The 72,089-nt window shown below is 37.1% G+C and overlaps 3 protein-coding genes across 3 annotated transcripts; 2 read left to right on the forward strand and 1 right to left on the reverse strand.

Moving 5' to 3' along the window:
- The first annotated feature begins 21,778 nt into the window (after positions 1-21,778).
- LOC113279497 lies at positions 21,779-22,237 on the forward strand. Its single transcript, XM_026528191.1, has one exon. The coding sequence runs from the start codon at positions 21,779-21,781 to the stop codon at positions 22,235-22,237; it is 459 nt and encodes a 152-aa protein (XP_026383976.1).
- A 20,145-nt stretch (positions 22,238-42,382) lies between these two features.
- Positions 42,383-46,515, forward strand: LOC113282488. Its single transcript, XM_026531504.1, has 7 exons — positions 42,383-43,087; positions 43,262-43,348; positions 43,453-43,677; positions 44,341-44,505; positions 44,764-44,817; positions 44,946-45,092; positions 45,907-46,515. The coding sequence occupies exons 1-7, from the start codon at positions 42,839-42,841 to the stop codon at positions 46,279-46,281; spliced, it is 1,302 nt and encodes a 433-aa protein (XP_026387289.1). The 5' UTR covers positions 42,383-42,838; the 3' UTR covers positions 46,282-46,515.
- Positions 46,516-47,263: 748 nt separating this feature from the next.
- Positions 47,264-49,808, reverse strand: LOC113282489 (pentatricopeptide repeat-containing protein At1g60770-like). Its single transcript, XM_026531505.1, has 2 exons — positions 49,470-49,808; positions 47,264-48,832 (listed from the first exon to the last, which is right to left on the reverse strand). Exons 1-2 carry the CDS (start codon positions 49,692-49,694, stop codon positions 47,588-47,590), a joined length of 1,470 nt encoding a protein of 489 aa, XP_026387290.1. The 5' UTR covers positions 49,695-49,808; the 3' UTR covers positions 47,264-47,587.
- Positions 49,809-72,089: the final 22,281 nt, after the last annotated feature.

Below are 72,089 nucleotides of genomic sequence, written 5' to 3' on the forward strand. Positions count from 1 at the left end.
ACCAACACACGATTTCGAGAAAAAGATAAGTAGTGAATACTCAACTTGAAATGTCAAATGTGTATGATCCAATCTATATAGCATACGACTTTTTGTCTCATAAGAAGTAGGAGATAGAATAAATAGATTTTTGAGTGATAGTTAAGTTCAAGTCTCCACATACCTTTTTGTTGATGAAGTACCACGGTTCCTTGAGTAGATCTTCGTCATTGTATGATGAATCGCCATGAAGTCCTTGAGCTCAACTACACTTTTCTATCCTAGTCCAAGACTTAGCTATAATAGACTAGAAATCAAGACTCATAGTTTTGATCACTAACATTGACAAACATGCTTGATATAGCAGCGCATGCGAGGTCGACCGAGCTATGCTCTAACAATCTCCCCCTTTTTCAATTTTAGTGACAAAACTATTAATACATATGGAATACAAAAACGATAAACTTTAGTGGCTCCTATTCCATTGTCTAATCTTGAACGTTCCCTGAAATCTTCGTCCTTCCAAGTACTCCAATGATCCCAAAGGTTGTAAGTTTAGCACCACCGTTGTTGAATATCCGTAGCTATAACAATGAGAGAAATCGAGATTCTCGATCATTATTATACAGTGTCATAGTCATTATGTAACATAAAATACTCCATCTCGATATGTATCACTTCCCCTTAGTGAATACTCCATCTCGATCATGGAAACCACCCCCTTATACAATGATCCGAAAACCATATGTATTTGTAGTGTGAACTACATTATTTTCCCCCCTTTTTGTCATAAAATTGGCAAAGGTAAAAGAATGGGATCATAATGAAATTTCCACAAGAGACATTTCATAGACTAAAAGAAAAATACATACCAACTTAATTTAGATGCAATCATAAAACCGAAGCTAAATGCATTCATCAAGGAGTTTTAAGATACAAGATAACCCCTATAAAATTCCACAACCGCACACCCCGCAAGATATTACCATTAAGCACAAGTTCAAAAGAACTCTCCCCCATTTGATGTCATTCCCGAAAGAACAACAAGAGCGAGCTTAATTTCGAAAGAAAAAGAAGGATTTTTAATTGGACACCAAAAACCATGGAAATGATTTTCTATATCCAAAACTCAACCAAATTAATCACAAGTAAACCCATGATTAATTTAATTGGAATACGCAACTAAATCAAACCACAAAAGTGATCAATTTAATTGATTGTGCTCAACATAAGAAAACTCAGGGAGCTACGACTAAGATATCCACACTAAGATGACTACCTTAATCGTTCAAATACTCAACATAAGGAAAACCTTACAGAATATACGACTACATAAACCAATAGAACATGATTAGTATAGGCGTTCATATACTCAACACAAGAACTTGTGGAATATATGAAAACTCAACTAGACTAATTACAAGAGAACCCATAATTAATTGGAATGGAATCAAAGAACCAAACTAATCACGAAGGTAATCAATTTAATTGTCAAAAGTTTTGCTCGACAAAAGAAGACTTTCGGAGCAAATAACTAAATAACCAACCAAGATGAATAATTTAGTTCATAATGCTCAACATATAGCATCTTATGGAACAACCAACAAAGCCAATAAGAATAATCGACTTAGTTGTATCGTGATCAACATAAGACACACAATAGAGCCTTCACGGTAATACAAAAAGAATGTATCAATGAAGATCAATACCGTGGAATACATACAAGGATCTATTCTATCTTTCCATCACTATATGCATAATGACATAATAGACTTTATCCTTGTCACATAAAAGATTTTATCCTATTTTCCATCAAATAAATGACTGCATAGGCATAACTTTTGTATTTGTCAAAAGTCCATTCGTCCTTTCATCAATACGAAAACCAATTCATGAACGACTTTACTTTTGACAACATATGGGACCTTCAAGTTCACGGACGCAAACAATACATATCCCATAAAAATATTGCAATATCACAAAATCATAAAGATTAATACTGCAATATCATCACCCTCCAAATATTTTTAGAATTTAAAACCAATAAACCTAAAAAATAAACATAAGAAGATGAAAACAAAATAGCTATGTGTAGTCACAATCTTCGCTATTCCAAACTCTAGTAATCCTTCTCAAAAACAAGAATACATTCTCATAAAAGGTTTCCTAGGCATCAAGACAAACTCGTAATGCACATATAAGATGATTTGTCCTTAGAGGGTAGAATCAATCATTTTCGCCCGGATTTACACCAAGAATAGCTACCAAAGGCGTATAAAAATATTTTCACAAAGAAGAACATACAAAGTCACGAACGACCATGCACCATAGTTCACAAAGGATGATTGTGAACATTCAAGAATCCCATAGCAATGGGTACTAATTTCCATTCTTGAACTTCCTTCTTTGTGATTCACCAACAACATTCTAGTAAAAGCTACAAATTAGCTTAGAAGATTATTACTCCAAGAATCCAAGTGCCCAAGTCCAAGAGAAGTGGAACAAGTGCGACGAAATGGAGCAAAACACTCAAAAACAAGAGATAGGACAAATACCAATCTTAACTCATCCAAAATTAATAATTCTCATCCATTTTGAAGATAATTCAAAGAGGAAGAGAATTCAAAAAGAATGGGTTCGTTCCGAGTTCGGACGAAGAAGTTACGGCCAAGACAAGTTTACCGAATATCGACGTCAAGTATGCATACGGGTTTGCAAGCGAATTTTCATGACAAAAAAAGTTTGCAGACTGGGTTTGCGAACTTAAACCCCTGGATTTTGATTTTAAATGATGGTATGCATCCTTGGAATGTGTACCGTGAAGTCCAAACATCCCGAACAACTATTTTCAAACCTAAACATATAAAAACCTTAAACACGGATCAAGCTAGGTAGAAATGAACGATAAGCAAGGTACATGGATCATAATAAGTACTTAAGCAAGTAAAAACACAAAAATTTCTCAAGTTTATAGACATACCTTTTTATAAGAATTCAATCGAATTCTACAACCTTACTGAATACAATCTGTGTGCCCCAGTTCTCGTGCTTCCTTTACCGTAACAGGGCATTCCTTGGTGAGGATGCACTTTCAACACAAACAAGTTGTGTTGAGATGAACATTGTCTTGCTCACCATGGCACCAAGAGAGAGTTCTTTCCAACAACTCTTAAATCTTGTAGTGTTGAGAAACAACCAAGGAACTGTTTTTATAAGTCTATCAAAGAACTTCAAGGGAACCCAAAAAGATTTGTGTTTCTGATTTCTTGTTTTCCAACTTATAAAAAACAGTTTCTGCAGATAGTTTTTAGTACTGCGAAGGGAAACTCTTTTGATGAAAAGAGACGTCCTAGATTCTTTATAAAAGAACACAATACTATTATCTTGATAGGAAGTATCAGGAATTGAGCAGCGAATCAATTCATGCTTTGAGGTGATACACTCAGATGACTGAGATTTAAACTCCTCTTGTAATTAGTTTAGTTTATCACAACTAATTGGATTACGCAGAGGAGGAGCATTGCTCTCACTGATTAGTAAATCAATATCAACCTCAACATGAATATTATTCATCATAACTTGATTTAGCCTGTCAAGAGATTCTTGCTCTCTCTGGAGGTATAACTCAACATCAAGAGATAAGCTCTTCTTTTCAAGCCCTGAAAACACTTCAAGGGATTTTAAACCTGGTGGAGGTTTAGATGGAATTTCTTCTAAAGATTTTATTAAATCAGTCATGGAAGGGAATTCTGAAATCCCTGGATATGGTGGTGCATTTATTGAGATAGCACTACTGTCCATAGATTCAGATCGCTACAAACACAGACTTGTAAGGTCTTAAACGTGTTTGCCTGCTCCGATACCAATTGAAAAAGCGGGGGTCTAATAACACCACCCAATTCGATTAGCAATCTGTATGGACAAACTTCGAAATACGTTGCTAGAGAATCAACTAGACAGTCAGATTCAATCTAGATTAAAGTATCTCAAGGAGTCAATATCTCTCACTTGTTTTGATTTACTCAAGATAAAACAATAGAGTCTTTAATCAAACACAAGGAATAACTTGGACGGTACCAAAGACCAATATCCAAGGATCAATCAATATCAATCAACAACCAAAGGTTGGGTTTCCAATTGATGATCTTTAACGCACAACCTGTATTATTTAAATTATATAAAATATAATGCGGAAAAGAAATAACATAGACACTAGAAGTTTTGTTAACGAGGAAACCGCAAATGCAGAAAAACCCCGGGACCTAGTCCAGATTGAATACACACTGTATTAAGCCGCTACAGACACTAGCCTACTCCAAGCTAACTTCGGACTGGACTATAGTTGAACCCAAATTAGTCTCCCACTAATTCAAGGTACAGTTGTACTCCTACGCCTATGATCCCAGCAGGATACTGCGCACTTGATTCCCTTAGCTGATCTCACCCTCAACTAAGAGTTGCTGCAACCCAAAATCGCAGACTTGATAATAAACAAATCTGTCTCACACAGAAAAGTCTATCAAAGGATAAATCTGTCTCCCACGGAAAAACCCTAGGTTTTGTTCCGTCTTAAGATATAAAATCAAGGTGAACAAGAACCAATTGATAATCCGGTCATATATTCCCGAAGAAAAACCTAGATTAAATAATCACCTCTCAACAATCCTTCTTGACTACACAAGCGGTTTGTCGAGGAATCACAAACAGTGATACGAAGATGTTTGTGACTTCTTTATCTTGCCTATCGGAGATTTCTCATGATCTCAAGCCAATCAATAGATTGTACTCGTACGATAGAAGATGCAAGATCAGATCACAACTACGATAAAAGTAGTATCGGTTGGCTTCACAATCCCAATGAAGTCTTTAAGTCGTTAACCTGGTTTTAGAGAAGAAAACCAAAGGTTAAAGGAGAATCGACTCTAGCGAGCGTACTAGTATCACACAGACGTGTGGGGATTAGTTTTGCACAATGCTAGATGTCTCCTTTATATAGCCTTCAAATCAGGGTTTTTCCTTAGTTACAAAGCAATCCATATTCACCGTTAGATGAAAACCTGATTTAGATTCAAGCTAATATTTCTCAACCGTTAGATCGAAAACTTAGCTTGTCACACACACTTGGGTAGACGTTTACTGGGTTTGTGAAAACCATTCCCAAACGTGTACGTGTATGTTGGTTCAACATAGTAACCAAAAGGTTAACCATATGAGCAATTCATATTAACCTAGTTCTTCTTCACCATAACTAGTTCAATGACTCAAAGAACTAGTTAGAGAGTTGTTCAATTGCTATGAGATCTTATGTAACTACAGAAGTCACAATTGAAACAAAGATGATTCGATTCGACTGAATCGCTCATGAACTTTATAGCCACGGTTTGCAAAACATTCCTTAGTAATTTAAGTTTCATGTTCAGAGCACATCTTTAGATCATAACCACTTAAGCTCACAAACAAGTTCGCGGACTTAAGGAAACCGACAGAGTTTTCCAAACTCAGCAGAAAATCTCGGCAAAGAGACTTCCGCCAGTTCGGACTAGGTTCGCGGACTGGTTCGCGGACTGAACAAGCAAACGAGTTTTGGAAAATCCCAGCAGAAATTCTCGGCAAGAGAACTTCCGTCAGCTCGCGGACTGAGTTCGCAAACTGGGTTCGCGGACTTGGCAAAGCCAATTCCTCCGGTTTCTCTAACAACAAAGTTCGAAAACTTCGATTAAGGAATACATGGTTATGTAATCTAAACTCTCATTCCAATCATTGATACATTCTCAGAGGACGTTATATAGCCGTTATTCACAGACCGTTTCACGTCAGAGCAATTCTCAAAGTAATTGAAACTTTTCATGACTTTCGTCACTAGGTGAAGATAAACTTGATCAAAGCGAAACGCTTTACCAACACACGATTTCGAGAAAGATAAGTAGTGAATACTCACTCGAAATGTCAAATGTGTATGATCCATCTATATAGCATACGACTTTTGTCTCATAAGAAGTAGGAGATAGAATAAATAGATTTTGAGTGATAGATAAGTTCAAGTCTCCACATACCTTTTTGTTGATGAAGTCCACGGTTCCTTGAGTAGATCTTCGTCATTGTATGATGAATCGCCATGAAGTCCTTGAGCTCAACTACACTTTTCTATCCTAGTCCAAGACTTAGCTATAATAGACTAGAAATCAAGACTCATAGTTTTGATCACTAACATTGACAAACATGCTTGATATAGCACGCATGCGAGGTCGACCGAGCTATGCTCTAACAATCTCCCCCTTTTCAATTTTAGTGACAAAACTATTAATACATATGGAATAAAAAACGATAAACTTTAGTGGCTCCTATTCCATGTCTAATCTTGAACGTTCCCTGAAATCTTCGTCCTTCCAAGTACTCCAATGATCCCAAAGGTTGTAAGTTTAGCACCACCGTTGTTGAATATCCGTAGCTATAACAATGAGAGAAATCGAGATTCTCGATCATTATACAGTGTCATAGTATCATTATGTAACATAAAATACTCCATCTCGATATGTATCACTCCCCTTAGTGAATACTCCATCTCGATCATGGAAACCACCCCCTTACAATGATCCGAAAACCATATGTATTTGTAGTGTGAACTACATTATTTTCCCCCTTTTTGTCATAAAATTGGCAAAGGTAAAAGAATGGGATCATAATGAAATTTCCACAAGAGACATTTCATAGACTAAAAGAAAAATACATACCAACTTAATTTAGATGCAATCATAAACCGAAGCTAAATGCATTCATCAAGGAGTTTTAAGATACAAGATAACCCCTATAAAATTCCACACCGCACACCCCGCAAGATATTACCATTAAGCACAAGTTCAAAAGAACTCTCCCCCATTTGATGTCATTCCCGAAAGAACAACAAGAGCGAGCTTAATTTCGAAAGAAAAAGAAGGATTTTTTAATTGGACACCAAAAACCATGGAAATGATTTTCTATATCCAAAACTCAACCAAATTAATCACAAGTAAACCCATGATTAATTTAATTGGAATACGCAACTAAATCAAACCACAAAAGTGATCAATTTAATTGATTGTGCTCAACATAAGAAAACTCAGGAGCTACGACTAAGATATCCACACTAAGATGACTACCTTAATCGTTCAAATACTCAACATAAGGAAAACCTTAGAATATACGACTAAAAACCAATAGAACATGATTAGTATAGGCGTTCATATACTCAACACAAGAACTTGTGGAATATATGAAAACTCAACTAGACTAATTACAAGAGAACCCATAATTAATCTAATTGGAATACAAGAACCAAACTAATCACGAAGGTAATCAATTTAATTGTCAAAAGTTTTGCTCGACAAAAGAAGACTTTCGGAGCAAATAACTAAATAACCAACCAAGATGATAATTTAGTTCATAATGCTCAACATATAGCATCTTATGGAACAACCAACAAAGCCAATAAGAATAATCGACTTAGTTGTATCGTGATCAACATAAGACACACAATAGAGCCTTCACGGTAATACAAAAAGAATGATCAATGAAGATCAATACCGTGGAATACATACAAGGATCTATTCTATCTTTCCATCACTATATGCATAATGACATAATAGACTTTATCCTTGTCACATAAAAGATTTATCCTATTTTCCATCAAATAAATGACTGCATAGGCATAACTTTTGTATTTGTCAAAAGTCCATTCGTCCTTTCATCAATACGAAAACCAATTCATGAACGACTTTACTTTTGACAACATATGGGACCTTCAAGTTCACGGACGCAAACAATACATATCCCATAAAATATTGCAATATCACAAAATCATAAAGATTAATACTGCAATATCATCACCCTCCAAATATTTTTAGAATTTAAAACCAATAAACCTAAAAAAAACATAAGAAGATGAAAACAAAATAGCTATGTGTATCACAATCTTCGCTATTCCAAACTCTAGTAATCCTTCTCAAAAACAAGAATAATTCTCATAAAAGGTTTCCTAGGCATCAAGACAAACTCGTAATGCACATATAAGATGATTTGTCCTTAGAGGGTAGAATCAATCATTTTCGCCCGGATTTACACCAAGAATAGCTACCAAAGGCGTATAAAAATATTTTCACAAAGAAGAACATACAAAGTCACGAACGACCATGCACCATAGTTCACAAAGGATGATTGTGAACATTCAAGAATCCCATAGCAATGGGTACTAATTTCCATTCTTGAACTTCCTTCTTTGTGATTCACCAACAACATTCTAGTAAAAGCTACAAATTAGCTTAGAAGATTATTACTCCAAGAATCCAAGTGCCCAAGTCCAAGAGAAGTGGAACAAGTGCGACGAAATGGAGCAAAACACTCAAAAACAAGAGATAGGACAAATACCAATCTTAACTCATCCAAAATATAATTCTCATATCCATTTTGAAGATAATTCAAAGAGGAAGAGAATTCAAAAAGAATGGGTTCGTTCCGAGTTCGGACGAAGAAGTTACGGCCAAGACAAGTTTACCGAATATCGACGTCAAGTATGCATACGGGTTTGCAAGCGAATTTTCATGACAAAAAAAGTTTGCAGACTGGGTTTGCGAACTTAAACCCCTGGATTTTGATTTTAAATGATGGTATGCATCCTTGGAATGTGTACCGTGAAGTCCAAACATCCCGAAAACTATTTTCAAACCTAAACATATAAAAACCTTAAACACGGATCAAGCTAGGTAGAAATGAACGATAAGCAAGGTACATGGATCATAATAAGTACTTAAGCAAGTAAAAACACAAAATTCTCAAGTTTATAGACATACCTTTTTATAAGAATTCAATCGAATTCTACAACCTTACTGAATACAATCTGTGTGCCCCAGTTCTCGTGCTTCCTTTACCGTAACAGGGCATTCCTTGGTGAGGATGCACTTTCAACACAAACAAGTTGTGTTGAGATGAACATTGTCTTGCTCACCATGGCACCAAGAGAGAGTTTCTTTCCAACAACTCTTAATCTTGTAGTGTTGAGAAAAACCAAGGAACTGTTTTTATAAGTCTATCAAAGAACTTCAAGGAACCCAAAAAGATTTGTGTTTCTGATTTCTTGTTTTCCAACTTATAAAAAACAGTTTCTGCAGATAGTTTTTAGTACTGCGAAGGGAAACTCTTTTGATGAAAAGAGACGTCCTAGATTCTTTATAAAAGAACACAATACTATCTTGATAGGAAGTATCAGGAATTGAGCAGCGAATCAATTCATGCTTTGAGGTGATACACTCAGATGACTGAGATTTAAACTCCTCTTGTAAAGTTTAGTTTATCAACTAATTGGATTACGCAGAGGAGGAGCATTGCTCTCACTGATTAGTAAATCAATATCAACCTCAACATGAATATTATTCATCATAACTTGATTTAGCCTGTCAAGAGATTCTTGCTCTCTGGAGGTATAACTCAACATCAAGAGATAAGCTCTTCTTTTCAAGCCCTGAAAACACTTCAAGGGATTTTAAACCTGGTGGAGGTTTAGATGGAATTTCTTCTAAAGATTTTATTAAATCAGTCATGGAAGGGAATTCTGAAATCCCTGGATATGGTGGTGCATTTATTGAGATAGCACTACTGTCCATAGATTCAGATCGCTACAAACACAGACTTGTAAGGTCTTAAACGTGTTTGCCTGCTCCGATACCAATTGAAAAAGCGGGGGTCTAATAACACCACCCAATTCGATTAGCAATCTGTATGGACAAACTTCGAAATACGTTGCTAGAGAATCAACTAGACAGTCAGATTCAATCTAGATTAAAGTATCTCAAGGAGTCAATATCTCTCACTTGTTTTGATTTACTCAAGATAAAACAATAGAGAGTCTTTAATCAAACACAAGGAATAACTTGGACGGTACCAAAGACCAATATCCAAGGATCAATCAATATCAATCAACAACCAAAGGTTGGGTTTCCAATTGATGATCTTTAACGCACAACCTGTATTATTTAAATTATATAAAATATAATGCGGAAAAGAAATAACATAGACACTAGAAGTTTTGTTAACGAGGAAACCGCAAATGCAGAAAAACCCCGGGACCTAGTCCAGATTGAATACACACTGTATTAAGCCGCTACAGACACTAGCCTACTCCAAGCTAACTTCGGACTGGACTATAGTTGAACCCAAATTAGTCTCCCACTAATTCAAGGTACAGTTGTACTCCTACGCCTATGATCCCAGCAGGATACTGCGCACTTGATTCCCTTAGCTGATCTCACCCTCAACTAAGAGTTGCTGCAACCCAAAATCGCAGACTTGATAATAAACAAATCTGTCTCACACAGAAAAGTCTATCAAAGGATAAATCTGTCTCCCACGGAAAAACCCTAGGTTTTGTTCCGTCTTAAGATAAAATCAAGGTGAACAAGAACCAATTGATAATCCGGTCATATATTCCCGAAGAAAAACCTAGATTAAATAATCACCTCTCAACAATCCTTCTTGACTACACAAGCGGTTTGTCGAGGAATCACAAACAGTGATACGAAGATGTTTCTGACTTTATCTTGCCTATCGGAGATTTCTCATGATCTCAAGCCAATCAATAGATTGTACTCGTACGATAGAAGATGCAAGATCAGATCACATAACTACGATAAAAGTAGTATCGGGTTGGCTTCACAATCCCAATGAAGTCTTTAAGTCGTTAACCTGGTTTTAGAGAAGAAAACCAAAGGTTAAAGGAGAATCGACTCTATCGAGCGTACTAGTATCACACAGACGTGTGGGGATTAGTTTTGCACAATGCTAGATGTCTCCTTTATATAGCCTTCAAATCAGGGTTTTTCCTTAGTTACAAAGCAATCCATATTCACCGTTAGATGAAAACCTGATTTAGATTCAAGCTAATATTTCTCAACCGTTAGATCGAAAACTTAGCTTGTCACACACACTTGGGTAGACGTTTACTGGGTTTGTGAAAACCATTCCCAAACGTGTACGTGTATGTTGGTTCAACATAGTAACCTAAAAGGTTAACCATATGAGCAATTCATATTAACCTAGTTCTTCTTCACCATAACTAGTTCAATCGACTCAAAAGAACTAGTTAGAGAGTTGTTCAATTGCTATGAGATCTTATGTAACTACAGAAGTCACAATTGAAACAAAGATGATTCGATTCGACTGAATCGGCTCATGAACTTTATAGCCACGGTTTGCATAAAACATTCCTTAGTAATTTAAGTTTCATGTTCAGATCACATCTTTAGATCATAACTACTTAAGCTCACAAATAAGTTCGCGGACTTAAGGCAACCAACAGAGTTTTCCAAACTCAGCAGAAAATCTCGGCAAAGAGACTTCCGCCAGTTCGCGGACTAGGTTCGCGGACTGAGTTCGCGGACTGAACACGCAAACGAGTTTTTGGGAAATCCCAGCAGAAATTCTCTGCAAGAGAACTTCCGTCAGTTCGCGGACTGAGTTCGCAAACTGGGTTCGCGGATTTGGAAAATCCAATTCCTCCGGTTTCTCTCAATCAACAAAGTTCGAAAACTTCGGATTAAGGAATACATGGTTGTGTAATCTAAACTCTCATTCCAATAACCGAGACATTCTCAGAGGACGTTATATAGTCGTTATTCACAAACCGTTTCACGTCAGAGCAATTCTCAAAGTAATTGAAACTTTTCATGACTCTCGTCACTAGGTGAAGATAAACTTGATCAAAGCGAAACGCTTTACCAACACACGATTTCGAGAAAAATATAAGTATTGAATACTTAGCTCGAAATGTCAAATGTGTATGATCCGGTCTATATAGCATACGACTTTTTGTCTCATAAGAAGTAGGAGATAGAATAGATAGACTTTTGAGTGATAGATAAGTTCAAGTCTCCACATACCTTTTTGTTGATGAATTTACACAGTTCCTTGAGTAGATCTTCGTCGTTGTATGATGAATCGCCATGAAGTCTTTGAGCTCAACTACACTTTTCTATCCTAGTCCGAGACTTACCTATAATAGACTAGAAATCAAGACTCATAGTTTTGATCACTAACATTGACAAACATGCTTGATATAGCAACACATGTGAGGTCGGCCGAGCTATGCTCTAACAATACGAACCAAAGGAATTGTTCCATGTACGTGACTTATTCATAAATTGGAGGCGTGGGAATACAGATGGAACTAGGTGAACTATAGGTTTAGTTGTTTGATCTCAACTATACGAAGTTGGTGTAATTTTGTGTAGCGGCTTAATCCTGAGAGTATTCAATTCTGGACAAGGTCCCGGGGTTTTTCTGCATTTGAAGTTTCCACGTTAACAAAATCTTGCTGTGTCATTTACTTTATATTTCCGCATTATAATTGTTTTATTATAATTAAAGTAAATTACACGAACATTAGTTCCTATTTACTTGATAAGCAATCCTATTGTGTTTGTTTAAGTCTGAACCTTTTTATCAAGTAAACATACTTTGTTGTTGTATTGTCTCGATCTCGTATCCATAGACGATCACACGAATTGTGAACCGATTAGTTGCAGTGTCTCGACTCTGTCCATAGACAATCACTTTCGATGAAAGGACTTATAGGTAGGAAAAGTTTTAGCTTGAGGTATATTTGGTTAACCTCGCCTTTTCAATGGGTATCAGAGCAGGCAAACACGAAAAGATCTAACAATCTATGTTTGGTGCGATCCAACCTATAAGAAATCGAATCTATGTCTGATTTAGTTAACGTGATAACAAGATTATATGACTCAAATTTGTTTGAAGGAATGTCATACAATGAAATTGTTGAGTTCCTACGTTCCAAAGAAATTTGGTCTGTAGAAGAATGCCAATTGTATCTCAGACTCACTGAAGATCCTAAAGACAAAATGAGTCGAGAACTCATCGAGTTTGCTGAAATAGAAAAGCAAATCAGTGATCTGTCTTTAGAACTTGAACTTTAGAAGTTAAAGGAAGATGAGTCTTTTAGAAAGATATGTAAAATTCTCAGTGATAGTCAGGAGCTACAGGATGAAGTGGATACGTTTCTTTTGGAATTGGAATCCATAAAACAAGCTTCTAGAGAACCAATGTCTGAAAGAAGTCAATATCTTCATGACTACTATATGAATTTTTCTCTAGCTAATATAAACAATTCATGTTCAAACTCTGGTGAAATCACGTCAGAAATCTGTGACAGCAAACCATTTACAGAATTCGTTTATGAAAAGGAACATATGATCAATAATGTTGAAATACAAAATTCAACATTTTCTAATCCCACTTGGTCTATCGGACTCAAACTAGCTAGCCCACTTGTGGAAACTGTTCCGGATCCATGGTCGAACCCAAGAACCGAACCCGAATCGGAACCGACACGTTGTTCGGTGATAATAACAAAGAGAGGAACAATTTCTCTTATAACTTCTTCTTCGAACAGTCCGGCAATGAGTGTTGGTTCGAAATCAAAAATCAAGTTTCTTGATTCTTTCTTGTTTCCGAAACAAATATTTGGTTCGAATACACTCATTCTTCAAGGAGTCCTTGCGGTTTTCATCAACTTCACTTCCAAGGGTATTTTTCGGTTATCAACAGGCAACATCGATTGTAAGTTTGTTATTCTCTATTTCGAATTTCTAATTGATAGCAACATGCAAAATAGGGATTTTTCTAGAGGAGAAGGGCCTAGCCAAACCCATAGAACAATTACACCAAACTTGAACTTCTCTGATGAAACAATTGATTCTCTTCTAACTCTCTACTTTGATGTCAGTACCGGAATTTATTTTGTTGATCGAAGATGCTTCAAGAAGTATAACTCAATGCATGATAAACAAATCATTTTCTTCCCCAATTCTTCTTGTAAAAAAGAAAGATAATATATGGAGATTTTGTGTTGATTACAGAAGACTCAATAGCATCACTATTAAGGACTAGTTTCCTATTCCAATTGTGGATGAGTTGTTGGATGAGCTGCAAGGATTCATGGTTCTCTCTAAGTTGGATTTAAGAGCAGGATATCATCAAATTTTATTAAACCCTCTGGATGTATACAAGACTGCATTTAGGACTCATCATGGGCATTATGAGTTCAAAGTCATGCCATTTGGCCTTACCAATGCACCTGCAACATTTCAAGCCCTTATGAATGAAGTCTTTGCACCTTACTTAAGGAAGTTTGTTCTAGTATTTTTTGACAATATTTTGGTTTACAGTTCATCCATGTCTGAGCATATTGAGCATTTGAGATTAGTGTTTTCTTTACTCAGATAACACCAACTCTATGCTAAGCTTTCCAAATGTTGTTTTGGCCAGTCACAGTTGGAATACTTAGGCCACATTATCACTCCTGAAAGAGTTTATGCTGATCCCAACAAGATTGCAACCATGCAAAGATGGACACTTCCCACTTCAATAAAGGAATTGAGAGGATTTCTGGGTTTAACAAGGTATTATAGGAAATTTGTGAAGAACTATGGTGCAATCTGCAAACTTCTAACTGAACTTTTAAGGAAAAATTATTTTAATTGGAATGCAACTGCTACTTCTGCATTTGAGAAACTCAAGCTGGCCATGTCCACAACTCCAGTTCTTGCATTGCCAGATTTTTCCAAGCAATTCACTGTAGAAAGTGATGCAAGTGATACCTGTCTTGGTGTTGTTTTAACTCAAGAAGGTAAACCAATTTCATTTTTCAACTCACCCTTAGGGCCTAGAGCAAGAGCTTTATCCACATATGAAAAAGAATTCTTAGTTATAGTTAAGGTTGTTCACAAATGGAGACATTATTTACAAGGGGGAAAATTCATTATCCAAACTGATCATCACAGCCTTAAATACTTCTGAGAACAAAGAATAACCACAGTTCTGCAATAAAAGTGGTTATTGAAATTGTTGGATTTTGACTATGAGATTATTAAATACAAAAAGGGTAAAGAAAATGTAGTTGCTGATGCATTATCTAGAAGACCCATTGCCTCTGCCAATTGCTCTGCATAGTCTCTGTCTTAACCAAACTGGATGCATGACATTCTTCAAAGTTATGTTGGTGATGACAAGGTGCAACACCTCATTACTCAATTGCCTGTATCTGATTTTCAACAAAGGTCAAATCGTAAAATCACGATACTGCATGTTTCTGACACAGCTTGAGGAACGCATGTGACGATTCATATTTTACGAGCCATGATGCATATGTCACTCGAAAGGCCTTCCCAGAGCGTTCGATGCTACTCATTTCATCATGACCTCTATGTAGAATAACATAATTGGGCGGTTCTCCGTATGATTGAGAACTTAACGCCTTCAGAACGTCGGTGGCACTCGTTGTTCCCTGACTACATAGAGAGACCCACCTCTACATAGAAGAACGATTGGGAAGTCCTCCTACATAATTGTTTGTTGAGAGGGCAAAATGCCTTCAGGACGTCGGTGACACTCACTATTCCCTGACTATGTAGAGAGACCGTGTATAGATTCAGGCGGTTCTCCATACAGAATTGTTGAGAGGGCAAAATGCCTTCAGGACGGCAACACTCGTTTTTCCCTGACTATGCACCTTTCAGCACGGGTATGACACTTTACTGGCTAATATCCCCTTCTGCAATAGATTAATTCTACCGTGATATTCACCACTGAATTCCTAGAAGATAATTGTTTGAGAGTGAAAACCGTTTCTGCTGATTTTGGTAAGTTTGGGTGAGTGGATGAGAAATGAATTTAAACCCTAAACAATGCACTGCACGGGAGTACTTTTGATTCGAGAGATCAATCTGTACAATCCTAGCCTAGACCAAGAAATGGTCGTTCCAGGATTGCTTCGTTCACAAAGTGAAGGAGAAGGGTTGGTCTTAGGGAGGGAAGCAAAGAGAGTGTTGAGACCAGAACAGTTGATTCTGAAGGTGTGGTTGTTTATGACTTGTATCTGATAGTAGAACTGGCTAGCAGAATGGAAAGCTACCAGGTAATTTCTAGATACTGTGTTGTTGCCGACCAAAAATTGTTGTTTGGTGAAAATAAGTGAAGCCTATTTATACAAGTCATATTGAAACGTACCCTGGTCTCGTAGGAAGTGGAAACGATTGAGTGGTGGAAGAATAGAGTAACGCGTAACCGTCAGTCATTATGCTTCCATGATGAAGGGAGTGAATTCGTTTACACCATTACTTTTTACCACCACTAAGTGTCCTGCTTCATGACACTTTCTTGTAACGGGCGCATTGCACGCCGCACGCTGTAAACCGCCAGACCAATACCCTGATGAGCATCCCCCAGTTTGTGACATGTTTGATGTCTCGAGTTTTTTCGTGGAAAACATGTAGCACTTTGCTATGTGTGGCAAGTCAAAGTCAAGGGACTTACCGAAGGAAAATAGCATGTAATGCTATTAGGCTCGTTTTGGATGGTCGCCTAAAACTTGCCACATGTTTGTCAGTTCGGTGGTGAACTTCGTTGGCTGAGATCGCATCTCATGAAGGAGGGTAGCCATTGATTATGTCTACCTTGCGTTGGCGCCTGATAATGGTGCGGTGGTTTTTTGGTGTACGCCAGTGGCAATGTGGCATGGCCAGCATGGCTCGTGTATGCCAGTGGAACGATGATGCAAGTGGTGCCTGGCGTAGCCATGGCCACTAGATTTAGGCAGCTGGTCATCTGGTCGTCTGAAACTTGCCACAAGTCTGTCAGTTCAGTGGCGAACTTGGATGGATGAGATTGCATCTCATGAGGAAGTATGGCCATTGATTATGGCCGCATCTTGTTGTATAGCGAAGTGGCGCCATTGGCATAGTGGCGCCTGGCGGAGCCATGGCATAGCGTCATGCCAGTGGCGTAGCCGTGGCAGCTGCTTTCGCACATCGGTGTTAGACCCAAATGTGGCGTGGCAACATTGGCCCTGTTCCCACATCAATCCCAACGCTCTGGGAAACGTTACTTGGCTTGGTTGGCGTAGAAACTTTGCCTAAATTAGGGTTTGGCATGTCGAGACCCTAATTGTTGCGTGTGGCATGCGGCCGTGGCATGGTGACACTTTTTGTGTAAACGGTGCCATAGCTATGCCAAAGGAACTATGGCAAGGCCGTAGTGTGGAAACGACCACATGAGTAAGGATTGTCGTGGGTGGTTATGATATGGCACCATTCTTAGGGCTTCCTGGGGCCCACACGGCTCGTGGCATGTTGTGGGGCCGAAGTGGCATAATTGGTGTTGCGAAAATTAGGGTTTTGGTTAATGTAAGGTCGTGCTTCTGACTAGAAAAACCTTAATTTGAGCTTATTATGGCGTCGGCCCCGAACAGGAGGTAGGTTAGCACGTAGGGCGCTATTTATGGCGCGTTGGCGTGTTTGGCAGGTTTGGCATGCCGTTAGCATGTTGACGCGTTAAGTGGCATGTTTGGCACGTGCACTTGGCATGCCTGTTTGGCGTGTGCACTTGGCATGCTTGTTTGGCGTGTGCGATTGGCATGCTTTTGGAATGTTTGGCATGTCGTTAGCATATTGGTGCGGCTTTGGGAAGCCAACATGGTATGGCGACATCTTGACACCTCTTTTAAAGCTGTGGCAGGTTTAGAGCAACCTGATTGGTCGAAAAAAGGGAAGGCCTGCCAAACATGGTGTGGCCACACTTCCATCGTGAGTGTGGCGGCTTTAGAGCGACTTGATTGGTCGATGGAAACTGGGGCTGACAGGTATGGGCCCAGCCACAACTGGTGTGAGCGTGGCGGTTTTAAGGCGACCTGATTGGTCGAGGGAAGTAGGGACGGTTTAGGATGGGGGCGTAGCCAATGGAAAGTGGCGCCGGCTGGCCTAAAGAATGGCCACGCTTCCCTTTGCTGTCCTGTGGATCCTTGTTTTCTGATTCTAGGCAAGGTTTTGCACCTACTAATCTATGGCGGATTAATTACCTAGTTTTCCTAGGCTTAAATTTTGACAAGCAAGGTCTGATATACTGCGCAAGGCGCAAAATCCTAACTTTTGCAAATTAGTCAGGGTAATCGATTGAATTCTATGTGTTGACACAGAGTTCTTTTAAGTTCATTGCCATAGAGCAGCATGCTTTCTGATTGAATACCTTATGCAAAGACCTTATCCTTGATATTTGGAAATTCGCGCTACTCTGCTGCGAGTGAACACAAATTATCATGCCATACCAACATTAAGGGTTCAGCCGGGGAACATAGCATAGAAAGCATTCAAAGAAACTTATATTAAGTTAATATAGGCAAGGCGCCGAAATTTGCAGAACATTTGAGATGGTTGCTACATGCGCCAGTCTGGATAAATTTCATGTAAATATATTGAATGGCTCAATAAATATGTCAGTGGAGAGGTTAACACTCATGGCTCTGTTTCCTTGCAGAGTGACATCACATCAGATGCAAGGTTTTACAATTGCAACCCTAAGCTAAAAACCACCATCAAGAATAATCTATTTTATCTCATTACTCCGATTTCATGATCGAATCCACGGATGATCCCATGGGATGGTAATATAACCACTCATTTTATTACTCTGATTCTATGGTCGAATCCACGATCCCATGGAATGGTAATACTCGTTTTATTATTCCGAATTCATGGTCGAATTCACGGCTGATCCTATGGATTGATAATAAATAACTACTCACTTTTATTACTCAGTTTCATGAATCATTCTCCACTGAATTTCATAAATTAGTAATAAATACTCAACAACCGGGCATCTGGATCATCACTGAGTAAGCCCCAAGAAAATGGTGCAAGTGTACTCGACAATGATGCACGACCGAGCACCCGAATGCACGAACGAGCATTCGAAAATATGGACAAATGAGGAATCCTACACAAAATAGGAGAGAGAAAATAATATTAAAATAATAAAAGTGGCGCCTAGGGGACCGGGCCCACGACCGGCTGGTCCCCACGCCTTTTTCCTTTATTTTAAATTATTTTATTATTTTCAAGAAGTCATGAAAACTCCTTCATTCTAGCAATTTTCCTTGTTTGAGCAAAACTCATGGTTTCTCTATATTTTCGCGGTTTCATGAAAAATAATAAAAAATAGGGAAAGGTGTTGCGGGACCGGGCTACCTGGCCGGCCGACCATGCCCTAGCCGTGGCCGGTATCACACCTTACAATCCCTAGTCTTTCATAATTATTATTTCCCTCATCTCATGAAACTCCTCAGTTTGAGCAAAAATCATGGTTTCTTCATATTTTCTCAAATATTGCTCAAACCATGAAAAAGCCAAAAAGTCAAATGGTCACATGACCGACTAGGCTATTCACGAAAAATATTAAAATATTATTATTTTAATATTCTCAAAAATTGATGATGAGCAAAGTTCTACTTTGCTCATTCGAGCAAAATCAAGAATTTCAGTCAAAGATCAAACTCTTCTGAAAATCCAACATATTGCTCAAACGCACACCAGAAAATATCGAAACTCTCAGCACTGAGACACGGACATTGTGGTGACACGGTCATGCTCCCTTGACCGACCAAGGGCATCCCTAAGGCTTGCAAGGATCCGGTCCCACACGTTTTCACGATTTTGACCTAATTTGTGCAATTGCTCATATTGGGTCCACACTCTTTCCAACCAACTTGGAGTTTGCTCAAACGGCCATCAGCTGGTCCCACGACCACCAAGGTCCGGTCTCGTTCCCTATTGGTCGGTCCCTCACTTTTCCATAATTAGGTTTTATCACCTAATGCTCAATCGGGCACTATTTCAATAAATGACGAAACCGGCATTTAATCATCATTCTTTCACCAACTGGACAACTAAGGACCCTGGTGCATGCTCACTCGAGTACTTGGGAGCCACATGGACGTCCATCATCCCATGTGGTCGGTCCCTCCATCACTCATGACCTATTTTCAACAATTCATCAATTGACAAACAATTGATCAAAAATTAGGGTTTCGAATAAACGCTCCACAAATCATCATTCTGAGCAAGATTCAAACACTAATAAATTTATGTTGATTCAGCAATCAACATCTGGATTAATCATATAATATTTGTTAGTCTACCAATATTTTAATTAATATTTTATTGGGTCACGTTACGAATAAATAATCTGTCGAATTGAGCAATACTTGCTCAGTTACTCGAATATTGATCCAACTATCAATATTCAGTAATTCATCAATATTTAGTGATTCGTCGAATTGAGCAATACTTGCTCAGTTGATCGAATATTGATCCAACTATCAATATTCAGTAATTCGTCGAATCGAGCAATACTTGCTCAGTTGCTCGAATTTAACAGTATTTGCTCAGACGAGCAATATCAACATAAGAACACGTATGTTCAATCCGTGAATCACTGAGCATTCGTCACTCATGCTCAATTCAACAAAACTTAGACTCATTGTCTAATCAGTCAACAACTGACTAATTAATACATGTCTGCCTTGCATACTTCACAAATCATGAGACATCAATCATGTCACATAGGGGGATATCAATTAGGGTTTTGGTCTGGCGGCCTACGGCACGTGGATTCATCCACGATGAGAAATGTGAGTAAGTCGTGCAAACGGTTGAAGGAGTTAGCAAAGTAGTGGGTGGACGGTTAACCAAGTCTCCGCACGACCTGGAACAGGTTTCACCATGATTTCCCACTTTCCCACTCTTTCACTCAAGAAACCGCCACACTTGCAGGGATCAATGTGTCTATTCTGACAATATAAATAAGTCTCTGGATCCATGATTAAAGGAGGACAATTTTTCGAGTCATCACTCTCAGAAATTCCATCAATCGACCAGAACTTACTTTGAACTCAACAGTTCACAGAAAATTTGCAGAAACCTTCAACACATCCACAATCCTTGGTCATCATTGATCCCACACAATTCTTAGCTTCCCTCCTACAGATCAACCCGTCTCCCTCTTTGTGACCGAATTGATTATGGAATGACCATTGACTTGGTTTAGGCTGGAGTTCTACAGATTGATCTCTCGAATCTACACACTCCCTTTGCAGTGCATCTGTGTGAGATTGAACAGTTTGATCGGTTGAGGAGTCTCGGCAACAAGTCTGTCTCTTCAATTCCCTAAAAACCAGCAAATCGTTTTTTCCCATATACACTGCTGACTCTGTTCCACATTATTCTTACAAAGCTGAAATACTGAGATACAAATCTAGGATATATGTGGGAGATAGCAATGGGGTCAGAGCCACCATCTTAAATACTGTACACACATCTGTTGTTGGAGGCCATTCTGGCATGCAGACCACTTATGTGAGGGCAAAGTCCCATTTCTTTTGGCCTAACATGAAGAAGGAGATACTTATGTTTGTAGCTGAATGTGACATCTGCCAGAAAAATAAAGGTGAATGCTCCTTTCCATCTGGCTTATTGCAACCAATTCCAGTACCTGAGCATGCATGGCAGCACATCACCATGGACTTCATTGAAGGCTTACCTCTGAGTGACAGAAAGAGTGTTATACTGGTGATTGTTGACAGACTCATAAAGTACAACCACTTCATTGCTCTACAACACCCATATACAGCTGCTTCTGTGGCAAAGGCCTTCTTGGATCAGGTATTCAAACTATATGACCTACCTTCTTCAATTGTGTCTGATAGAGTATTTACTAGTCATTTCTGGCAAGACCTGTTTAAGGCTTTGGGTACTAGCTTGAATCACAACACTGCTTACCATCCTCAGACTGATGGCAATCAGAGAGAGTTAATTCTTGTTTGGAAACTTACTTAAGGTGCATCACTGGCCATAAACCTAGTAAGTGGTGTCAATGGTTCTCTCTTGATGAGTGGTGGTACAACACTAGTTATCATACTAGTTTAAAAATGTCTCCATTTCAAGCTTTATATGGCCATCTTCCTCCACATATGGTGTTTCCATCTGTTGTCACAACTTTCGTAGCTGCTGTGGAGACATACCTCAAAGAAAGAGAAGCAATGATTGATATTCTTAAGGAATCTCTACACAAAGCTCAAGAAAGGATGAAATTATTTGCAGATAAGACAAGGAAAGACAAAACCTTTGCAGTGGGTGACTTGGTGTATCTGAAACTCCAACCTTACAGGCAGGCTTCAGTTTCATTGAGAAAGAATTTCAAGTTGTCTGCAAAGTTCTATGGACGTTTTCCTATTTTACAAAAAATTAGACCAGTGGCCTACAAGTTACAGCTCCCAGATCAGGCTAGGATTCACCATGTCTTTCATGTGTCCCAACTGAAGCAACACATTAGTAAGAAGCACACCCCTCTCCTACCTTGCCTATTGTTGATCATGCAGGTGAATTAATCATGGTACCTGCTAAAATTCTACAAGACCTGACCATTCTTGTTGGCAAGAGGCTAGTGAAACAGGTGCTCATCTAATGGACTAATTTACCTCCAGAAGATGCTACTTGGGAAGACATTGCTACCATCAAGTCTCACTATCGCAACTTTATCCTTTAGGATAAGGATAATTGCCAGCACTAGGCAATGTCATAGTCTTATTGGTTGTATTGAGTTATGTGTCTGCCTGTAATAAGAGAATGGGATGCTCTTATAGCTGTTTAGTTATTGGTCAGTTGTTAGACGATCAGATAGTGACAGGTGTACACTATCTGATCGTTGTTGTTAGGTCTTTCACTTCTCTTAAATGTATAAGAACCTCGATATTATCTTCTTTAATGAGAATAATATCAAGTTTAGTAGCAGAGGTTGTGTTCATTAGGAACTCAGATTTACTTTCATTATCTCTTGATCACCAATTTGTACTGAATATAGTACAAAATCTAAGATCCACTTTCTGGCATAACATCAATCAAAGGGTTTATGTTGTGAAAATACTTACCTTTAAGTATTTTAGCCCAAGGAGCATCATGTTGTTCAATCATTCTCCAATCAAGTTTTGCAAGCAGAGCTTGGTTCAAAACTTCATTCCTCCTAATGTTTAAACCACCTAATTCCTTTGGCAGTGCCATGTCAGACCAACCTTTCATGTATATGCCTTTTCCACCCTGCTGCTTTCCCTACCAAAAATCCCTTTGATTGGAATCAATATCAGAGATAATGCTTTGTGGCATTTGGAAAACAACAAGGTGGTGGTTGGCTATACTTCCTATAACAGTTTGGTTGAGCATAATTTTACCTGGTTGAGCAATGAACTTGGATTTCCAAGGTGCAAGTCTGCCTCTACAATTATCCACTGGATGATTAAAAGAGCCAGCCTTACTCCTTTGTAAAAGCATTGGAACTCCATGACACTTTTCATGCAATGCCATTCTTCTAATTTGCAGAATATTAGCAATATCAGATTTCACATTATTGGGCACTTTAGTACTGAAAGCTATAGTAGATTTATCAGAGTTAACAGCCTGTCCAGAGTATTTACTAAATTTATCAATTATAGTATCTAAATTTCTAGCATCTCTAGGCTTTCGAGTATTAAGTGGATATAATTTATGTGTCTACTGTCTAGCTCTAGTCCTAGATGTTGATGTAAGAAAATGTGAGTACTGAGCTGGATGGGAAAATTGGTCGAGTTCCTGGCCCATGATTATAAAGAACTGGATCCAAAGATCTTTGCGAGGATGTGGACAAATATTTGTACTTGTTTTTTCCTGATGCAAAAAGATAAGTTTATTAATGGTAGTGATTCGTAACATTATACCTTTTTTTTTATAAACAAAGAATCTTTTCATTAATGGAAATTCGAGGTTATATATAATGAGTTTAAGATTCAAATAAGAAAATATAAAGTAACAAGAACATACCGTAAAATTATAATGCCGAGAAAACTGATAAGAGAATAAAGATTACCGGAGTAAGACAAATACAAGTATGAATAAGATCCGATTAAATCGTAGGAAGAATGGATTTTATTGAAATTAAAGTTCAACCATTTAGTTTGTTTTTTCTTCTTTAGAAAAATGTGCTCCCAAAATATGAGTGATTTGCTCAAATCTCTTGTAACTAGTGATGAAGCTTCCGTCGTCAAAGATTTCAGCGATGAAGATTCCGTCATCGGATAAGTTGAAAATTCCGTCGTCGGAGACAACAAAGATCAAGATTTCGTCGTTGGAAAGCATCATCATTGATCCTAAAACCCAACCCAATAACCAATAACCGCCATTAAAGCGAATATAAACCTCAAAAGAATAGATAAAACTACCATAATAGTGTAGATAAGTAGAAAACATGATATAACCTAGAATGCAAGAAATAGTGAAGAAATCTGTGCACCGAAGGGTTGTTGGTGATGGTTTTGATGAAGAAGAAGAAGGAGTGAGAGAGAGAGAAGAGAGAGTTTTGATACTCTGGGACATTGTTCTTGTCTTCCAAGTATTTGAGAAGGAGAGGGTACCAAGTACATTATTAACTTTTTTTGTTCAGAAATTTTTATAGACAAAATCCAAAACAATCACCAAGTAGGTCAACAGTAAAAGATCCCTATATAAGATTGTATATGGAGTTTCTCTCTTTCTCTTGGACATCAATATGTATAGACCAAAGTTCTGCATACCTGATTGTGTACAAGAATTCCTTGACGATCTCAAAAATAAATTTCCAATATCAACCTAGTATGTACTAGAATTGTACAAGATATGAAATCCAACAAGTACGAGATTTGTAATCTTTCTTTCGAGATATGAATTCAATAAGAGCAAGTCTTGTGAGATCTCAACTTATAAGGGCTGGAAGGCTATCTTGGTTGATTATATACTACTTGTGATATTCGTGTTGTAAAGATAAACAATATAATGTGGAAAATAACACAACATACCAGAGTTTTGTTAACGAGCAAACCACAAGTGTAGATAAACCTCCGGACCTAGTCCACACCGTATTAAACCGCTGCGTACACAAGCCTACTATCAGACTTCAAACTGGAAGTTGAGACCAAATTCACTCTCCAAGGAACTTAGTTGCAGTGCTCTTGTACGTCTCTTGGAGATCCGAAACAGTTCGTGAACTATTAGCTTGGAAATGTTCTAAAGATCAATTTAGACAATATTATTTTGTGAACAATAAATTGCTCTTGACTATATTTCTAAAGACCTATGAATAACCATTGCTTGAATTTGATGAGTTGTCGTAGGCACAACAAATTAATCAATACATTTCTCACCAATTAACTGGAAATATAGTGGTGGTAAGGATCGTTCCCACAGAGAGCTATGCAATTGAAAGGTTATTTGGATCAACAAACTAAAATAAAGTAAATGCAAAATAAAAATAAAAAATTGGATTGATTGATTAAAGCAATAACAAAAGAGATGATTAGGGAATCCCTCGTCGTTACCAAACATTAACTCAATTAACACACATGTTTACCTTTCGTTAGAATAATATATCACCAATCGTAGAATAGAAACTAGATTAGTGTTATCCCCAAATCTCCCTTTACCACTGGATACGGAAGTTCTCGCCTACTAGATTCTATTCGTCTGAACTACCAAGTAGTAGATCACTCAAGGTGTAATCCAATCCAACGCTTTAAGTTTTGTGAATTTAGGTTGATCCTAAAAATTAAATTCTTAGATCAAGGTTTACTTGTTGATGTCGTCTTCACTCACAATTGCTCCACAGAATCCCTCTGCAAGGTCTCATGATTTCTACTTGTGTAGATCATTGTTTGACTATTACATTCATATCACAACTCTCTACTAGCAGTTGATTAACATACCTGTTTACCTTTTGTTAGAACTGGATAACAAACGAAAGCATTATCCTTCAAACAAAGGTTAATTAGTAACTAATGAACGACTGTTCCATTTCTATCTTTCGAACAATCTATCAAAGGAACAAGAAAAACGTAGTTTGTAATTACGACTTTAGTATATGAGACTTGATCATTAAAGTTGATCAAAGTGTCGAAGGAATAATACGCATAAGTTGTGTACTACAACTCATTTTATAAAGATCTCGAAGTATCACTTACTATACTTTTGGAGATTATGGCATAACACTGAAGGATGTACTCATTACTCCTTAAACTTTTGAGGAACTATAAGAAACTTTCTTAGATAGTCGTCATATTCGAAAGAGGGTTTTGTTTGAAAACAAGTTCAAAAGAAACTTGAAAAGTTTTTCCAATACCAAGTTCCAAAGAACTTTCAGGAGTAATTTTGAAAACAATTTCCAATAGAGATATGCACCTTCGAAAGCATATTCTTAATGAATATCTCGTTTGAATTTGACTTGCAACTTCCAAAATTTTGTTCTATTTTCTTTGGACGAATTTATAAGGTGATGCAAGTTAAGTGTTCTAATGACATGAACATATGTTTGTAAGCCCCTTACTTCTTTGTTCAGATCTCTACTTTCATTGCTTTAATGAAATATTTAATCACACACAAGGAAAATCAAAGTAGTTACTCTGGGTATCACTATGATTCAAACATTGCAAGATATGATCCTTTGATCAACACACTTTTGTGCTAAAAGATGACTTATATATGCATTGGTTAGAATGAAAAACCATCTAAAGCACGCATATCGCTTGGTCGGGTAGGGGTCATGGGTCTAAGGCTTGGTCATCCACCAAAATCTTACCTTGGTACAAACTTCTTTTGAATTTTTCTAAAGGAAAAATCAAAACAAAATTTTAATTTTTGTTGTGAAACTAGAAATAGAGAAAGAGACACAAAGTAGAGGGAGAGAAGAAGAGAGAATTCTCATTAGTTGTGTATAGAATACAAAGTTCAAGTCTCAATTTATATAGATAGAGGACTTGGTGCCCAAGGCATGTAAACCCTAATCTTAGACACAAATGGCATCTTAGTAATTAAACTTTAGGTTTTTAACACTCCCCCTGATGACCACTGTGGCTAAGTCATTACAAATATACCAGGAAAACTCAAAAGAGAAAAACCTGAAATTACATATGCACGTAAAGACTTGAAACAGTGTTGGACACGCAAATGTTTCCTCGTTAAAACCTTGACAAGGAAAACCCAGTAGGACAAAACCTTGACGAAGGAAAAAGAGTACAACGCGATAAGTCCAGTAAATGCACTTTTGATGACGGCGCTCCCCCTGATAAGTACTTCAGTTAAATCTTGGCTTGCAAATCTTTGAGTCCAGACTTCCAAATTTCGATGAACGATTTCTTGAATGCAGATGATTGTTGTGCTTTCATGAATATATCAGATAGTTGATGAGGTCTTCTTTTGCGTTGCACAAGCAGTATTCTCTTCGATTAATACTTGAGTCTACATTCTTCTTCAACATATTGAGAACTTTTGTCATGGATTGCTAGCTTTCCGAGATGATTTACAGAAGTTGTTGATGTAATTTCTTCAACATAGATCCAAGATGTAGATAATTTACAAAACTGTATTTGTGGTCATACCTAATGTGGATCGGAATGACATCCAAATTACTAAGGGCTTGTTATGTTGATTTGATCTAACAAAATGACCTAGTTAATGGTCGGAATCCACCAAATAACCGAAATTATACAACTCCCCCTTGGATGACCACCATGTCGAATTCCATACTGTTATCCCTAACAGTGTTTTTGATCCGTAAATATGAATCACAAACGATAAGCATGCAACCATTAAGTGACTGTCATCACTTTAATTCATGTGATCCCGTAAAGATACTGCAATCCTTTTATCGAGATAATTAGTTCACGGCATATACCTAATAAGCCAATAAAAACTTAATTAAAAATTCCATTGATAAGCTAAGAAAGAAAAAATAATTAAATCAAACAAAAAGAAAGAGTTAAATATAGATCATAGTTAATCTTCTTCTCTTCTTTTGCTTATATTGGTAGAGCAACGTGCGTGATAACGTGTTGTGAAACTAGAAATAGAGAAAGAGACATAAAGTAGAGGGAGAGAAGAAGAGATAATTCTCATTAGTTGTGTATAGAATACAGAGTTCAAGTCTCTATTTATATAGATAGGGGACTAGGTGCCCAAAGCATGTAAACCCTAATCTTAAACACAAAAGGCATCTTAGTAATTAAACTTTAGGTTTATAACAACTTTATCATTTCCATGGGAGGGAAGATGATACGGGCCTCAAGGATTTCCTTACACCCAAAGTTCTTTTCCTTGCCCAAATTTATGTGCACTAATAGTTGTGCCCTTTTTTAGCTTGTGAATTTGGTTATTTTAAGGAGGTGTGGTTGAGTCCTTCGCCGCGAGGTCAAAGGCGATTTTATGGTGAATTTTCTTGCGACGTTGACTAATATAATCTTAATTCCATTAACTAAGTCATGTTCCTCATTAATTTATGTACCGTTTTCATCTAATTTGTCTATTTCAATTTAAATTCTTCATAGAAAATCTTTCGACCTAGTTTTTTCCTAAAACTGTTTTTTTAACCTAAATTGATACCTTCCTTTTCTCCATCTGTTTTAAATCCTAGATTATAATCATGTCTAATTATACTGAATACTGATTCCAATTTTCATTTTAGTTTCAATTAATCTGACTAATTGAGCTGATGGAGGTGCATCCATAGCAATTTGGAGAACATCATCATGAGATTCGACAAATCTACAAAAATGGGTTTGAAGCGGCGTTCTTTATATGTTGGGTAACTTTCATTGACACTCCTATCTGGTCACTTGCTCTAGATTTCAATAAAGCTCTCTAAGCTTTATGTTTTCATTGATACTTCACTCTGATATATCAAGAGGAGTCACTCTAAGTATCTTTGATAGTTTGAGATCCTACTTTGAGTAGGAATTGGATTGTGCGAAATCATATCTTGAAGGTTTTCTACTTTTTATCTTCTTGGTAATAATTCTATGAGATAAATCAGCTCTCTTCATGATGAAATGGTTGATAAGTCTAATAGGAATCTTCATCTTTAATCAACCTGGGGTTTCTTGTTGAAGTTAATTTTTTGTTGTTTTCCCTTAAAAGCAGTGTTTTGATTCTTAATGCTCCATTATAAGAATTATTTAATAATAAATTGTAGTGTTTAATTAAATAAACCCAAGAACTCTCTTAATAATGGGCGGCCTTCTCAGAATTTCTCCTACACTTGGCAAATACTCTTGGCAGAGTTATAATTCTCCCTTGAGAATACAGATTTTCAAGAATAAGTATATTTGTCTTTTCAGTTTTCAGTACTCAGTTGTTAATTCCAAATTGAATGACTTGTCTATATCATAACTGCAAGCCTGCATTTTTTTTTCTCATTACTGCTTGTCTGAAATATTACATTTCCTAGATATCCTTGCATTCTCATCTGTATTTTTTCCTATATATTCTAAGGGTTCTTTCAGTTTCTACTCACACCCCTTTCTAGCTCAGTAATCAAACCTTGTATTCCATTACTCTTGTGGTCTCTTTCATGGCTATCCCAGCAAAACAAGTTAGAGTCTTGGACTTAGAGGAGGATGTAGAAGAATTTCCTTTTAGGTTTGCTGCTCTTATATGCAACAAGTACAATTACTACCACAAAACTTCAGTCAAGCACAACCTCAATAAAATCTGGACTGTAGCCTCTTCTGATTTCAAGATTGTTAAACCATATGTTCAGGGGATGGGTATTCAGAACCTATTCGTGGTTATGTTCAAGAATATAAGAGATGGGGATATTGCTTTTGCTGCTAGGCCTACTCTTATGTTTGGTCAACTGTTTGTTGTCCAGCCACTTGGTGACTTAGAGTCTATTTTTGATCTTGTCTGGGACAAAACTCTATTGCATGTGCAGATTTTTATTCCTTCGGATTTGGTCACTAGAGGAAAAGCGAGAGAAGTTTTGGAATAAATTGGCACTTTTGTCTCTGCGGAATCTGCAGCTGGAAATTATTTTGATGCAAAACTTATGGTACCTCTTAACTCTCCTCTTACCAAAAAAGTGGTCATCAATACAAATAAGCGTACCTATATCATGTCAGCATTTTATCCAAAGCTTCCATATCTTGTTTGCAAGGAATGTTTTGTACTTTACCATGATGATATACTGTGTAAGGAAATTCAGTCTAGGATTTATGTTCGTGCTCTGCATGCTCCTTCTCCTCGAGCTTCCCATGTTGTTGTCACAAGAATGACGATGAATCAGAATAAGGGAGATAGCTCTCGTGCATCTGGTCCCTCCAATGTTCGCTCTGGTGCAGCCGCATAAGATGGTTCCTCCAAGCCTACTGCTTTCTCGGTTAGTCTGAAGCCAGTTGGTGCTCTTGGAAACAGAGGTTCTTCAACATCTATCCCTGCTATGTCTTCTGTAATTCCTACAGTTTCTTCCTTAACTATCAAAGAACCTGTTAATAAGGATGTATCTTCTGCACCCATTTCGCCTAGTACTGGCAACAATGTCTTCAATGTATCCCCCTTTGATAACCTAACTTTTAGACCGGATGGTCTTATTCATGATCGAAAATGGAAAAGGCCTAGGACTTCTTTCGAATCGGCATCCATAAGCTCTTCCTCTTTTTCATCCTCAACTTCATTGAAGTCTCCACCTCAATGGCCTTCAATGAGCTCATTACTACTTTTTAATCCACCCAATGATACTTCTTTCAATGTGGGAATCTTAGGAGTATCCTCTAGCAATGGTACTGCTGAGACAAATTTTATTTGGTATGCATCTTGTACTTCTTTCTCACAAGCTGTGTTTACTTCTTCTGGTCTTGCTTTCAACACAACCACTGAAATGAACTATTCTTCTAAAAATTTTATGAATGCTAACTTAGATTGCGACTTTGGAAACCCTAATAATCAGATTAGTGATCTTAAGGAGGAGTTAGTCCTTGAGACCATGTCGTTATCTATGCTTCCACCGGAACCAGCTGTTGCTGATGAAGATTTTAACAAAGAAATTGATCTCATGATGATGGACCCCCATGCTATGGATGTTGAACCCTCCTTAGCTCGTAACCTTGTAAGTCCTCTCTCTTTTGCCAGTTTTTGACGCTTCCATCATTTTGTTGCTGCATGTTTAGCCCTTTTCATCCTCTCTAGTTATATATTGGTTTATCCCGCTACTTGTTTCTGTGATTTTTCTTTTTGCTCTCCTTGCCAATCATGAAGTTTTTAAGTTGGAACATGAATGGTTGTTGTTCAGATAAGAAATGGATGCATATTTCTAGTCTCTATAGGAAATATTGTTTTGATGCAATATGCCTAATTGAAACTATGGTTGATAATGGTACTGTGAAAAATACTATCACCATCTTCCTTTCGACTCATGGTTTTTTATTCCCCCGGCTGGCAAATCGGGTGGTCTTGCACTGGTTTTTTTTAATAATTCTAATCTAGAAGTAATTAATGCATTCCTTAACATGATCCATATAGTCTGCGATATCACCCCTAAAATAAAAAATTGCCTGATTTCTTTTGTTTATGGTTCTTTGAATATTACTGGTATGAGAGCACAATGGAATGTTTTAGATGCTATTAGTGATGATGTTCACCGTCTTTGGATGTTGTTAGGAGATTTCAATTTCATTATGCATGAACCTGAAAAACAAGGTGGAATAGCTGCTAACTCGTTAGTACCTGATTTCATCAGAGCTAAGATGATATATCTTAACTTTAATGAAATCTTTTCTTTTGGAAATCCGTTTACCTGGTGTAATAGGAGATTTAGAAATCCTGCTGATCTGATATTTGGAAAGCTTGATAAAGGGTTTATGAATGATAAATGGGTGTCTCTCCTGCCTCAGACTAGAGTCACTAATTTAGGCAGAGTTTATTCAGACCACAGTCCCATCCTCGCAAACTGTTTTCACTCGAAACAAAAGCTTCACATTCCTTATAAGTTCTTCAAGTGCGGGCAATTGAGTCTAGATTTTAAAGATGTTCTGTCTTCCTCTTGGTCCAAGGGAGTTAAGGGTTCTCCTAGCTTTGTAATAGCTGGTAAACTCCGTAATGTCAAATTGACCTTTGTCGTTGGAATGTTAACTCTTTCGGTCATATTAAAAATACTATACATAAACTCAATGCTGAAATAGAAAAACTGCAATCCATACCATACACTCCTGTTATTGGTAATTTTATCTTAAATTACTCAAAGCAACTCGAATTCTGGTATGAGATTGAAAATTCATTCTATAAGCAAAAATTTAGAATCAATTATTTTGTCCATTATGACATGAACACCCGGTTCTTACATAACTCTGTTAAACTCATAAATATGTACAACACCATCCATACGGTTTAAAGATGAGCAAGGCAACTGGTTGGAGTCTAGAGAACAAATTGTTTCACTTTTCGAAAGACACTTTAAAAAGGTTTTTCACTCTTCTTTTCCTTGTTCTGTTGATATTCAAGAAGTTTTAAAAGATGTACAGCCAATTATTACTGATGAAGTCAACCTTTCTCTTGTGGCTATACCTACTTCTGAGGAAATTCTGTCTACTATCAAAAATATGGAGCCATGGAACTCTCTTGGCCCAGATGGATTCCCAGCAGGATTTTTCCGTGATAATTGGGATATAATTTTTGTTCAGGTAATCGAACATATTCAAAAAAAATTCAAAACTAAGTTCTTACTGAAGAAGTTGAACTACACTTTTATAGCTTTAATTTCTAAGGTATCTAATCCTTCATCGCCTAATGATTTCAGGCCTATTAGTTTAGCAAACTCAGTTTACAAAATTATCTCCAAGATTTTAACCAATAGACTCAAACCTCCGCTAGATTCGCTTATTTTCCCATTTCAGTCGGCTTTTATTTCTAATAGGAAAATTCAGGATAACATCATTATTAGTCATGAGATTCTGCACTCTTTTAAAAGAATAAAAAAAAAGGGTATATGGCTATTAAGCTGGATCTGTCGAAAGCTTTCGACAGATTAGAATGGCCTTTTATAATTGTTATTTTCCAAAAACTAGGTTTTTCGGATGATTGGTGTCAGCTGATGCTTCAGTGCATTGGTATTGTTTCGTATTCGATTCTTATAAATGGTTCTCCAGGAGAAGTGTTCTCTCCCTGTAGAGGAATTAGACAAGGAGATTGTCTTTCTCCTTATATATTTATCCTTTGTATGGAAGTACTTTCACAGATGTTATTAAAAGCAGAATCGAACAACCTAATTCAGGGCTTTAAACTCAGAGCCAATAGCCCTTCTATCACCCACTTATTCTTCGCAGACGACTGTATGCTTTTCTCTAAAGCATCTATTTTGTATGTAAAAAATCTTATACATATTTTAAATAAGTTTGCAAAAGCTTCGGGTCAGGCTATTAATATGGAAAAGTCATGTTTTTTTACAAGTGCGAATATGCATCACAAACACATTAAAATTCTTTCAAGATCCTTAGGCATCAAGTTTCTATCGAGCACAGAAAAATATTTAGGCACCCCTCTGTTTGTAAATAGAGATAGAACTAAATCCTTTCAATTTCTTATTGATAAGTTTTATGCTAGGCTTGGAAATATGAAGAAAACCAATCTCAATGGTGCTGGTAGAACTGTTGTTATTAGACATGTTTTGTCAAGTCTTGTTGTGTACCATATGTCTTGTTTTCCTCTCCCTAAGAAGCTTACTTATAAGTTTGATTTTATTCAAAGAACCTTTTGGTGGTCTAAGAAAAATCCTCGCAAGGCTGTTTATTTTCGATCTTGGACTGACATTAGCAAATCCAAAAAATGTGGTGGTCTTGGCATTAGAAATTATTATGCTCTGAATAGGGTATTTATATCGAAAATAACATGGAGAATTACACAGTTCCCTGATCACTTAATTTCAAAATTTCTAAAGGATAAATATTTTCCTAATCAAAACTTGCTGGAAATCGATAAGGCTGCTGACGCCTCTTCTTGGATTTGGAAGGGCATTGTTAACAGTCTAAGCTTTCTAAGAGCCAATATTGTTTGCAAGATTAACAATGGTAACTCTACTAGAATTTGGTCTTCTATATGGTTACCCTGCTCTTCTGCTCCTCCTTTATCTATTGATCCTAATTATAATAATTGCGCACCTTTGTTAGTGAGCTTATAGACCCTCTTCATAATACATGGAACTTAGATATTCCGAATTTTCTGTTTTGTCCTGAGGATGTGATTAAAATTCTTTCTATACGTCTGAATGCTCTTTGTGATGATAAGATTATGTGGGCACACACTAAAGATGGTAACTTTACAATTAAGTCTGCTTATAAAGTGTACACAAATGAGTTTGCTACTGCTGAAGAGTCTTCTTTTTGGACTAAGGTTTGGTCGTTGAACTGTCTTCCTAAAGTTAAGTTTTTTATATGGAAGGTTTTTGCTCATATGTTGCCAGTTAATGTTACTATGAATGCCTATAATAACTCTACTGATCCTTCTTGTCCTCTCTGCAACAATGCTTCTGAAACTGTTCTTCATCTTTTCTTTCAATGTACTGTTGCGTCTCACATTTGGTTCGCATTGTCTCTTCAATATCTGATATCTTTTGATTTTCTGTGGCCTGATGATACTTTCTGAAATGGTTTGATATTAGGCTAGGTCAGTCGTCATTCCTTGTTGGCTGGCCTAGTATAGGTGCAATTGTTATGTGGTGTATTTGGAAGCTGAGAAGCGAAGTAGTTTTTCAGAAAGTTGCGATAAATCTGGATAAAGTTATCCTCAACATTAAAAGAATGTTGAATACTTATATTCATCCTCCCCCTGTGTCTGTTGTTCGTCTAGATGCTAAAACTCCAATTTCTGAAGTTGATCACATTCTCTTCATTGATGGCTCTTATAAAAACTTTAATATGGGAGTTGGTTTGATCTTATGTGATGTTGCAGGAAGAATAAAATTTTGTAGATCGAACTTTGGGCATGCTCCTGATACAGTTTGTGCTGAAGCAATGGCGCTGTGTTTGGATGTTTCCTGGGCAAGGGAGCTGAACTTGTCCAAAGTTCTTTTTGTTAGTGACTGCCTGCAAGTGGTGAATTTTGTGAATGGAGTCAGTCACTCGACCGGATGGAGATGCAGAGATATTCTCAATGACTGTTGCAGCCTCCTTACTATTAGTTCTGTCTTTAATCTTGTGTATATTAGGCGTACTATGAATAAGTTTGCAGACCGGCTTGCACGTCGGGCTAGGAAGTTATGTGTTAAAGCATTTTGGGTTTCTTGTCCTCCTTTTTTGAACTATCTTGAGAGGGATCAGATTATGAATGCTTGTAACTTTCTTCTTTGTTAATAAAAGTTTGTTTTTCAGTAGAAAAAAAAAAAAATTGGTTATTTTTAATGTCAAGCATTCATTTTTGCGTAACTATATTTATTTTATTTATTTATTTTTATTTTTATTTTTTTGATATGGCACGGATAGATCCACCCCTTGAACAGACCTAGTAAATTGGATTAGCCCCACTGCTAATCCGATGGTCATCCCAACAACAAGATTTTTATTTATTTATTTTGACTGAAAACAACAAGATCTTTATGCATAGAGGAAATTGGTAAAATCGCATGATCCAATATTTTCTTGTGGGAGTCTATCCCCTACCTCCTGCTCGCGCTATGGGCTAAAGGGGGCAATTATCGACTTTACTAGACAGTTGTCGGGACCTATTTACTTGGCCCTTAAAAATCCAAGCCGAATCACCATCTCCTCGCATTAGAGCTAACTACTATTCTATGCTCTTCTCGGTCGATCTCTATGCTCCTAGATTCTTGTAATGCATTTTCATTGTTTATGTCTCTTCTTCCGGTCAAGTTCTTGGGAGGGTTCTGTTTCCACAATTTGCATTCTCTGGACACAAGTGCTCTGTGGTGGTGGTGGGGCCATTAACATCCCTTAGTTTGAAACGTGGTCCGTGTGGCCAAGCAATATTGTTAAGGGGTATTCGTCGAATAGCTTTGTGTTTCCTTACACCATGTTTGTTTACTCCTGACTCATCTGAGTCGTCTGGATCTGAGTCATCTGGATCTGACTCAATATGTTTGTTTTCAGTCAGATCTGACTCAAAAGTTTGTGAGTCAGGAGTTTAGTCCCATAAGTCAGGGATATTTTGTTACCTGACTCAAATGGGTCCGAGTCAGGGATTATGTCTGAGTCAGAGGTCGAGTCAGATCTGACTCAAAATGGAAAACAAACATTCTAACTGCTGACTCGGCCCGAGTCAGGAGTTGACTCAGATCCAGATGCCGAGTCAGTTGCAAACAAACAGGTTGTTAGTCTAGTTTTGGTGTTTTATTTTTTACGATTCTAACAACTTTAAATTGAGGTGGTTTACGAGTGATAATTTTCTCCCAAAAATGATGGCCGAAAGAGATGGAATATGTTTTTGGTGGGAACCGGGAATAAGGATCGCAACCCCTAACGTGTTGGTTCAACCGTTTTTATTATAGTGGGACTGAACCACAGGAAACCTGCATTCTATGGACCATCTACTATATATGGAACGGTATGCTTCAAAAAATATATATATATATGGAACGGCCACATTGAAGCGAGCACGACTCCGGTATTTGTAGTCTTCACTTCACTACTAATCTAGCAATTGAGAGTAATAAAGACAGAGGTATCATCATATGGGGGGAAGAAATCATCCATTGCTATAGTGGTAGTGGAAGAACAGCTAGTATTCTCTGAAAAAGTGCATAAAGTTTTACAAACCCCACATACACTAACTCTAATTTTAGTTACAATATTCTTACATGAATTAACATCCTTTTTTTCCCGCCATGCTAGAGCTAGATTTGGATAGAATTCTTAGGACCCCCATAGTTATCATCATGCACATTTATACAGTATATAAAGGAAAGAATGTTTGAGATAAAACAAGAACCAATTGGGCCTAAGTGTCTCTCATTTTTTCTTCCCACTTTAAGAAGACGAGTCTAAGAATGAAGCATGAATATATAGATTTTAGGGCATGGCAATGAGATAAGACATGATCTTCGTCCCATTCCCACGCTCAATTATCACACTCCTTATTATTGCAAAGGAAAATTTCTTGTTTGATTCTAAGCCCATAAGGTTATTTATAGCAGGGTCCAACTAGATTTTACTCTTATTTTAAGATCCAAAGTTATTTGAAAACATGGAAATGACTAATATACCCCCACTGTTTAAGTACGTGTGAAATAACATACTTCTATCAAATCGGGATTTTATTTATCTGGAGGTCCAAATTTAATTAAAACATATAAAGGACCATAGATATAGATTTGTTTACAAATTTGAGTACATATCTGCCACACTGCTTACAAATATGAGTACATATCTGCTACACTACTTAGGAATCTGAGTACTCCTCAATTCACTTTACTTTATTGCAGCACCAGCACCTCTGCAGTCAACCATTCACCACTGCCTTCAGCTCCATCTTCTCAGTAATCTTCTATCTTGCTGCATCACAATCTTCTTAGCTTAAACCACAACTGCAACAGCTACATCAACACCATTGTCATTTCAATTCAGCTGCAACACAGACTTGTTCTTCTTCCCTGTTTAAACAACACTACCATCTTCATAAACCCATTCAGACGAACATCTCATCCACTGATTTTGTTCACAGTAATCACCACCTACAATTCCTCCTTTATCTCATCTGTATCTTCAGTTTACATCAGCAACCCAACCTTCTATGTTCCTCCAAATCCATTTGCAGCACACCTTCTTTCAAACACACATCACAACCAATTTGTAACTTCATCAAGACCACCACCAATTTCACAAGCTTGCAAATCTGAACCAACAACAACTCATGTTCATATCATTCAAAATCTGTCATTTCTTGCAATAAGTTCTGAACTGCAGCTCCAGATCATCTCCATATTCAATTCCAGTACTGAATCAAACGTAACAAAGAGCATCTATTTCAGTATTTCATATACGTACTGAATCAAACATAACAAGGAGCACTTCCTATCAGTATGCGATATATGTACTGAAGATTCATGAATTACAAATCAATAGTATGACAACAACAGGTGACAAATCTATGAAAAATAAGAGAATCGAAAGACATATTACAGTATTTCACATAAGTACTGAAGGGTAAGACTAAAAAAGGAGCAAAAACACAGAAATAACACTTCCTATCAGTATTATACATACATACTCATGGATCGAACCAAAGAAATTGGAAAAACTTCAAATAAAACAAAATTAGAAGAGTTTTGTATCAGTACGCCATATATGTATTGTCAATTCATACACGAAAAACAACTGTAATAGACCTAAAAGCCATAAAAGCGTCAATCAAATCGATTTGATTATCAGAATACAATAAAAAAAACAAATAAAGAAGAAAAACCGAACAAAATAATCAAACAAGATGATTAGAAAGCATACCTGGAAACAGAAAACAAATATTCTCCTCGTAAATCATAACGATGCACCATCTTGTTCTTCTTCTTAAAAGTAGATTAGGTTTCTGTCAGTACGGGATATACGTATTGTTGGTTCATACACAACAATCAGCTGCATGTCAAAAATAATTAACGAATCCGTGAAAAAACAGTATTGAAACACTTTTATTTCAATATTCCATATATGTACTTCTGAATCAAATAAAAAAAGGTCTTCAAAACTAGGTTTCTGTCAGTACTGCAGATACGTATTGTTGGTTCATACACAAAAATAAACCGAAACACATCTAAAACCAACAAAATGAAACTGATATGATCAGATCTACTGAAGAAATTGACAAAAAACATGATTACCCATATAGATCTGAACTATTTTTTAATAAAATAAAATAAACAATCAAACAAGGATATCAAAACATAATCAAACATCCATTAAACTCTGAATATAACCGAATCAAAGAAGATGTTTCAGTATTACATATACGTACTCATTGATCGAACCCAAGAATCAATTAAAAAACGCGGTGCAACACAAACACACTCAGAGATCATACCAAATCGACGAAAGTAAACTCTTCCAGTTTACTATCAACATCAGATCTAATACCTAAACATTAGATTTTGCTATAAACATGAAAATTTCTCTAATCCGAGAAGAAAAAAAATTAAAATAAGCTTTTGAAGAAGAAAGGAAAAATGAAAACCTAAACTATACCAACAGTAAGAAAGTGAACCTACCGATTAATCTTAGTTTGAGTTCACGAATTGATCAACACCTCAGAAGATCTTCATAGCCGGAGCTCTTCACCGAACCACAGATGAGAAAATGAAGAAGAAGAAGAAGAATAGATCGAGAAAATGAAGAAGAAATGGATTTGGTTATGCTTTTATATACTTGAGGGTGTTTTCGGTATTTAAAAATACATCCCCATATGTTCCACATGTGTGCAGGACCAGGGCTTAAAAAATTGGATCCATTTTTCTGTTTTCTTTTTATTATGGACCTCCGATTACTGGGCTTTTGTGGATGGACCTGCCACTAAGTAAGAACACTATAATAGGATCTATAAGTAATTCCTACTATTGCAAACCTAGCTAGATGTCTTCTTTTGGTACTAACCCCACTTACCTTGTTCAGACAACATCATCATCTCACTAAAACACTACTTACTACGTTTCATTCTTTTCATTCCCATGCCTAACCTCGCTTTGAAACTTCTTTTTAGCGACCTATTTTGACTTTCCATTTTTCTAGTCACTTTTAGTGTACCGTCGCATTAATGCAAATACCGATCCGCTACTCGACAGTGTTTTTCATTTGAACGATATACTCGACAATTTTGTGAAAACCCAATTTAAGTAGCAGTAGTCAGAAATCCACATGCGCTGCTTCTATGGGGTGTAGCTCAAAAAATTTTTCAAGTCGGGTTCATACCAATGTAGTCAATATCGGCCGATATATCGGGGATATTTCGGATATCGGCCCAGAACGATACGATAAGAAGGATATCGGGGATACGATATTCGCCCGATAATATCGGACGTTTCGGTCAAATATCGGCTGTATCGGTCGATACGAAATTTTCCTACATTTCTTGATATGAGACGGTATTGGTCGTTTTCTATAAAGTTTAAGGGTAATTTTGGCGAAGAAAGTCTTCCAGGTGGTAGTAGAGGTGCATGTAGCTCTCGAAGCAAGTCTACTAAAGTTACTCTTTTGTTTTTTTGATAAAATTGATGTTATCTATTATATCTTATCCGAAAATGTGTCGAAAATGTTTAATATAAAATTATAGTCTCTAAATCTAGAATCGATATTTCAACGATAATATCCCCGATATAAAATCGTACCAGTGTATCGATCCCGGCCGAGATGAACCGATATCCGATATTAACTACATTGGTTCATACTAAACTTGTTACTGTCTACAAATCGCCGAGTTGACTCGGTTTCGACGTCTCCGTATTAAGCCGAAAGCTAAACCATATAATTATTATCAAACGGGGACAAATTACAATGATGAACGGGTCAAGAGTGCTTTTAGAAAGCCAGGGGAAAAGAAATAAGATACAGTGTAAAAAATAATCATTAAATTCAAAGAGAAGCCCCCATATGTTTAGCGGTATAGGATCTCTTGTATGCAAGGACTGAGTTATTGATTCAGCAGCAAGAGATAATATGACCACGTCTAGAAATCAATTGTATCCACCACTGCACCTGTAGTAACAGTGGAAAAGATGTTGCAAGAGTCAGAGATATGTTCATGGAGAGATGCTTTGGCTAATCATGCAAGTCAGCCAACTTTTAAGTCATTTTTTACGCCCTAATGTTTATATAATGAATCTCTCTACCTTTTGGTTTGCTTTATGATAAAGCTTATTTGTTTTCAGACACAAATTACATACTTTGCTTAATGCACTAGCAATGCACTTTAAAATTCACTTATTAAGGGCTGACCAAATTAAAGAGTTCAAGTGTTTAATCTACTAATTTTTCATTGTGACTTGAATGAAACATTTTGATCACTCCCTCCCTCCCACTATCCTTGACGTCTTTTTTCTTTTCAAGATTTCATGGGGGGAAAGCAACTGAAAGAGCTTGACCTTGGCAGCTCTTAATACTATGGGACACTAGATAATCATAATCATTAGAAGCAATTTCTTGGTCGTAAAACCCTGCTTTCTTTTTTCATTCTTGCAGTAATAAACAAACGCAATACAAGTTATGTTAGTGGCATACACATCATTGTTGAGTCACATGTGATGTCCACTGGAACTCGATGTATTTCCTCATTTGCTCGTAACTTGAGAGTCAGAAACACGCCAAGAAATGAAAACAGGATATACAGTGACACTTGAATCTAAATGTATGCATTTTTTGCTGCATTTTTGGCAATGAGATTGAGTTTGAGCAAAGTTTTACTTGTAAAAGATTTCCCAAATTTCGCAGTGGCTTTGGAAGTGCTTCTTGTACAATGCACACTATTCCCTTTGTAATACCAAGCTTCGTTCGACCACCACACGCAATACCGAGAACGACCTAAACCTTTTCTTCGTTAATAGTAATATATCTATCTACCTTGGATGGTGTCATGGTGGGTTGGTTGCTTAGAATCTATTCTCTATCCATGCGTCTCTCTCTAATCTAAATCCTAGTATTTTCTTATGATCTTGGGTACAGTGTTGGTGTATGGGATCCCACTGAGATAATATATGCTTATAATTTGGATTCTTGTACTCTGCCAAAGTTCCAATGGTCGACTGGTTTTCAACTCGTTCTTCTTCGGATCTGAGTTGGTTGATTCAGAGTCACCGACTCAGTGTCGGTTAATCATGAAAGCAAGTGTGTGGACCTTTACAGTAACTAGTGCACAAGCCAGACGTACTCAATATGACCGGCGCGCGCCTTTTCTTAATACAAACAAATGAAGGGAAAAAATAAAGTAAAATGAATTCGAAATGGTGGCTTCGATGGCTTGAAAACGTACCATTTTCGAACCCTGGATTCATAGGTGCCGACTTATCCCATTTTGTATCGTTCCGATAGATATAGGTCTGAGTTAGATTTTATATTACAGAATTTAGATAAGTTTTTTTCACAATGCGTAAATCTCCATCGGATTCAATATTTGTAAAGTTTTTCTCATTCATCTCTTGGATGACTCAGAAGAGTAATTGTTGCAGGGATCATCATATCAAATAAACTTAATTAAACTGAAAAGGAATAAGTTCTTGGAACAAAAGTAGAGAACCATGGCCTGAAGTTGCCTTTTTAATTAATCTCTATAGTTCTTGTAAATTGCAAAATAAGAAAACAAGACAAAATGGGCCACCTTTCTTTTTTGCAATTTAAAACACTCTAGCTGTATGTGTTAAACTTCGAGTACACATATAGCTGCAACATGGAACATCTAGGGAAACGAAAAGAAAAGAAAAGCATATTTGAAGAAATCAAGAATCCAATTTTTCTTCTTCATCAATACCCAAAGCAAAGTATTTGAATAACAGAAAATCATCAGATTATCTTAAAACCCATATATATTTTTAGCTAAAAAATGTCTACATTGGAGACACCCCCGAGGTCCCCCATTAGCCCCTTCTCTTTTTTTCTATAAACATTTTTTTTTGTGAAGAAATGAATCTTTAAATTACTTTTTTACATACCCACATGGGAAACTTTAAATACCCTCTCCATATCTATTTCTTTCTTTAGTCAGGTTAGTGCCCCTGATAGCTCTGTTTGTCAGAACAAACCACACACACACATACACAAACAAGTGTGCAAGCAAGAAAGTGAAGTTCAATATGGAGTCTTCACTGTATATATCTTAAAAAGGGAGTTTAATTTCAAGTATATATAAACAAGGTTTTATAAGGTTCATCCATTTTTAAAGGAAAAAGTGTGAACAAGTATAGAGAATACACTGAATGCTTAGCTTTGAAGCACTTATTTTGAGTGGTGTTGGTTGTATGTGTTGCTGCTATTAATATTATTGATACCATTTCCAGCCCCCTTTTCTTTTTATTTGGCTGGTTTTTGAAGCATCGAAGAGGTGTAGCGTAGGAAATTGAGGTTTATCTATTAATAGACAGAATTTTAGATTATATAAGGTTTTGTTTGATAAACATAAGAAGACAACACAAATGTATACAAATACAAATAGTTTTAGAAGAAGAAACAGCAACACAACAAAATTCTTCTAAAATGGCTTCTAGCTGTTGTTACAAGAAGAAGATCTCCTTCTCCTCGTCCTATATCATTCCCATTTTTGTTTCTGTTCTTCTTATTATTATTATTGTTTCTTCTTCTGTTAGTCCTGTGGATTGTACTACAAATTCATCTGAAAACCGACGCGTAAATCAATCTTTTCGACCAGACAAAGAGTTGCAGAGATTAAAGAAAATAAGAGCTCATCTTGCAAAGATCAATAAGCCTGCTCTTAAAACTATCCAGGTAAGAAAAAGAAAAAAAACATTCAACTTGTTTTTGTGACATGATTCGAAAAAAATTCTGATTGCACCAGTCCTACATTTTTTTTTCTCTGTGACGGTAGATTCGGTTAATAATCCTTACGCACGGCAAGAGTACTTGTTTAATGAAACGGTTTTTTTTTTTATGTTGTAGCAGAGTTCTGATGGTGATTTGATTGACTGTGTTCCAATTAATCAACAGCCAGCATTTGATCATCCTGAATTACAAGGACAAACTCCATTGGTAATACCAAAATCTATCCAGAAGAAAGAAACACTGTTCCGTATTCATGGCTTTATATTTGTGATGTTTAATGGATTTTTCTTTTCTTTTCTTTCTTTTTGTAGGATCCACCAGAAAGACCCAAAGACTATGAAACAAAAAACAGTACTAGCAGAGATGATGAGAATGAGATCATTCAGTTGTGGAGTAGTAATGGAGAATCATGTCCAGTTGGAACCATTCCAATTAGAAGAACCAAAGAAGAAGATATCTTAAGAGCTACTTCTATAATGACATATGGAAGAAAAACGAAACCCATTAGAAGAGATACTTCAAGCAGTGGTCATGAGGTTAGTAGTTCTAATCAAAATCTATTCAATGTGCATAGAAAGTCAGCCTTTACTTGACTTGATATTGTTAAAGTGATATGATAGTATTGGTGATTCTTGTCTTTACTTGAGAACGAAGGAATTCCATAAACACTGTTTTTAGAATTTGGAATCCTTTATTTGTCTAAACTATCATCAGCGGCAGCTGCTGATACATGTTACTACAGTAGTGACACTTTTATGGTGGGCAGTAGATGTTTCGGTGAAGCCAATTTAAAATTTTGAACAGTGATAAGTGTAAGAAGAAAGCATGTATAGTAAACTTAATTTTTCTTGTTTTCCTTCATGTGGTTTTTTGGCTAAATTAAGTGGTGAGTGTGTACATTAGCTGAAAAATTATCTTTTTATTGCTATTTTCAAACTTTCATGGAATTTATTTGAAAAGAAAATCATGTCCTTCTCTTCCTAATTTATTTCTCTCAGAAACCAAGAAGTATTGACTCATAAATATGTACTCCTACAATTACCTGTAAAACCATTAAATGTTCTTTTATTGTGCTTTAAAAACTTCAACCATTTCTCTGTGATTTCAGTTTTTTTGTTGAGAAAATTTGAATTAATTCTCCTCATCATGATACAGTATATATTTACTGATTTGATGATTTTTGCTTCTGCTATGTTCAGCATGCAGTTGGTTATGTCACTGGAAAACAATATTTTGGAGCCAAAGCAAGTTTGAACGTATGGTCACCCAAAGTAACAAATATGTATGAATTCAGCTTATCACAAATTTGGGTAATTTCGGGTACTTTCGGCAATGATCTTAACACTATTGAAGCTGGCTGGCAGGTAAGAAATTTTTCTTACTCATTCTTGGTTTACATATTCTAGGTCGATATACTACTGTTGGGCAAATGGTTACTATCCAAAAAAATTTAAGGAACTACTCTTTCTGAATTCAACTACTCTCCATTGAATATCACTCGAATTTTTTGTGGTTCATAAGCAATGACATTTCATTTTCAATATGTTTCATACACATAACATAGCCAGGTATAGGTAAAAAATGTGTTACATGTAACATGTTTCATTTATGTTTGTGCGCAGGTTAGCCCTCAGCTCTACGGAGATAGCCGTCCCAGGTTCTTCACTTACTGGACTGTAAGTAATTCACTAATTCTTTTTCCTCGAATACATTTTTATCTTGTAAAATGTACTAGATTTCGTTTTGTGAAAAATCATCAAATTATAGACAATATAATAGTTTTCCACAATTTTCAAATGTACAGACGGATGCGTATCAAACGACAGGATGCTACAATTTGCTTTGCACGGGTTTCGTCCAAACGCATGCAAGAATTGCAGTTGGGGCTGCCATCGCACCAATATCAACCTATAATGGTAGACAATTCGACATCAGCATATTGGTTTGGAAGGTAAATTTCTCGGGAAAATTAAATCTGATGGAAATAAATTTTGATGATCAAATATTACAGCGACTGATTGGTAGAGTTCAAACTTGTTTTAGTTGGGGAAAGTTAGTTAATTTGGTTAGGTATTCCAAAAATCAGATCATGCACAACAACGGTATTTGAATTACCCAACAATAAGTCCATCGTACGAATCTACAGTTGCCACGCCTATCTTGTCACCAATGATAAAACCGGTGCATCTTTACCGTTGGATCTAGTCCATCTGTCCCGTCAGAATTTGTCGTAGGACCCAGATGTGTAACTATAGTGTGGGTACAAACTTAATCGCTTTACAGCCCAAAATCCTGTCCCGCTTGATGATGTGGCAGATGAATAGAATATACTCCGTCCGTAGAGCGAAAGAAATATCATGGGGTAAAGTATTTCTTTTGTAAATCAAATGAGAAGTCATTCGGATGGTCGGTCTTTGAGTTTGACTACTTTGACCAGCTTTTATTTGATGATTAAAGCTTCACAAAGCAAGTTGGCAAAAGAAAGGACATTCATAAAGAATGGGAATTGATTTTGTTGACCCCATTTTTTCAATTCAACGTCGTACCCTACCATGTGATTGGTAGGGTCTCAATGGTCCAACAAATTACAAGAAGGGTTTTCTTGACCCATGCTTAAGCGCCGGTCAACTAAGTTAGCCAATAGAATTCACGACTAAAAATTACCAAAGAAATAAAAAAATCCTGTAATATTATGTTAATCATGATTATGTGGTCGGGGAAACTAATAACTGAAATGTGCTAATCTTTCGTTTGGGGTTGTGCAGGATCCGAAAATAGGTCACTGGTGGCTCCAATATGGATCAGCATTAGTTGGATACTGGCCTTCATTCCTATTTAGTCATCTACGGAATCATGCGAGCATGGTACAATTTGGAGGTGAGATAGTCGACTCTCGAACATCAGGATTTCACACATCAACACAAATGGGAAGTGGTCATTTTGCAACAGAAGGGTTTGGCAAAGCATCATATTTTCGAAATTTACAAGTTGTTGACTGGGATAATAATTTGATCCCTCCTCCAGATTTCCGAGCATTAGCTGATCATTCAAATTGTTATGATATCCGAGGAGGAAATAATCGAGGCTGGGGTATTTATTTTTATTATGGAGGTCCTGGAAGAAATATTAAATGTCCTTAGAAAGGTTAATATGATCTTATTCTTATTGGATTTTCCTAGGTAGTAATTATCGGCTTTTTTATGGTATGGAAAAATTATTTAGTAGGCAAAAAAAAAATGGAGTGTTTGGAGAAATGGTTTTCTCTTGAAACAAGATTTCCCTCCATTGATTATACCACACAGTTAGGTACTTGTACGTAAATTTGGAAAAAGAATATATGAATATGAATGAATATACCATGGTTTGTTTAGTGTCTCTTCTATGAAGTTCCCTACTCCCAGTATAAATTAAAACTACTCTTGGAAAAAGCAGTTAATTGCCAGAGAAGTGATGCATTGAATTGAATGATCATAAATGAGTAATCCATCCTCATCCACTTACTTGTACAAGATGGAATTTTCCCTCAATAAACACAAAATGGAGGGCAGTGATAAAATTTTCCAAACATGGCCTGAATTGAAATAGGCGAGATGATGTAAGACTAAGACAATGGGTAAGAGCATAGAGACATTAATGGCAGAGACTTTTCATCTGATAGAGATGAAAAGGACACTAGCAATTTGAATGTGAAGATGGCGAAGTGTTCCGGGCTCCATCTCCTAACTCCTATGCATTGTGGGTAAGGGGTCCCTAGGTGAAGGGACCATTTTGGATGTTTGAAATAACAGACAGACAGCCAAAAAAAGCGCGTTTTGGTACAATGGAGCAGGGACCTCCAAGCTCCAACCATTGACTAGTTCGAATCTAAAGCATTTTCGCAAATGCTGTTAGTTGGGCTCTGCAATGGCAGGCAGCAATGCTATGACACAGTAGGTTCCACTATGACAATGGAACACGATGATAGTGAATGTTGACGATGAATCGTGTGTTTGGAGATCCCAAGTTTCAACTGTGAAGTACAGATTTTGTCTTGCGCTGTTGTTCCAGCGAAGAAAATTCCTAACCTGCTGGCAAAGAAATTACCACCACAAACACATAATGCAAATACGAAACGCAAAATCATATCTTAAAGTGATCAACTCGACAAACATTCACTCTATGATTACATCAGTGTTCAAATCATTCATTTCTTTTTTGTTTTGGCTACACGATTCACAGAGTTGAAATAGTGTGACTGCTGGTTATTTGGGATATTTCATGGAATGGCCTAAATCTGGACATATTACCAGCATTGAAATGTCAACTGACAAAATCCAAAGAAACCCGCTTTTGCAACTTTCCATAATTAACAAGAACCCAAAATAAAACTGAAACTCAAAATGAAGGGATGAGGTCATTAAGGATCGCTCTCTATCTATCTATCCACCTGTTTCTTCCTCGATAAGCTTATTCTTCAACACACACTATGTCAAGCAATTTCTTAGATTCTTCATTCACCTCGACGTTCTCCATCTTTAACCGGCGACGAATCGATTGACTGGTCTTACCAGCAGCCGCATACGTCCGTATCAGAGACTCAAATACCTCTGCTTCTAATTCATCCTCAACCTTCATTAGATTCTCAATAAACACTTCTGCACCATCAACATCTCGATTCTGCTCGAAATGAGACATCAGGGTCTGAACTACCTCCTTGGATGGAATCCACTTGCTTCCATCCCCTCGGCCCTGTTGCATTGCATTGGTAACACAAATAACAGCAGAATTCATGTCCCCGTTCTTCAAATGATAATCACGGAAAATCTCCCAAGTCCTGACATTAGCCTTTGCTCCATTCCTCCTTGCTAGTTCCTTGAGTTCCTCAGCTTTCTCCAGCTTACCTTCTTTCGCATAAGCTCCAATTAAGACATTTGCGATGCGGATATCATAAGTTGGATTCCCGGATAACCATTCCCGGAAAGTTTTTTCAGCGCCAGATATATCTTTCAAGTCGACTAAAACCTGAATCATATTCAGATAACTAATATTTGGTGTTTTTCGGAACTCTAGCCTCAAAGAGCGCCAAACTCGGTAAACTTCCAGCAGATTTCCAGTGCGCCCATACAATGTGATGAGGAACTTATATGCATTAAGACTTTTGTCGCTTCTCTTCTCGAGCTCCTTGAGTGCTTCCTCTGCCTTCTCAAACAAGCCAGCATTAACATAGATGGTTGCTAAATTGCTGTAATTGGTCCAATCTCCAATAACTTTTCCATCCCTTTTCATCTCTTCATAAACCCTCTCAACCCCAGATATATCATTGGAAGCTGCTAGAGCCCTCATCCAGACATTATAAGTATATGAATCTGGAGTTACATCACTGGACTTCATCTCTTGTATGACTGCTGGGACCTTCTCAGGATCTCCAGTTTTTGTATAAAGGGTCATTAGGCTGTTGTAAGCCATGGAACTTGTATTAAACTTCAATTCCTTCATCTTTTCCATGAGGCCTTCTGCTTTTTCTGTCATCAGTTCCTTACAATAACAATTGAGAAGAGCACCATAACAAAGATGATTCTTTGAAGCTTCAGGAAGATCCGCAAAGTAAGTTTCGGCAGCAGTGATACCTTTGGATTTAGCTATGATATCAAGGTGGATAGCTTGGTCGCTGACTGTCATACCCATGCCCCTTTTAACCATAGCTTCTGAAAGCTGAACAAGAACAAAAACTTAATATATAACACGCTATAGAGACTTCAAGAAAGACATCCTACAAGATATCAATCGCACGAAATCTAAACCTCCTGGTAAACACAACTCTAAACAAGTATAATAAACAAATCCATATACATATCTTAAACCTCAAACATTCTCCAGATCCATCTATAAGTTAATGTTCTACATTATAATCAGTAATCACTAGTTTTTCGTGTTTTCCACAGTTCTCTATATGCATCTAGATTCATCCGATCTTTCTTTTCCACTTACACAATATTATAACTTCAATGGAGTTATTACTCTAGCGACACAATATCACTGTAGATAACACCCTAAATGCTAAATCTGAACATCTTATATGTATTCTCCCTAAATGTACACATTTTTCAGATTATCATCATTCTAAATGTTTAAACCCTATGCAATTCAACATCTGATAGATAAAGAAACCCAATACTCGTCCCCCTTATTTCATAAACATTAGGCCGAAAAACATTCTAAATCTAATAAATAAGCAAACCCAAATTCACATTTTCCACATTGCTACAGAGGAAATCTTTCAAATGGAGCAAAAATACTCATTTAAACAAAAAAGAAACAAAAACCTAGGGGTTTGAAGGAATAATAATACCTTGAGAGCAGGGCCATAGAGTTTACGGTGACGAAGTTCTTTGATAGTATCCCCAACTTCCCATTTAAAGACTCTTTTTCGAGATTTGAGATATTGATTCAACTCTGTTCTTACACTACGTACTTCGCTACCTTTCTGGAATACTCTCCTAAATAGTGCTTCTTCTAGGTATTTGTTTGAACGATTTGCAATATCTTTCGTTCTACCGAAGATAAACTTCGCCATTTCTCTTCTCTCAGGTCTCTATAGATTTCGGGACTACTAGGGCTTTTGATTATGATGAATTTTCTATGCTGCAGGTGAGAGACTAAAGAAAGTGAATCGGTGAACGAGTTAGCAGTAGCACTTGGTGGTCCAATTCTATTGAGCCTAGGAGAGAGTTCTGTCGGGCGGGATTCATTGGTTTCAACCCATCCGCATCCAATCCGGTGCTCGGGTGGGACATCAACATCCAATCCAACCTCTAATGGATTTATATCCAATAGATGGGTAGGGATGGTTTCCCGGAAAACATCTAAACCTTTATAATCCTAAGTCATATGAGCCCCACGCCGCGGTGAGCGTCATCCTCCCCTCTCTAAATTACAGAGAAATTCTCTCTTTTTTGCGCCATGTCATTCCTAATTTTTATCCCCTCTTTTTTCTCACAAAATTGACAAATTAGTGTAGATGGGGGAAAAACGATTTGCTGGTTTTTTAGGGAAGAGACGACCGTGTGGACGGAGGCTCCTCAACCGAGCAAACTACCTATCCTCAAACAGATGCACTGCACGGGAGTGCTTTTGAGTTCGAGAGATCAATCTGTAGGACTCCGGCCTAAACCAAGACAATGGTCGTTCCAGAGTCAATTCGGTCACAAAGAAGGTTGATCTGTAGGAGGGAAGTGTGCGAGATCAATGATGATCAAGGATTGTGAATGTGTTTAAGGTTTCTGCAAGTGTTTTCTGTGAACTGTTGAGTTCGAATAAGTTCTGGTTGATTGATTGAATTCTTGAGAGTGATTGCTCGGATCAGAATTCTTCTGTTGTTCAATCGTGAATTCAGAGACTTATTTATATTGCCAGAATAGTAGACACGTTGATCTCCAGTAAGCGTTACGGCTGCTCGAGTGAAAGAGTGGGGAAGTGGGAAATCGTGGTTTAACCAGTTCCAGGTCGTGCGGAGACTTGGTTGATTGTCCACCCACTACTTTGCTAACTCCCTCAACTGCTCGCACGACTTACTCATATTTCTCATCGTGGATGAACACACGTGTCGTAGGCCGCCAGACCAAAACCCTAATTAATATCCCCTATGTGACGTGATTGATGTCTCACGAACGTGGAGTCTGCAAAGCAGACGTGTATTTGATTAGTCAGTCGTTGACTTGATTAGATGATGAGTCTAAGTATTGTTCAGTCGAGCATGATTGATGAATGCTCTAGGATTCATGAATTGAACATGGCTGTTGGGACGTGTAGTTCTCGAATGAATGATGTTGATAGTCGAATCAACATAATGAATATTGATAGTCTGAGCAAATATTGCTCTCATGATGAATTACTGAATATTGATGGTTCAATCAATATTCGAGTATCTGAGCAAGTATTGCTCATCCAATAAATCACTGAATATTGATAGTTGAATCGATATTCGAGCAACTGAGCAAGTATTGCTCATTTGATGAATTTATTGGTAGCATGGTCGAATAAAATATTAATTAAAATATTGATAGCTGGACCGAATATTATATAATTAATCCAGATGTTGATTGCTGGATCAACATAAAATTATTGGTGTTTTAACTTGCTCGGAATTATGATTTGCAGAGCGTTTGTTCGAAACCCTAATTTTAATCAATTGTTGATCAATTGATGATTTAGTGAAAATAAGTCACTGAGTGATGGAGGGACCGGCTACATGAGATGATGGTCGACCATGTAGCACCCAAGTGATCGAATGAGTATGCACCAAAGTCCTTTGTTGACCAGTTGGTGAAAGGATGATCAAATGTTGGTTTAATCATTTAGGTAGTAAAACCTAATTATTAAGAGATGAAGGACCGACCAAGGGGTCATGGGACCGGCCCTTGGTGGTCGTGGGACCAGTTGACGGTCTATTGACCGAGTCTCAAGTTGATTGAAGAGAGTTTGGACCCAATACGAACAATTGATAGCAAATTAGGTCAAAATTATGAAGGTGTGTGTGACCGGCTCATTGAAAGCCTTAGGGCCGGCCTTGGTCGGTCAAGGTAGCATGCCCGTGTCAGCACAGTGTCCGCGTCTCAGTCCTGAGAGTTTTGGTATTTTCTGGTGCGCGTTTGAGCAATATTTTGGATTTTCAAAAGAGTTTGATCTTGAATGAAACTCTCGATTTTGCTCGAATGAGCAGTATAACTTTGCTCGTGCGACCAATATTTTGAAAATATTAAAATAATAAAATTTTAATACTTGACGTGATTAGCCTAGTCGGTCATATGACCATTTGACTTTTTGGATTTTTCATGGTTTGAGCAATATTTGAGAAAATATTGAAAAACGAGGGTTTTCGCTCAAACGATGGAGTTCCATGAGATGATGGAAATAATAATATGAGAAAATAAGGGATTGTAAGGTGTGGGACCGGCCATGGCTAGGGCATGGCCGGCCGACTAAGTGGTCCGGGCCCGTGACACCTTTCCTTATTTTTGTTCGATGAAAGTATGGAGAAACTAAGAGTTTCGCTCAAACGAGGGAGTTTGCTCAAATGAAGGAGTTTCCATGATGTGAGGGAAACAAATTAAAATAAAATAAAATAATGGAAGAGGGGACCGGCCGGCCGGTGGGCCCGGTCCCACGCCTCTTTTTATTTTATTATTTTTCTTCATAAGTTCCTCGTTCGTCCATATTTCTGAATGATCGTTCGTGCATTCGGGTGCTCGTTCGTGCATTATTGTCAAGTGCACTTGCACCATTTTCTCGGGACTTGCTCGGTGATGGCCCAGACGCCTGGTTATTGAATATTTATTACTAATTCATGAAATTCGGTTGAGAATGATTCATGAAACATAGTAATATATAAAAATTACTTGAGTATTTATTACTAATTCATGAAATTCATCTGAGAATGATTCATGAAACGGAGTAATAAAATGAGTTGAGTATCTATTACTAATCCATGGAATCCAACTGGGGATTCAGGGAACGGAGTAATGAGATAAAATGATTATCTATTACTAATCCATGGAATCTAGCTGGGGATCAGCCATGGAACGGAGTAATGAGATAAGATAGATTATTTTCTAGGAATTCAGTTGGCGAATGACACGCTAGAATTAATCCATTTGCAGAATCGAGATATGAGATAGAAGCATCATACTCGTTCTGGGGGGTGTATAGTCAGGGAACAACGAGCAGCATGACGTCCTGAAGGCATTAAGCTCTCTAACAAGCATTATGTCTAGGGAACCGTACAATCATCAAGATTCTATACACGGTCTCTTTAAGTAGTCAGGGAACAACGATCGGTGTGACGTCCTGAAGGCGTTAAGCTCTCTAACAAACATTATGTTTAGGGAACCGCCAATCATTAAGATTTTATGTAGAGGTGATGATGAAATATGTGAAGCATCGAACGCTCAACTAGGAGGCCTTTCGAGAAACATATTCATCATAGCTCTGAGAGGAATGTTCGCTCAGTCAGAGATCGTGAAACAGTTCACAGATCATAAAATATGAATCGTCACATACATTCCTGAAGCCGGGTCAGAAACATGCAATATCATGATTTTACGATTTTGACCTTTGTCCAAAATCCACCATCAACAATTAGATACGGGAAAATAAAACCAGTTAAACCTAAAATCGCTATTACCTCTTTTCTCTTCCACGCTCCTCGGCATTTTTCTCCATTCTCTTTGATTATCAGTGTAATCATTGTGGCTTATTGGAGATGTATCTTCGGAGATGTAGCCTTGACGTCCTGTCAATTTGTTATATTCCCTATTCATTACTTTGCTTGATATGTTTGCTAACACTTTTCCTCTCACACAGAACCCTAAATTTTTTAATGCTAACACAGAAGACGTTTCAGCATAAATACAATTCCATCTCCATCCTGGCTTCCTCATAAAAGTTCTCTCGAGTTTCTCCTGAAATTCATCCACCATCACCTGAAATTGATACACTAACTGTTGGTGGTGGTGAATAAATTATTGCAGATTGATACATTATATCTTTTACTATTTTGTAATACAATTTCATTCCGATCAATGATAAGTTGGATACTTTTGATTCATATAGTATTGCATATTTGAGTCTGAAAACCTGAAATTCAATACTTCATGCATATTTTAGTTTGCAGATTTAAAGTTTTCCCCATCAAGATGATTGTAACATCCTTGGTTGACTTATTGTTACTCGGATATGCACAAGAACTATGTAAATTCTGATTATAACGAGGAATGGTGTGGTAAGAGTGCTACAGTTCCAAAACTATTAATACAACCAACAGAAAGACGCCTGACTTGAGGAGAGTGCAGTTTCCTATTAAAAGGTATGCTTCAATGACGTTAAACAAGTTCCAGGATTGCAATTGTCTCTCATCACAAGATCTTTCGACGTTTGACCCTGTGATTTTCCTAATTAGGTCATGCATGGGAATGGTTGGGATATAGTGAATTCAATGAGATTTTGACATATACTTTTGCAGTTAATTCAGTATTGGACATGTCTTACCTATTAACTTCTGTACATACCTCAATGGAGCCTCTGTACTTACATATATGAAGATAAAAAAAAATAAAAATTATGCTATCACGTTCTATTAAATTACTGTGCCTGGGTTTTGGAATTTGCTTAATATCTGTAATTTATTTTATGGAACAATTGAAAACTTCATCCTTTCTATTTGCAAATGTATAGGCATCAACGGTATTGGAGCTGGAGCGAAAAAATTTGGAGTTTCTATTGAAGCATTTATGTACATAGAGTGGAATTTATCTTTCAAAGCCAATTTTCTGCTGTAGACAGCTTTATGTTGGGGCCTCAAGATGGACGAACCAGAATGGATAGAAAATTCTAATTGAGAAAACAATGGAAGTCGTGTCCAATGGATATACTCGAAATGTGGTGTAAAGGGAAATATTCTCGAATCCGCACCAAGTAAGTCATTTGTATATTTAAAATTGTTTTTATTAAGTAGGTGCAAAGGTCTTTCACCGATTTCTCTGCTCTATTTATTGACCCCTTCGACTAATCAATCTTGGGTACTTTACATAAACGCAGTATGCAATGTGCTTGGAATTTTGTTACCTAAGTTCTGTGACGGTTCTACTCTTAATTTCCGGATGTAGAAACAAAAAATAAATATGGTGCAAGAAAAAACCTCTAAATCAAAAATGCATCGAGACAGGATGAGGCGAAACCGAGCTACACCAAATCAAAAATGCATCACGACGGACGGAGCCCGGCGACACTAAATCAAAAATGCATCGGGAGGGGGCGTGCCGAAGCCAAGCCACACCAAATCAAACCGGGACGGGACGGGACGAGGCGAAGCCGAACTTTACCAAATAATATCGGGACAGGGCGGAGCGAGGCGAAGCCGAAGCCGAGCTTTACCAAATCAAAAATATTGTTAAAAGAAAAAGATGCTCGACGCGTAGCAGACATGGTATCATCAGATATAGTTTATAAGGCATTTTTCTTCATGGCAGATAAATGAAGTATTTTTCATTCTATCTATTTTGGCGATATCAGTATAGCATAAAACAAATAACAATTTCTATAAATGCAGATGAATTGTTTATCGTCTTTAATACCAAACACTTGGTTTACTGCATCAAAATCATGCGACACCAAAATCAAAAAATCATCAGGACGAAGCAAGGTGAAGTCGTACGACACCAAATTAAAAATGCATCTGCGCGAGGCGAAGCTGAGCCACACCAAATCAAATCGAGATGGGTGAGGCGAGGCGTATCCGAATCCGAGCTTTACCAAATCAAAAATATGATTAAAAGAAAAAGATGTACGATGCATAGCAGACATGGACCAAATGATAGTGGATGGTTTTGGGGCACAAGATCTAGTAATGTTAAATTGAATAACACAGATCGAAATTGAAAATAAAAAAGTAACAAGATTAAAAGCATATTTAGAAACGATGAAAAGAAGGAACGACGATAAAAGATCTAAATATCCCGGTTATATTTATCCTTTTAAGTCTCAGTCTCTAAAATCTCGCCTCTCTTCCTGAAGGGGAAAAACATAATTTTATTTTAGAAGAAAAAAAAAACATAATTTTAGAAAATATAGGCATTTGCGAACAAGCTCTTTCTAAGCAACTCTACGAGCAGAAGTATCTAACCAAACTAATTTTGCTTCAATTATGTTCTTGTATACTTCTATGAGAATATAGCAATTGAACGGCTCTTTAACTAGTTTCGTTTGAGTCATTTGAACTAGTTATGGTTAAGATGAATAAGGTTAATATGAGAGTAATCATATGGTTAACTTCGGTTAACTATTGTTGAGCCAACATGGTGTACACGTTTAGGTACGGTTACATAAACCTAAATGAGGGTACATTTCATTTGTGGGTAACAAGCTAAGTTCGATCTAACGGTTGAAAGATATTAGCTTGGTTGAATCAGGTTTGTCATCTAACGGTGAATATTGAATGCTTTGTTACCAAGGTAACTTGGATTGCAAACCCTGATTTGAAAACTATATAAAGGAGAACTCTAGCAACTGGGAAACCTAATCCCCACACCTCATGTGTGTTACTAGTTGCATCAACTAGAGTCGATTCTCCTTTAACCTTAGGTTTCTATCGAGACCCTATAGCTTAACGACTTCAAAGACTTCATCGGGATTGTGAAGCCAGACCCAACTATTTTCTTTGTAGTTGCATGTTCTGATCTTGCCCGATTCTATAGTTTGAGTACTATCTTCTCTAAGATTTGCTCGATATTTAATCTCTGATAGGCAAGATAAAAAATAATCACAAACACCTTCGTCTCATCGTTTGTGATTCCACAATATCTAGTTTCGCCATCATACGATTTAGATTATTGTGAGGTGATTGATAATACTAGGTTGTTTTTCGGGAATATAAGTCCGGATTATCAATTGGTTCCTGTTCACCTTGATTTATCAAAAGACGGAACAAAAACTCTTGGGTATTTCTGTGGGAGTTTATTCATTCTATAGACATTTCTGTGTGAGACAGATTTGTTTATCAAGTCTTCGACTTTGAGTCGTAACAACTCTTGGTTGTGGGTGAGATCAGCTAAGGGAATCAAGTGCGTAGTATCCAGCTGGGATCAGAGACGTAAGGAACGCAACTGTGCCTTGAATCAGTGTGAGATTGATTAGGGTTCAACTACAGTCCAATCTGAAGTTCATTGGTAGTAGGCTAGTGTCTGTAGCGGCTTAATACAGTGTGGTGTTCAAACTGGACTAGGTTCCGGGGTTTTTCTGCATTTTCGGTTTTCCTCGTTAACAAAATTCTGGTGTCTGTGTTATTTCTTTTCCGCATTATATTTTGTTATATAATTGAAATATCACAGGTTGTGCGTTAATATCAATCAATTAGATAATCCAACCTTTGATTGTTGATTTAAATTGATTGACACTTGAACATTGGTCTTTAGTTCAATTCTAAAAAAAACATTGATCTTTGGTACCGTTCAAGTCACTACTCTTATATTCTATCGGGCTCGCAGATTTCTATTTGCTGATTGCATATTGAATTAAGTGTAAGATATATAAACTCTTTGATATACTTTTCTCTAGATTGAGTCTGACTGTCTAGTTGATTCTCTAGAAAGTATATTGGAGTAAGTCCTCTCAGATTGCCAAACAATTATTGCGTGTGGTTGTTAGACCCCGCATTTTCAATTGGTATCAGAGCTGGCAAACACTATAAACCTAATAAGTTTGTGTTTGACTGATCCTTAAAAGTTTGCATTTATGGGAAATTTCTTTTGAAAACTTTCTCTTGGCATCTGTAACGCATGCCAGAACTCCTTAATGATTGTTCAGAGATTATTTTGGATCAAACCTATGGTTTCTCATGATAATCTCATTACATGTAAGACTTTGGAAAACTTAGATGTTGTGAAACAATCTAAAGGAAAAATGAAAAAGGAAGGAAAGTTGAAAAAACGTTCTTTACGCTCAAAGATATGGAATCTCACTAGATTAACTCTTAATTTTTTTGAGGAATACTATCGTGATGAATCAATTGACAAAGATCTGTTTAGAGCATTTGAAAACGTTTTTAGATTCTTAGAAAAGCTTAACTCTGTTAAGAAAAAGAATCGTTCCGATAAAAGTTCGGTACATGTCAAATCATGTAATCATGATGTACGAACTAGACATATTATCAACACAAGTAGGTCCAATGAAACGGGTGCTCATGTTGTTGATACTGGTTTAAAATATCGGAAAAATCTCCTTTCTGATCATATAAAAAATTAGAAAGCTCTGATAACCCTGATTATCATCATTACTATGATTATATCACTGGTACTTCTCACAAATATCAACCAGAATTAGTGCATGAGGATCTCTCTGCACACCTTGCCACTTGGTAACTTGACTGACACTACCCCATTTGTATATATCTTGATATGGGGCAATAAATGGTTTGATTTGTGTATTTTTGGGTTAATATGTTATTCTGTCCTTCTAGGATATTCGAATAAGCTTTCTACTGCACCGTCTTTTTACACAATTGTGTTTTCACGGGTTGCACAACCTTGGTGTGTGAACATCAAAGAAAATCATACATTCCCTTTGATGGTCGCGGTTCAAAAACGGGTCCAAGCCCATTAGTGGGTATATAAAGAAGGAGTACTCGTACCTTCTTACTCTTCCCATCTTGTTCGCGTACCTGAACGTCTAGGGTTCATGTATTTCCTCCATTAAAACATCTTTGGAGAAACATAAGAAAAAGGGGTGTTCAAGGTTCATTCTAAGTAAGTGGTTTCTTTCTCTTCTCTTTCCAATTTCTAGATCTCATGATGAATTTCAAGGTTTCAAAAGGAGTTTCAAAAAACTTGAGTTTTTCATCTTCTAGCATGAATTTCCCTATAAACCAAAATTCTCTTAGGATTAGATTTGTCAATGATTCTTGTGTTAGAGTTTTTGAAAGGATTTCATCTAATGAATTTATTCTAAAAAAGAAATTGGATTTCACTAGTGGACATAAAGAGGATTTAATTTGCTTTGAAAAATTCAAGCTTGGGAATATTTTTGATGGTCTTGGTGAAGGTTTTGATACTCTTACAAGAATCTTCTATGCTAACATCTATGATGTTAATCATGATGACATGGAATTCGAGACCATGGTTAATAGACAAAGGATTCATGTAAATAGAGAGTTGATTTCAAGAATTACTAAAATTCCCTTGGGGAGCTTCCGCCTTCCAAGACCTAGTCATGAAAGACCTTCTTATGAAACCATCTCTCTTGGTCTCTGTGGTAACAGTGTTGTTTGGAATGAAGGAAAGTTTCCTACTAATAATCTTAATCTTTCCTTGATGTCTTTTGGTAAACTTGGTATATCAAACCTTTGTCTCTCAACGATTGAGAATTCTCGTTGGAGTCGTGAGTTTGCGGAGTTGGTCTATTTTCTTGTTTTGGGAACTCAAGGTCTCGACATTTGCGGGTTCATCATATATCAAATGATGTCGATGATGTCTTCCAATAAGAAGCTAGGATATCCTTGCTTGATTGAGCGAATTTGTCGCACTCTCTCTATAGATCCAATTGGGAACTCTATTGGAACTCTCAATCTAGTCTTCCCTTGTACTTTCAAACGTATGAAGGAAAACGCTTGCAAGAGACAAAGAAGCGACACACTTGATGGCACATGTGATTCCACCTCCATGAATCTTCTTCATCAAATTCTCAAAGGTGTTGATAAGATTATGTTAGAGCATAGCTCGGTTGAACCCACCAAGCGTTGGTATGTCAAGTTTGGTTGTCATATTTTAGCGAATCAAAACTCATTTAAAGAGTCGGTTGATTATATACTAGAGTCAACTTCGTATAGGTTAGCTTGAAAGTGTTAGGATATGAGACTTACAAGTATTACATGAAGACTTGAAGAATGTGAAGAAGTATGGAGCTACAACGACAACATCATCCTTCCTCTTGAGGTTAGTAATATTTGACTTGAACTGTTTCATTCCCTAACGTACCTTTCAACTCGTGGATATTGAAAACATAACTGCGAAGATGTGTATGATACTCTAGTTAGACATAGTATTAAGGAATACAATACGAGGTTTATTGCTTAACCATTAAACTTTGTATATATGACATCGACATGATCATATTAATGCTATTGTGATTATGTATGGGTATGAGTGAAGATTCCATCCTAGGAAACAATGTTTTACATTCGTTTAAAGGAAGTAAGTTCATAAACTCGTTTTTTGAATCGAAAGGGAAATCGCTAGGATTATTGGTATTGTTATTCATTGCAAATGTATTTTGAATTACCAATATGTGTGTTTAGTATAACCGCTCATAAACTTGTTTATGTATCTTGGTAAAACTATTCACAAGGCTTGACTTATGTATTGGTATGACTTTTATTAGTGAAACCGATCTTAAGTAATCACTCAAGATGGTATGATCGATGCCTTGTAAATAGCAACTTTTATCTAGTCATTGGGGAACCGATCTTAGTAAGAGGTGCAACAAATTTACAAGAGGGAATTGATCCTTGTAAGAGATACAACAAGTTTTTAGTAGATGGGGGAACCGATGCTATGAACATGTGCAACAAGTTTTTAGTTTTGGGGGAACCAATACTATGGACATGTGCAACCGAATACAGGTAGTTACCATAAGTTGTGGGGAACCGATCCTAGTACCTAGTCAAACGAATTTTGGTAACTAGCGTGACTATGTACAGTACTCACATGGAGGTAGAACCGAACTTTTTTTGGTAGAACCGTGAAACCCATAATTGGTGATTTGATAGGATAATCAATCACATAGTTCTTGGAATTCAGACGAACCAATTCTAACCTTGTTTGGAAGTGTGGCAAATCGTTTCCAAGATTGTAAGTATGAAAAAGGACTTTCAAAGTAAAGATGTCGACATACTTTGAACATGTGCAATAACTCTTATCATTAATTGTTCAAAGATATTCCTTAATTGCTAAAGGAGAATCCCAGGATCGAAATAAATTGAGAATCTTTTAATTAAGGTTTCTTAATTTTTATATGCTATTTAATTTCCAGCAATTAAATGCATATCTTTAGAAAATAATAATTAGTAATGTGCGTTTACTGATTATAGATTTTTCTATTGGGATTTCGTTCAATATTTGGACAGTGCATTTCCAGGAGTTATGAAAACCGATTTTGTGTTTATTGCATATCTTTGAGATATTCGGTTTTGGAAATTCCTTGGTGTAAAAATTTTCTTGTCTATAAATATTGAAGTTTGCATTTCTAGCAAACTAATTCTCAGAGCCATCAAAACTACCTAGTTGTGTTGTTACTTGTGGAGTCGCCTATTCGGAGAGGAAATTATCCTAATTAGGCGAAATCTCTTACGGCCGCTCAGTTTAAAGGCTTCTTGGGATTGAGAAGATCTATTAGTACCGTTGGTGGGAAGCTAGATAATTGCAGTTTATTATTAGTTTTCGGTTGATTTGATTGACTAACGGTTGTTGAACTTTGATTGCACCTAGTTTTTTTATGCTTGAGAATCTTCTCTTCTGATATAAGATTCACTCAAACTAGATCGAAGTTTCGACGGGGATCTTTAGACTGTTTGTAGAAATAAAGACGTCTTGTGATAATCCAATGTTAACAGACTCCGTTCTGTGTGTGATTGATCACAAGAGATTCAAGTTGATTGTGTGCAGGTGCTGATTGAAGATTAAAGAAGATTTGAAGGCAAGAAGACTTTTTGGGTTCATAATCTTTGGTGTGCACAATACTTGTTTCGGCTGGAAAGGAATCCAACTATAATCGGTTTATCTTTGTGATAGACTGGATTGATTAGTTGAGTAGATTGGCATCAATACACTTCTTTGTGATTAATAGTATTGATTGCATAGTCTAACAATTACTTCAGTGGTTGTTGAGAGATTGATCTAAGGACCCGACAAAGGAATTTATTGGCTAAACGGAAGAGCCTTTGTCAAACTCATATCACGTAGTTTGAAAAGAGTTGTTACCGAACAGATTTGTTATTCCTTTACTGTTTAGAATACGAACCAAAGGAATTGTTCCAAGTGCGTGACTTATTAACAAGTTGGAGGCGCAGGGATACTGAGGGAACTAGGTGAACTATAGGTTTAGTTGCTTGGTCTCAACTATAAGAAGTTGGTTTGATTTTTTATAGCGGCTTAATTCTGAGAGTATTCAATCCTGGACTAGGTCCTGGGGTTTTTCTGCATTTGCAGTTTCCTCGTTAACAAAATCTTGTTATGTCATTTACTTTTATTTTACGCAATTATAATTGTGTTTATTATAATTTAAAGTAAATCGCACAAAAGTTAATTCCTATTTTACTTGATAGAAAATCCCTAGAGTTTGGTTAAGTATGAACCTATTATCAAGTAAACATAATTCGTTGTTGTATTGTCTCGATCTTGTATCCATAGTCAATCACACAAGTTATCTTGTTGTCGTATTGTCTCGATCTCATATCCATAGACGATCACACGAAGTATGAACCGATTAGTTGTATTGTCTCGACTCAGTCCATAGACAATCACTTTCGGAAAAGGACTTATAGGTGGAAAAGTTTTAGATTGAGGTATATTAGGGTACCATCGTCTTTTCAAATTAGTGCCAAAGTAAAGTGTGTTCAAGAACAATTACTTGTGATTGCTACCAAGTTTCCGAAAATCAAAGATAACATGGATAGGATTCAAGCCACTCTAATGGTCTCCGATGATGAATATGATGACTCTTTAACTTCAATTGTGTTCTTGTATACTTCAATCGGTTTGAACTGATTCGAGTGAATCAAACCGATTTTGCTTCAATTGTGTTCTTGTATACTTCTATGAGAATATAGCAATTGAACGGCTCTTTAACTAGTGTCGTTTGAGTCATTTGAACTAGTTATGGTTAAAATGAATAATGTTAATATGAGAGTAATCATATGGATAACTTCGGTTAACTATTATTGAGCCAACATGGTGCACACGTTTAGGTACGGTTACATAAACCTAAATGAGGGTACATTTCATTTGTGTGTAACAAGCTAAGTTCGATCTAACGGTTGAAAGATATTAGCTTGGTTGAATCAGGTTTTTCATCTAACGGTGAATATTGAATGCTTTGTTACCAAGGTAACTTGGATTGCAAACCCTGATTTGAAAACTATATAATGAAGAACTCTAGCAATTGGGAAACCTAATCCCCACACCTCCTGTGTGTTACTAGTTGCATCAACTAAAGTCGATTCTCCTTTAACCTTAGGTTTCTATCGAGACCCTGTAGGTTAACGACTTCAAAGACTTCATTGGGATTGTAAATCCATGCCCAAATATTTTCTTTGTAGTTGCGTGTTCTGATCTTGCCCGATTCTATCGTTTGAGTACTATCTTCTCTAAGATTTGCTCGAGATTTAATCTACGATAGGCAAGATAAAATGTAATCACAAACACCTTCGTCTCATCGTTTGTGATTCCACAATATCTAGTTTCTCCATCATACGATTTAGATTATTGTGAGGTGATTGATAATACTAGGCTGTTCTTCGGGAATATAAGTCCGGATTATCAATTGGTTCCTGTTCACCTTGATTTATCAAAAGACGGAACAAAAACTCTTGGGTATTTCTGTGGGAGACAGATTTATTCATTCTGTAGACTTTTTTGTGTGAGACAGATTTGTTTATCAAGTCTTCGACTTTAGGTCGTAGCAACTCTTGGTTTTGGGTGAGATCAGCTAAGGGAATCAAGTGCGTAGTATCCTGCTGGGATCAGAGACGCAAGGAACGCAACTGTACCTTGAATCAGTGTGAGATTGATTAGGGTTCAACTACAGTCCACTCTGAAGTTCATTGATAGTATGCTAGTGTCTGTAGCGGCTTAATACAGTGTGGTGTCCAAACTGGACTAGGTCCCGGGGTTTTTCTGCATTTGCGGTTTTCCTCGTTAACAAAATTATGGTGTCTGTGTTATATATTTTCCGCATTATATTTTTTTATATAATTGAAATATCACAGGTTGTGCATGAAGATCAATCAATTAAATAATCCAACCTTTGGTTGTTGATTTAAATTGATTGACACTTGAACATTAGTCTTTAGTACCGTTCAAGTCACTCCTCTTATATTCAATCGGGCACGCAGATTTCTATTTGTTGATTGCAGATTGAATTACGAGTTATAGATATAAATACTTTGATATACTTTTCTCTAGATTTAGTCTGAATGTCTAGTTGATTCTCTAGAAAGTATATTGGAGTAAGTCCTCTCAGATTGCCAAACGAACTGTTGGGTGTGGTTGTTAGTGTAGCGCCCCCAAAGCTAGCAGCTGACTAATCCAAGAGATTAACTAAATAAAGAGGCACTAAGGAATCTAAATCATATACTTAAGTATTCAATTAAGAAATCTGGTACAAAGCTTAACCCAAAAACTAGCCCCACTCTGAAATATATATATACAAGAAGTCCTCTCAAATGATACATATACAATAGTCATCTAGTTTACAAATAGAATATGCAACATAATAAACATAGCAGAAGTTAACCAACTAACAGACTCGACTCCTCGAAGCTTCCGCTGCGCAACTCTGATCTGTCTCTGAAACTGAAAGTGGGAAAGAGTGAACACATCATCCCTAAAAGGGGTGCCCAACAGGAATAACATTTAACTTTCAAGTAATCATGAGCAAGATTTGGAAAAAGATAATGTTTTCCCAAACATTAATGTAGGATCAGAATCTCGCAGCTGCAACACTTCAGCGAAATTATTAACAACATAACACAACAATGTCGCAAAGCAATTTCAAAAACGACATAATAAACGACATCAGCTAAATCATGAGAAAAATATGATGGACTTGCGAAAATTAGGAAGTGTGCGAGATTAATATTTGTAAGGTTGCGAGAATGTCGCAAACCATATCCGAAAATAAAGGACAGATTAGTTGTCATCCACTATGTAATTCCCTATAAATAGTCATTCAGTTGTAAAGGAAAAGAGGGGAAATCTTTTTAGAGAGAGAGAAAAACAATTAGGAGAGAGAAAGTCAAGAGTGGTTGTTGTTCTTAATCCCTTTATCTTTTCTTGTAAGATTTTTTCAAAGATTCATCAATAAAATTAAGATTGTTAATCCAAAAATGAGTTGAATGTTAATGAAATCTTGTGAGGGGTGTATTGTAGGATTTCCTGCAACTACATAATGGCACGAGAAACAGGGATTGAAGATTAAAGATTGTTCTAGAAAAAGTTGAAGATTAATATTGTGATTTATTAGAATTGAAAGTAATTGGTGAAAAAACTTACATAATATCTTACAATTTGTTAGTATTGAAATAATGGCTAGAAGGAGAAATGTATCGGAACAACCGACAACTGCTAGAAGAAGAAGTAAAAGACTTGCTGGAAGGGAGAGAAGTGAAATGGGAGAATCTACTAGAAGAAGAAATAATGGAGAAAATCAAGTTCAACCGCCAGTTCAGCAAACACCGGTACAAAATGGAACAACAGATTATGATAGAGTGAGTGTACACACTTGGGGATCAAATTCAGCAGAAGAAGTAGAAGAAGAGCAGCAAACCAGGAACCATAGATAGGTAGAGAGAAATCAAGAAGCAGATGAAGGAATAATTCATGGAGATGAGGAAATTGGAGCGTTAGAAACGTTGAGACGAATAATACATGAAGAAAGAAGAGTTGAGGCAGAAGAACGTGCAAATCTAACAAGGCAAAATCACGAATTGAGGATGGAAAATATGAGACTACATAGTAGAAGATCGAGAAGTACTACAAGATCATATTCAAGATCGACTAGAAGAGATATGAGGCGAAACTCAACCACAGTTAATGCTGGAAATAATATTCGAGAAGAAATATCAAATCCTAATGAAGAACATCGTGAAGATAGAGAAAGGACTGATGATCGCTATGTTCCACAAAATGAAACTTTTGATGATAGGCAAAATGATAGAAATCAAGAGAATGGACAACGTCAGGGACGAAATAATCAAGATGGCGAAGGGAATCGAGAGGAAGGAATGAGAATTTTACATGAGAGAAGCTCAAAGAAATCAACAAACGATTGAAGAAGAAATTGAAAGACACTATGCTGAACAAGCATTTAACTCGCGAACGTGAAAGATTGAGAGGAAATGGAAGAACAAGAGCTGCAGGAGGCGATTCGCCAGAATAATCAGACAATCGAGAAAGAAGGCGTACACAAAACCGGAATAACGGTAATCTCAATGAAGAGTATGATAGAGTACAGAGGAGGGCTGAAAGACAACGAATGGAATTGATAAGAAATGAACAAAATCATGGAGGGGAAAATGAGAGACATCATCATATGCGAATTCAAGATAGAGATGAGGAAGAGAATCGCAGGAGAAGACGAGATGAGGATGATGAAGAAGAAATGCAAAATTTCGCGAGAGAAGAAAGACATGAACGCAGAAGAAGGGAGGCGAAATTAAAAAGACCAATGGATCAAAATTAGGCGTAAATGAACAAATCTTAAAAGAATTGGAAGAAATGAGAGGAATGCTAAATAATAGAGGGAAGTAGGCAGAAGACAATTAGACGAAGCTATAGAAGAAGCTGCGAAAACTCCATTTACAAGAGAAGTACAACTAGGAGGAATACCCCGAAATGCAATTTCCTGCGTTAACCAACATCTTTGATGGAACAACTTGTGCAATTCAACACATCAAAGCCTATGTGAGATGCATGTTACAGTGGGAAAATCATGATGCCGTATTGTGCAAGTATTTTGCATCCAGTCTAACAGGAGAGGCGTTAAAATGGTTCGAAGGTCTACCAAAAAATACAATAACATCTTTCAATCATTTGCAGACCACATTCTTGGGGGCATATATAAGTAACAATTCTTCGCGACCTGGTATTGAAGATGTGTTTGGATTAAAACAAAGGATTGGCGAAAGTTTGAAGCATCTAACCAAAAGGTGGAGGACTATGTGTAGTGAGATGGCTGGCCGTGTGGATGAGAGATATCTTATCTTGTCATTTATCAATGCTATGTTCGCAACCAATCTATTGTATGTCCAAATTTTCAGAGTCAAGAACACATCACAATGACGAACTGCGAGAACTTCAGGAAGAGTATATTGCTCTAGAGGAAAGGCAAAATGAATGGAATCATACCCAGTTGCGAATACCAGTTCACAAGCAGCGAATGCAAGCTTATTACCCAAACTAATAAACACAGTGGCGAGCACTTCGCAAGACAACAAGAAAAGGTGACGGGCAACAATCAACAGAAACTGGTGGCTATGGGAAGCCGAGATCAAGAGGAGTATGAAAGAGAAAGAAATTTCTACAATCGTGGTGGAAATAATAAGATTCAAAGACTTGATCAGCCGCAAGAAACTTATGGAGGTCAGAGGCAAAACTATCATAGAGGACGGAAGCCACAAGATAGTGTGGGAGGAGATCAAGATGCCACCTCTAAATGCAAGTGTGGAGAAAATATGGGAAGCTATAATTTTGATGGAGAATATACCAACACCATGGAACATGGGAACTGAACCACCTCCAAGCAACAGAAGTCATGAGTTCTGTTCTTATCATCATTTCATGGACATACTACAAATGATTGCAAAATAAAGAGAATTATTCTGAGAATGATAGATCAAGGAAAGCTAAACCACTTTCTGGTAGGGCATCCACAATCTCAACCATTGCCGCCACCACCACTAGAGCATCACAGAGTAAACACGGTAAAAGAAAAGGAAACATTCTTCGTAGAAGTTGGTGCAAAAGCAAAGAATCTATTCTGTCACTCTATCGTACATTCATACAAGACAATTGAAGATTTTCATGACAATGTTTTGAGTAGAGTGTTCGCAAGAGACAATGATGGAAGAGAAATTATGAATATTGCGAAAATCTCGCCGCTAGAGGAATGGCAGAAACAACTATTTCTTTTACCGCAGAAGAAGTCCCGAAGGTGGAGAAGTACATGACAATCCATTAGTGGTAAAATTAGAAATTAATCCAAAACCTAAAGAAGATGAAGATGATGAAGCTGAAGATTCATGGGCAATTAATAGAATTCTGATCGATACTGGAAGCTCTGTGAATATCTTATTCTATCATACTTATAAAACCATGGGAGGAGAGATGATGATCTTATACCATCAACATATAAGATATATGGTTTTAATGGTACTGCCAACAAGCCTAAAGGGGAAGTTACTATGCGAATCCATTGAAGGGATATCTTCTGAAATCCTGTTTGTGTCGTTGACATAGAATCACCCTACAATGCATTGATTAGATGGCCTTGGCTACATGGGATTCTAGGTGTAGCTTCAACTTTCCACCAGTGCATCTTCCCTCACCCCAGCGGTGTAGGAATCATAAAGGGAGATTGGGTTGAAGGAAAGAAATGTTACGAAACTGAGGTAGAATCCTGCGAAGGAAGAGCAACCAAGAAGGAAAGTTGGCGACACAAAATCAGAGAGACACAAAGAAGTGAGAGGTTGATGGTGGATGCCATCGAACAAAAGAAGAAGAAATGTTGTGAGGCTGATGCTAGTTCATAGTAAGAAATGTGAACTTACTATCAATGAAGCAATAGCAGAGAATAACAAAGAGGCAAGAATGGCGAAAGTAATAAAAATAAGAAGTGTATGAATGATTGATTTGTTGCGACACTCTCGCAACAAATAAAATTCTCAAAATACATTTTATTGAATGACAAAATTGAGATTGCGAAATGCAAATACAATATGATGATATACGAGAACTTCGCAGAGATAATAAATTCTACAAAAGACAATCAGAGAACAATGACAAAAGAGAAAGGGGCGAACCTTTATGGCGTACACCCTAGTTCGTGAATAAATTTCGCAAGAGGCAAATGTAAGACCTAAAGTACGTCATATAAGGGGGTACCTGTTGCATGGCTCAGGGAAAGGCTACACCGCCACCGGAACCTGAGTCATGGAGATTTGGGGTCAATAAAGCCCATCCGGGAGAGGCACCTTGGATTCTCAGCTTAAGCATATGACTTAGGTTGGGCGACTAAGGTAATAAGGACTCTCCCAAGGAGTGCAGAATCTGACCAAGGCGCCGAGGTACACGGTTGAGTCAAGAGTGCCAGGGGCGTCTGGAGCGTACCTTGCCATTCTTGACAAGTCTTGGCTTATACTGCACTCGGCCCGAAGAAAACCCCACTTAGGGTGCAGTCTCGTAACCATAAACCCTATAGGTAAAAGGGATAAGAGGCTGCAAAACAACTGGTTGTTGTTAAGACCGGATGGGAGGAGCCAACCTTGTATGGTAGAGGTACGCCTCCTTGAAGGGGCAACCAGGGGGAGATAAGGGCGGCACCCTCCATTAGGGAGCTGATAAGTGTCTTAAGACGCAAATGTCATGAGGCTTTTTACTCGCAAGGGTATTAAGGCTTGTCATATTTGTGCGACAATCCTGAAGAGGCAATAATACTAAAGAAAGATAAGACGAGATCAATGGGTTTTCGCATGAAAGTGCGAAGACGTCCTGCGATTTCGTCGCAAGACGACAATGTCATGGGGCTTTATTTTCGCAAGAATATTTAGGCCTGTCATATTGTCGCAACAATCCTGAAGAGGCAATAATACAAAAGAAAAAGTTAAGACAAGATCAATGGGTTTTTGCATGAAAATGCAAGGACGTCCTGCGATTTTGTCGCAATGACAAGAGGTGGCATAATAAGACCTTTAACTAGGAAGGAAAATAAGACCACACAAGAATGAAATTTTGAAAAGAATCAAAATTCACTTCGCATATGATTGCGAAATTATAAAAACAACTGCGAAGCTGAGGCACAAAATAAGAGAAATCTGCAAAATCTCTCATTTGAATACAAATAACAGAGGCAAGTATGGGAATGAATGAAATCAAAAATGTTATTTGTCTCCACATGATAATTTACGCAGAAAGTTAAAAATTAATGATTATATTGATTAACTATATTGCAAGGAAGAATTTTTTAATGAATGCAGGTCAAAATAAAAGAAACTTATATATTAAGGAATATGGGGAACCAAGAGAATTCGCAAGTACACGAAAAGAAGGAATAAATGTACAAGTGTTACAGAAGATCAAAGAAAGAAACAAAGACTACTTAGTTGATTCTTCATCATCTTCATCAGAACCTTTACCTCCATCAGAATCTTCATCACCATCAGATTCTTCATCATCAGCTTCACTATCAGAGATGATCAGACTAGGGGTGTTCTTTGGGATCTCCTCTGAGAGACAAGGATAATCAGAGTGAGGAATACTATGGTCATTGCAAACCATTTGAATAGTTTGATTGCGAAAATGCAGAGCGTCATTCTTAAAGTTCGCAACAGTGATCTTGAATTGATTCTTCAATCTAGAATATTTATCGTTGCGAGAAGAAAGACTCTTTGCGAGTTCCCTCTCAGCTTCAAGTTCTTCAATTCTGGCGATATCTACTCTCAGAACCTGCGAACAAAAGACAATCAATTAATAATTTAGTGAGAACTCAAAAGAGAAAAGACTAGTAAAAAAGAACAGTTGGTGACCTTCTCTGTCAGAAATCATATCTCTAATCAAGCTGTATGCTCACTTGGAGACTAATATTTACCTAAATCTTTCTGGCATCATCTAAGATTTCTCAGCCAAGCGAACTCATCATCATTATTTATGAGAAGACGAGAACGAACTTGGTTTTCTCTCTCGCTAAGCACGGCATTTTGACGATTGGCTTCATCTCGTTCAAGTTGAAACTCAAGAAGGGTCTCTTGGAATTTCGCCAAAGCCTTAACACCTTGATCAGAGATACGATCTTTATCATCTATAAGTTTTCTAATCTTGGTTCTTAATTTATTGATCTTCTCTTTAGAATTGAGATAAAAACGTTTAAATTGGTTGGCTAAACCTAAACTAGATCTATGATCAATCTCTAAGAGGCGAAATTTGGATTTAAGTTCATTCAAAGACAAAGATGAAATTTTATCATTAGAGAAACTATTCAAAGATTTATTAAGATGTTCAAGAAGAGTAGCATTATCTAGGGCATCGGGAAATGAACGAAGAAGAGTGGCTTCATCAGAAAGACCATAAATATCTGCAAAAAGGATTAATCAAATAAGATAAGACAATAGGATGAATGAATGAAAGGAAAGGAGAAAATTGCATACCATAGAGCTGATCATTAGCTTTTTGAAGAGTAGAAATTTTGTTCCTTTGCGAAGAAGTGTCGGTTTCCAGTTGTTTGTTCTTATCGCGAAGACCTTTAACTTCAGCTTCTAATTGTTCGTTCTTCTCACGAAGACCCTTAGCTTCAGTTTCCAGTTCTTCATTCTTCGTACGAAATTGAAGATTCTTCTTTTCAAGAATTTCGCGTCTCCTCTCCAAATCTGAAGCAACAGCGAAAGAAGCTTTTCCATCCTGCGAAGAAAATACAAAAAATAACTAAAATAAAAAGAAATTTTGAGTCACAATAATGAAGAAGTAAAAAGACGAAGGTATACCAAACTATTGAGGGAATTTAGGAAGCTAGGAGTCACTGATCTGGAGACTCCACGAAGAGAACTATCACCATCCAACAAAGGAGTATCGCAAATAGTTGCGAGAGCTTTGCATGTACTGGAGAGGCAATTATCTCCCATCCCTTTCCAAGAATCAGAGAAGATACCAGATAACTGTGCCATAGAGGATTCAGGTGGAGAATCTTTATTCGCAGCAGAGTCGTCATCATCATCTTTGTTGTCTTCATCATCTTCAGAACCATCAGGGAAATGAACATCTGAAGGAGGAGGAGAATTCCCTCTCTTTCTTTTCTTTGAAGAGGATGCAGATGATTTTCCTTTGCGAAGAATATCTTTACCCTTATCACCAGCCGTCGCAGCCTTGGTGGGTTCTTCTACTTCAGCAATAACCTTCACACACAAATGAAGATAAGAAACAGAAGAAACAATATATTGTTTAAAATCATGAAAGAATATTTCTTACCTCATCTGTGTATGAGCGAAGAGCTAGTAAGGTATTGGCTTTCCCAGTCCTGCGGTAGCTATCTTTCAGTTTCCGGATCTGTAGAATGTCGCAAGAATCAGCGAACACAAGAGTAAAGATAAATAAAGAAACATAAAGTGGGAGAAATTGGAAGAAATATACCTCTTTCACTTTATCAGGCCAAGAGAATACCCAGGGTCGATAAGCGGTGAGATTCGCAGGAATGACATTAGAACCAGTAATATAGAGTCCTTTCAGCATCAAGGGGAAGACGCACCATTTATCATCTTTGGATTGGCGAGGGGTTTTATTTATTCCAGAGTGCCAATAAATGTCATGCATGAGCATTTTATCTTCAGCAATAACATCCTTCCTTTTCAAGCGAACACCCCAGCGAGTATTCTCCTTCTTCATAGATATTAGTTCATAATTTTCGAAGAAATTCGCTACTGTGTACTTCTCAGCGACTATCTCCA

The sequence above is a fragment of the Papaver somniferum genome, chromosome 5 (assembly GCF_003573695.1).
Source record: "Papaver somniferum cultivar HN1 chromosome 5, ASM357369v1, whole genome shotgun sequence".
In the NCBI taxonomy this organism is placed as follows: Eukaryota; Viridiplantae; Streptophyta; class Magnoliopsida; order Ranunculales; family Papaveraceae; genus Papaver; species Papaver somniferum.

What these genes read in the sequence shown, in the direction of transcription:
- LOC113279497 (XM_026528191.1), top strand. Translation starts at nt 21,779, where the DNA reads ATGTCTCCATTTCAAGCTTTATATGGCCATCTTCCTCCACATATGGTG.
- LOC113282488 (XM_026531504.1), top strand. Translation starts at nt 42,839, where the DNA reads ATGGCTTCTAGCTGTTGTTACAAGAAGAAGATCTCCTTCTCCTCGTCC. An exon ending in CTATTGAAGCTGGCTGGCAG is followed by an intron (nt 44,506 to 44,763) that starts GTAAGAAATTTT and finishes GTTTGTGCGCAG; the next exon opens with GTTAGCCCTCAGCTCTACGG. An exon ending in GGTTCTTCACTTACTGGACT is followed by an intron (nt 44,818 to 44,945) that starts GTAAGTAATTCA and finishes TCAAATGTACAG; the next exon opens with ACGGATGCGTATCAAACGAC.
- LOC113282489 (XM_026531505.1), bottom strand. Translation starts at nt 49,694, where the DNA reads ATGGCGAAGTTTATCTTCGGTAGAACGAAAGATATTGCAAATCGTTCA. An exon ending in TCTATGGCCCTGCTCTCAAG is followed by an intron (nt 48,833 to 49,469) that starts GTATTATTATTC and finishes GTTCTTGTTCAG; the next exon opens with CTTTCAGAAGCTATGGTTAA.